The 62,274-nt window shown below is 36.2% G+C and overlaps 3 protein-coding genes across 3 annotated transcripts; 1 reads left to right on the top strand and 2 right to left on the bottom strand.

The window, feature by feature from the left end:
- Nucleotides 1-1,854: 1,854 nt before the first annotated feature.
- On the bottom strand, nucleotides 1,855-20,808 carry bckdha (branched chain keto acid dehydrogenase E1 subunit alpha). Its single transcript, XM_073850662.1, has 8 exons — nucleotides 20,676-20,808; nucleotides 15,376-15,552; nucleotides 15,180-15,266; nucleotides 14,986-15,094; nucleotides 11,354-11,515; nucleotides 7,815-8,021; nucleotides 7,579-7,720; nucleotides 1,855-3,017 (listed from the first exon to the last, which is right to left on the bottom strand). Exons 1-8 carry the CDS (start codon nucleotides 20,787-20,789, stop codon nucleotides 2,675-2,677), a joined length of 1,341 nt encoding a protein of 446 aa, XP_073706763.1. The 5' UTR covers nucleotides 20,790-20,808; the 3' UTR covers nucleotides 1,855-2,674.
- A 309-nt stretch (nucleotides 20,809-21,117) lies between these two features.
- On the top strand, nucleotides 21,118-27,721 carry exosc5 (exosome component 5). The gene is made up of 6 exons (XM_073851089.1): nucleotides 21,118-21,247; nucleotides 21,374-21,487; nucleotides 24,499-24,620; nucleotides 27,137-27,277; nucleotides 27,371-27,460; nucleotides 27,604-27,721. Exons 1-6 carry the CDS (start codon nucleotides 21,118-21,120, stop codon nucleotides 27,697-27,699), a joined length of 693 nt encoding a protein of 230 aa, XP_073707190.1. The 3' UTR covers nucleotides 27,700-27,721.
- A 6,403-nt stretch (nucleotides 27,722-34,124) lies between these two features.
- Nucleotides 34,125-49,222, bottom strand: tmem91 (transmembrane protein 91). The gene is made up of 3 exons (XM_073850996.1): nucleotides 48,706-49,222; nucleotides 42,259-42,405; nucleotides 34,125-35,398 (listed from the first exon to the last, which is right to left on the bottom strand). Exons 1-3 carry the CDS (start codon nucleotides 49,105-49,107, stop codon nucleotides 35,243-35,245), a joined length of 705 nt encoding a protein of 234 aa, XP_073707097.1. The 5' UTR covers nucleotides 49,108-49,222; the 3' UTR covers nucleotides 34,125-35,242.
- Between the last annotated feature and the right edge of the window lie 13,052 nt (nucleotides 49,223-62,274).

The raw sequence follows: 62,274 nt of genomic DNA, 5'->3' as shown, positions 1-62,274 counted from the left end.
GAGCACAACAATGTGTTTGAGGTGTTGACTTGGGCTTCAAATGCCCCAGATCTCATATCGAGCATCTGTGGGATGTGCTGAACAAACAAGTACGATCCATGGAGCCTCCATCTCGCAACTTATAGGACTTAAAGCAGGGGTGCCTAACCCTGTTCCTGGAGATCTACCTACCTGCAGACTTAGTTCCAGCCCTGCTCTAACACAGCTGTCTGTAATTACCAGATGCTACCTAAGAAATTAATTAGCTGGTTTAGGTGTGTTTGATCAGGGTTGGAGCTGAACTTTGTAAGATGGTAGGTCTTCAGGAACAGGGTTGAGCACTCCTGACTTAAAGAATCCACTGCTAACACCTTAGTGCCAGATACCACAGCACAACTTCAGGGGTCTAGTGGAGTTCCTGGGCCTCATATATAAAGCGTGCGTACGCACAGATTTGATCTTAGAGTGTGCGTACACTTAAATCCACATCAACGTTCATATTTATAACAACTGCCTTTGACATGGAAAATGCTTAGTGTCACATCGGGGTCTGAGCAGACGTACACACTTCTTACTGTCAGAGTACTGCAGGTTTTTGGAAAGTAAGCTGTTCTTGCAGCTCGCTGTTCTAAATTAAAGGATTTGGATGATGACTGGTGATTTTTTTTATACGTTATTGACATTAATTAGGAGTAGTTTACAAGGCAGAGAGCTGAACTTATTAAGTTGTGCGCAAGTTCAAGATCATTTGCGATTCATAGATTTCACATTTGAAAGAGAGGCATACATGCATTTTCTGAGCGTATGTTCATTCTATGAATTAAATGTATGCATATTTGAGAGATGATTGTAAGATTCAATTTAGGTTTCTGTACATTTTATAAATGAGACCCCATCCCTCTACGGGTCTGGCTTTTTTGGTAGCAAAAGGGGACCGACACAATATTAAAAAAGGTGGTCATATGTTATGCCTGAACGGTGTATATAATGGTCAGAATTATGAGTACCCTTTGTAAATATGATATGAATTATGTAAATAATTCTGCATGGTTTATCCTGTGAATCTTTTATTACTAGAAATTCTTTTCAGTAAAATCTCTCTAAAGTAGCCTACATTCTCAGATATATTTACATTTTTTTAGCACACCAGGGTGAATAGGAATTTGTATGGGTACGTCTTAAAATAAAAAGCTACACACTGCATCAGTTACAGTTAAAAGAATTGTTGCAAAACATACCAGAAACATGTTATTTACTGCAATAATGCAATCCATAACTTCAGTAGTTGCCTACTTAAATTCAAATGGTGACAAGCAGTGTACATATTCTCCCAGGGTGTAACATGAAAAGTTGTATAATTACAGCATTTTCATAGTTTATAAGTGATATGTACTACAAATCAAAATTTTAGCATCTACAAGATTTAAAAAAAAATGTTTTTAGAAAGTCTCATATCCTCAACAAGGCTGCATTTATTTGATCAAAAAATAGTGAAAACATAATTTTACAATTGAAATCAACTGTTTTATATTGCATTGTACCATCCTGCAATATCAAAATTAATTTTCATTACTGTACTCTACAGTGTCACGTCAGCCTTCGGAAATCATACTAATATGCTGATTTGGTGCATAAAAATGTATCATTAACATTGAAAACAGTTTAATATTTAATACTGCGGTCTTCAAAATAATCCCTTTTTACTGACCTTTAGTTTACTTTGCATTCTGTGCATTAAAGTCACCAGTTCATTCAACCCTCATTTATAATGAACACTTCACAACACACTGAACATTATTAGGCTGCATTACGCTTCAATCTGCAGCAGTTATTACATACTTAAACCCACTGTTGTCTCCATAAAACAGGCTTCAAAATCATACATCATTTTAATATAGCCTATGCACAGTAAGCACTTCACTGTATCTGTGATTACATTTTGTGAGCATTTTTTATTGTTTAAAATACAATTTACAAACCCCTAAAGCTGATCAGAATATATCTCAAACACAACAATCATCATGTCATGTAACAGTTAAAGTTTCAGTTCATAATTAACAATCAGAAAATCACAGCTAAACAGAATGTATTATTAACAACATCATCATCATCGTCATCTGTGAGGGGAAATTAATGGGACACAAACCATATATAATTACAGTAACAGCATGTTGTGTATATATACGTATTAATAGCTCAGTTTGGAGTGAAAAGTCTGAGGGTAACTAAAAGTACACACAAATGAGCGTTTCACAAAGCATGTGTCACATTCACATTACCTTTAATGAATATTAGTGTTTGTGTTTGTGTAGAAATGAGAAACCAATGATGAACATTTACAGTAATGTTCTTCATAGAAAAATCATAGGAATCACTCAATATTTTCATGCTTTAAATGAAGAAACCTTAGTGACTGGATTGATAACACTATGCCTGGGTACTGATACTGTATTTATTGGTTGTTGGAACAATGAGAACATTTGCTACATTAGACCAGTATAGACCTTCAACCGATTTCCACCATTCCTTCCTTTACACCATTTTCCAAGGCACAAAATGACAGCACAGAGGCCTCTAGTGGCAAATATGGAGGATAACAACACATCTTTCACTATTTGTGCTTTTTAATGCTGCAAAAACAGAAACGGAAAAACCCCAATTCAAACCGACATATGCACAATGTTTTCTAGCTGGGTTATTTCTCATAGAGATCAAGTGGGTAATGCTCTTTATACTGCTGGACGTGCCGCCACATGGCTTCTCTCTGCTTGGCTAGAAGAGGATTCATCTCATCGTAGACATCAGTGAACAGCAGGTCTGGATTGGGTTTTAGACGTCTCTCTGCTTTTTCAAAGGCCTCCATGACGAGTTTTCGGGACTGCTTTCTCCAGGCCCGCTCCTCGTCCTCGCCCCACCAGTTTCGGGCGGTCATGTAGTGTCGCAGGCGAGAGATGGGGTGGTCCTGCTTGTCCCAGTAGTTCACCTCGTCGACGGAGCGGTACGCAGAGCTGTCGTCACTGGTGCTGTGGTGACCGATCCTGGAGGGGGAAAGGAAATAAAGGCTTTGATTATTTTAAAACTCTAAGAATGTACGGAAATTTTGGTAAATGTTGGAAATTTGTTTTGGGGAAAGATAAAATTAGCTGAAGCTGCCACTCTGACTATCACAGGGTTCGTACAGACATTCTAAAATGAAATTTGAGAACTTTAAAGGACTTTTAAAGCATTACTTTTTTCCCCCAAGGACTTCAATCAGAGATCTCACTTATCAAACAATGTGTTCTCTTTCAAATTCTAAAAAAAAGATAAATAAAAATATACTAATTAAATGAAATGGCAAAAATAAAGCATTAAAGTACTAAAATATGAGTATACTACACTTTTACTTTTTTAAAACAACGATTAATTTTCTTAAAGGAACACTCCACTTTTTTGGGAAATTGGCTCATTCTCCAACTCCCCCTGAGTTAATAAGTTGAGTTTTACCGTTTTGAAATCCGTTCAGGCGTTTTCCTATTTTGGCGATATCACTTTTATCATAGCTTAGCATAGATCATTGAATCCTATTAGACCAATAGCATCGTGCTCAAAAATGACCAACGAGTTTCAATATTTGTCCTATTTAAAACTTGACTCTTCTGTAGTTGTATCGTGTACTAAGACCAGCGGAAAATGTAAAGCTGCGATTTTCTAGGCTGATAAGATTAGGAACTACACTCCCATTCCGGTGTAATAGTCAAGGACGTTTGCTGCTGTAACATGGCCGAAGCAGACGGAGTAATATCACGCAGCGCCTGAAATTAGTTCCCAGCTAGTTTAGCATTTGCACGTTCTGTGTGATAATACTCCGCCTGCTTCGGCCATATTACAGCAGCAAACTTCCTTGACTATTACGCCGGAATGGGAGTGTAGTTCCTAATCTTATCGGCCTAGAAAATCGCAGCTTTACATTTTCCACCGGTCTTAGTACACAATATAACTACAGAAGAATCAAGTTTTAAATAGGACAAATATTGAAACTCGTTGGTCATTTTTGAACGCGATGCTATTGGTCTAATAGGATTCAATGATCTATGCTAAGCTATGCTAAAAGTGATATCGCCAGAACAGGAGAACGGCTGAATGGATTTCAAAAAGGTAAAACTCAACTTAGTAACTCGAGGGGAGTTGGAGTTGGTAAAAGTGGAGTGTTCCTTTAAGCATGGGCGTCGGAAGCAAAATAAATGTGGGTGGGTCCTCCCCCAGAAAAACAAGATACTGTAGTATATGCCATTTTCTGTAGTCTAGTGTCTTTTATTTAATGTGTTTTTACACAATGCAAATAGGCCATATTTTACAAATATTACAAAAGTCGGCTATTGAATAACATTTTCAGTGGCGCAAGTGATAAAACGAGTAACATATCGTTTTTGACGCGGGAGACCCGAGTTCGCGTCCGCCTTTTGGTGAAATCATTTTCGAAATCGTCTCCCTTTTCACTTATATCATATCGGAAAGGCATTTTTTTTATTTGTAAATTAATGAAACAATTGAAAAGTTGAAATAAAGTATCAACTAGGGTTAGGTGTATGTGAGCAGAAGTTACGCTGTTTTACTTTGCTGTGTCTCGGGAGTGCAGCAGGCACGACCAACTAGTGAAAACCCGGAATGAGTTTAATTGATATGGACTCTGAATAAGCCAAGTGGAATAAATTTGAGGAAACCACAGCATGTAATTTACGGCTTTATCTAAATGGAGTTTAATTTATTAAGGCATACCTCATACAATGGATTTGACTGAGTCTGACAGCGCTCTGAAAAGTGCAAAGACATACTCGCTGAATTAGAGAGGTAAAAGTGGGTGGGTCCAATATCATTGGTCTTCAAAAGTGGGTGGGTCCTGTCCCACCCACGTTCAATGGTTCCGACGCCCATGCCTTTAAGGGATTTGTATGTGTATACTTAACTTTTTCTGTGTTTTGTTTTTATAATTGTACTGCCTTAATTGTTTGATGTTTTCTACTGTTTAGGGGGAGAAAAAAAATTTGAGAAAAAGATTTACGAAACCGTTCCAAGTCCAGATCTGAAATAAATGATTCGTGAACCCGCACCAAAGTTGATCTAAATCGAGATCTGAATCAAATGATTTGTGCTCCATGCTCCAAAGTTACGTTCTAAAGCAAAAGATTCACAATCCACGCTCCGACGTCCCAATCTAAATAATGATTCACAAACCATGATTTCAGATCCCGACTTGGAGCACAGATCGCAAATCATTTTAATTTGGTTTGCAACTTTGCATATCTAGATTAGGACTTCAAATTGCTTATTATCGTCTCTCTTCCATGGGGGGCAGATCTTTCACTGTTGTTGCCCCCTAAATTATGGAACTCTCTCCCCAGATCACTATGTCTTAAATCATTGTTCAAAACACATTTGTTTTCAGAATGTTACCTCTCTTAAGTTGACCTTTGTTTATTGATTTATTGATTTGATTTTCTCAATATTTCTTCTCTTATTGTTGATGTTACCCCACATTTTTCATGTTTATTGTAAGTGCCCTTGAGCTACAGAAAGGCGCTATATAAATAAAACATTATTATTCAAATTGTGAAATGATTCACAAACCATTCCAATCTAAAGCGAATTATTTGCGATATACCAAAGTCCCGATATGAATCAAATGATTTGTGATATGTGATTGATTTGATGTCCCAATCTAAATCAAATGATTCACAAACTCACTCTGAAGTCCCAATCTGAAGCAAACAATTTGTAATATGCGCTCCGAAGTTCCGATCTAAAGCAAAAGATTTGTGATGCTCCGAAGTCCTGATCTGACGACTCACGAGAGCACGGATTTACGAATCATTTAAGTTGGATCGGGACTTTGCGTTTCGCGAAATGATTCATAAACCCGTTCAGATCTAAATCAATTGATTTAAGATTCAAGCTCAGAAGTCCTGTTCTGAATCAAATGATTTGTGATCCGCACTCCAAAGATCTAAAACTAAAGATTTGCGAACCTGCTCTAAAGTTCCGATTTAAATCAAATGATTCATGATACAAGCTCCGAACTCCCGATCTGAATCAAATGATTTGCAATACGAGATGTGATTGGAGCGCTTCAAAACAGTGAATAATGCTGCGACCCAATGTTTTAACTGATTTGGATTTTTGAAAAGCTCCATTTCACCCATCACTACCTGCTTTTTTAAAAGTGATGTAGAAGTTTGAAAATGAACTGCTCTTTTAATTTGATCTGGCTTTAGCTAGTGAATCACTTGAAATGAATGAACAAAGTCAAGTGTTTGAATCAATCAGTGCGGTTCCAAATAACTCAATTGATTTTGTTACACAACACTGTCAGTACTACTACTAAATTAGCTTGGTAGTTTTATGATATTAACTGAAAAAAAGGGAGAAAATGTATGTTTTTTTGTATTGTGTGAATTTTGAGTGAAAAGATCATTTCATACATTGTCGTTTAATAATTCAGGCATTTTTTCAAGCACCTCAAGAATACTGCAATTTTCAAGGATTTTTCCCAGCCTTAAATAAAAAAAGGTCAAATTCAAGTACTTCAAGCACCTTGTACAAACTGTGCTAACAAAACATTTGATGTATTACATTTCAAGGTAAAGATGAGCTTAAATTGTGTAAAAATCAGTTTGAGAGTTACTGTGGCCGGCAAATCATAATAAATGTGTTAAAATGTATGATCTCCTATTGAATAATTTATTGTAGTTTATTTAAAGTCAATGTTTTATTTTTTATTCAATTTCTTATTCCATATTATCCCTTAAATTGTCTAAAAATTGGCTTAAAGCTGCATGCTAGGAACTTTTTTTTGCTGAATCTTTGTGGTTTTTGAAAAAAATTAATAATTTCGTTGAGCATAGCTGCAATAAACTGATGAAAAGTAAAGACTTTGTTTAAAAACATGTCTATTTCAAATAAAAGCTGTTCTTTTGAACGTATCCTAAAAAACATTAGGCAGCCTAACTGTTTTCAAAACTGATAAGTAGAAACGTTCTTGAGCGCCAAATCAGCATATTAGAATAATTTCTGAAGGACTGTTGAAGTTTTTTCTGGGTTACTACCTTGAGCATTTCCTTGAATAATGGCTATATATTATAAAGCAGTTATCAGACGTGGGCCTTTCAGAAACTTGATTGTCATAAAATCTAATTTACATAAAGAGAAGGATCAAATTTACATCCAAATGGTAATGAATGGACAGAATCCAAACCCCAAAGGGAAAACTATAATCTACTTAAACTGTCTGGATTCAAACAGATATGCTGCATTGAAAATTCTGTTTCTGTGTAAGAAACTTCCATCAAACCTGACACACTTTTTTTTTTTAGGCAATAAGCAAGTAGTTTTCCCCTACATATTTTATGCTGTTTCATAAAAGCCTACACTGCAAAATAGTGTTGATAAATAGGTTTACAGTGCATCTATAATGTTTTCTGCTGAGTTTGCCACCCTACACACAGTAAAAATAGGCCCAACCCCAAATGGCACCCTTGTGGTCTCCCTCCAGGTCTACAATGTGCCACATAGGCTGTTTATAGGTAATAGGATCCTGTGGAAGTTGTAGTTTAATTCATGTACCTGTAGGTCATGGCTTCAATAAGGAAAGGCTGGTTTTCAGCCACTGCTCTGCGTCGGGCTTCTTTTGTGGCATTGTACACTGCAAAAACATCATTTCCATCTACGCGTATCGACATCAGTCCATATCCTGGACCTCGAGCAGCTATGAACAAAAAAAGGGAGGGAAAAAAACACATAAGACAAATAAAAAACAGAGAGATACACATGGTGTGAGTGTGATGGACACACATACTTACCAATACCATCTCCTCTGTACTGCTCATTGGTTGGTGTTGAGATAGCATAACCGTTGTTGCGGCAGAAAAATATGAGAGGACACTCAAGGGTGGCGGAAAAATTAAATCCAGCATGTGCGTCTCCCTCACTGGCGGCCCCCTCTCCAAAGTAACAGACCACCACACGGTTTGTGTTCTCTCTCTTCATTGCATACGCCGCCCCGGCCGCTACAGCGGGAATAACAAATCAAAGTTGTTATTTTTTATTGTTTAGCAAAGATGCATAATCAAATTCCTATATGAAATGAATGCTGTTCTTTTAAACTATAAAATTCATGGTCAGTCATTCATTCATTTATACAGTGCTGCTTGAAAACTTTAGAATGTTCTAGATTTCTGCATAAATATGACCCAAAACATCATCAGATTTTTATATAAGTCCGGACAAAGAGAACCCAATCAAACAAGTGAAATAAAAATATTTTCTTTAGGTAAAGTTTTTTGCAAATGCTGATCAGTTTGAATAATAACATTTAGGAGTTTTAGCCCATTCCTTAGTGCAGAACCACTTAAAGGAACACTCCACTTTTTTTTTGGAAATAGGCTCATTCTCCAACTCCCCCCGAGTTAATAAGTTGATTTTTACCGTTTTGAAATCCATTCAGCCGTTCTCCTGTTCTGGCGATATCACTTTTAGCATAGCTTAGCATAGATCATTGAATCCTATTAGACCAATAGCATCACGTTCAAAAATGACCAACGAGTTTCGATATTTGTCCTATTTAAAACTTGACTCTTCTGTAGTTATATCGTGTACTAAGACCGGTGGAAATGCAAAGCTTCAATTTTCTAGGCTGATAAGATTAGGAACTACACTCCCATTCCGGCGTAATAGTCAAGGAAGTTTGCTGCCGTAATATGCCCGAAGCAGGAGCAGTAATACCACGCAGCACATGTGCAAATGCTAAACGCCTGCTTCGGCCATATTACTATAGCAAAACTTCCTTGACTATTACGCCGGAATGGGAGTGTAGTTCCTAATCTTATCAGCCTAGAAACTCGCAGCTTTGCATTTCCACCGGTCTTAGTACACAATATAACTACAGAAGAGTCAAGTTTTAAATAGGACAAATATGGAAACTCGTTGGTCATTTTTGAACGCGATGCTATTGGTCTAATAGGATTCAATGATCTATGCTAAGCTATGCTAAAAGTGATATCGCCAGAACAGAAGAACGGCTGAATGGATTTCAAAACGGTAAAAATCAACTTATTAACTTGGGGGAGTTGGAGAATGAGCCTATTTCCAAAAAAAGTGGAGTGTTCCTTTAAACTCTGTGATCTTCCTATTATGAACTGCTTGCTTGGGTCTTTCACAACATTTTAATTTGATTAAGGTCTGGACTTTGACTCAGCCGTTCAAAAACATTAACTTTGTTCTTCTTTAAACATTCTTTGGTAGAATGACTTGTGTGCTTGGGGTTGTTGTCTTGCTGCATGACCCACGTTCCCTTGACACTCTGTTCTTAAACCGGTGTCCTGATGTTTTGTCTTAGAATTTGCTGGTATAATTCAGAATTGATTGTTCCATCAATGATGGCAGGGTGTCCTGGCCAAGGTGCAGCAAAACAGGCCCAAGCCATGATACTACAACCACCATGTTTCACAGATTGGGATAAGATTCTGAAGCTAGAATGCAGTGTGTTCTTTTCTCTGAACAGAATAGCTTCTCATTTAAACCAATACAGTCTATTTAGGTTTCACCTCTGTCCAATAATCCTCTGATTTGTCCTCATGTCCTCATCAAGCAATTTTCTTTTTGGAGAACAGTGGCTTTCTTCTTGCAACTCTGCCATGCAGTGTTAAGTGTTCTCCTGATGGTGGGCTCATGAACATGAACATTAACATTAGCCAATGTGAGAAAGAGCTTTAGTTGCTTAGAAAGGAACTTTTGCAACCTCGCAAACTATAACACGTTCTGCTTTGGAGTGATCTTTGTTGGTCGACCACTTCTCGGGAAGGTAAGACTGGTCTTGAATTTTCCTCCATTTGTACACAATCTGACTGTGGATTTGTGGAGTCCAAACTCTTTAGAGACGGTTTTGTAACCTTTTCTAGCCTGATGAGCAACATCAACTCTTTTTCTGAGGTCCTCATTAATCTCCTTTGTTCGTGACATGATTCACTTCCACAAACATGATCAGATTTTGATAGATCCCTGTTCTTTGAATAAAAAAGGTCACGTTCTAACATTTGATAATCATTGCACTGACTAAAAAGCACATCTGCACAGATGGACTCTTTGTCTATGTTCAGGACTTTTATGAAAATCTGATGATGTTTTGGGTCATATGTATGCAGAAATATAAAAACTATTGTAAATTCATTAAAGAATCCTGTAAAAAATGTACCATTATTTAAAAATAAATAAATAAACAGCACTATTGTTTTCACTATTAATGGTAATAATAATAAATGTTTCTTGAGTACCAAATCCACATTATAAGAATCATGTGACACTGAAGTCTGGAGTAATGGCTGCTGAAAATTTCAGCTCAATATATTAAAATATAAAACATTTAAAATAACAATTCTAATAAATTAGGGCTGGGCAATAAAATGACGATAATTATTGTATATTTTCCCTCAATAATACAATAAGAGTTCAATAAAAGTTCGATATAAAGTAACAAATGACTTGGTGATTTAATCTAGTTTAATAACAGATTATACAGTGCTGACAAAGAGGAGAAACACTGTGTGCAATGAATGCTTAGGTTTTTCAATGTACAAATTACTGTAGTAACATTAACTGCATCATGGTATTGTGGCAGAAATGTGGGTTTTTCTTATTGAATTTTATTATATTATTAATGTAGACATGTATTAAATGTATCGAAAGAAGTAATAGACTATTTTTTGTGATTAAGATATAGAGTTTGTGCATTTATACTAAATGTATTTCATCCCGTTTTTATACAAATACCTAGAAACCATTTTAACCCTGGTATTAAGCTGCTATGTGTGTGGTTTTAACTGTGGTTATCATGATCTAAATGTATGCTACTATGGAAGACTAGTGGTTAATTTTAACAAAACACACACAACAGTAAAATAATTACATTTTAACATATAAAAAAGAGGTTTTTACCATTTTTACAGATGTTACTGTTTTTTGGTCATGAAAATAAATTTACCTCTGCATCCTAACTCAAGCTACTACTATTATCAACTCAAGCTACTGTCAAATGTGCATTTTTAAGAGACAAAAAAATGTGATATTACAATACTGCAGCCTGCACTGCAAACTGTGCTGAAGATACGCAATATCAGGCAACACAAACCTGATTTGAAACATGACATGACATGATTTTTTGGCTATATTGCACAGCCTGTTTTTACTGCATTTTTCATCCAATAAATGCAGTCTAGGTGAGCATTAACACTTTCTTTAAAAACAGGAAGAAAAAAAAAAAAAAAAAAAAACTAAACTTTTGAACGATAGTGCACATAAAAATTCCTGATGACTGTTCTGTGTAACAGACATGCTCACTTCTCACCTTGGGGGATCTGAGTGGCAAGTGGTGAGGAGATGGTGACAAAATTGAGGTCTTTGCAGCCGTAGTGAACTGGCATTTGTCTGCCCTTGCCAAGGTCATCAGCGTTGGCATAGCACTGTGCCATGAACAGATCCAGAGGAAAGCCTCTGTACATCAATACACCTACAGAAATTCAGAAACAAATACGTTTATATTTGATCACGTTTGAGTAAATAGACATTATATTTAATCAAATATCAATAAATAAGTTATTTAATCATATATCACTGCATAGTAAATTAAACTGCAATCCTTTTCTACTTTTTCACACATCATACAATATTTATTTAACCACAGTACACAAAAATTTTTCATTGCAACCAAAGAAGAAGAAGAAAGCTCTCAACTGCTAGACTTCGGGTATCCATGGGTACCAAAGACGTCACTTCCGCTATGCTCGCCGCCATATTTGTGTCCGATATGATAACAGGCACAGCGCATCTAAATGAGATTTATTAATAAATTGAAACAAGAAATTACTTTTTATCACTACTTCCCACACTGTGTAATTGACTTGATTGTATGTTTAGGACAGATTGTGTAAATTATTGTGAACGTAGTCGCTCGGTGAAGGCTTTAAGACCTGGAAGAATCCTTTGCCGGCTGGTCACTACTTCACAGCGAACGGGACTCGCGCTGACGGCACTAATACAGTCCGCGCTTAGATTTCGGCAAATTAGTTTTGCCGAATGCAAAAAAAATGTGATTATTGAGCATAAGCCCAACATCCAGCAAGCCAAGGGAAGACGTCTTTCACGTTTTGTGTATTCATAAACCCGGATCTCATTATTGAAGCTCAAATTCAAGCACCAAAAGCATGCGATTTCTGTTTAAAAATATGCTTTTTCATTCATCCAGACTATATGGCCGCATAACATTTTAGTTTACTTTAGTTTATTACATCACTTGTGCAGCCAGTCACAATTCACAATGGCACTATTTACTCGGGATGATGATTTGTGTGTGTGCCATTTTTGTATGACAAATAATTTTTAGGGTAATTGTACATAAATAGTTTTAGCAAAACAAATATGATTATTTTAAGAACCTTTTTTACATGTATATACTTTACTGCAGGCGTTGCAATGACGAACGCTATGTAGTACAATAGTTTAGCGTTTATTATTTAATTTTCATAATTCATTAAACACCGCATGTTCTAAAATGCCTTCAACTGTAAACACTCTTGCTCTTAAGCCTAATACACACTGAAACAAATAATTTACGACATCTGGCTGTACTGTAAGTCACTATTCTCTGCATTAGCACTGTTTTGAACTTACTGTTTGAATGCATTCTCGTTTACTAAATCTTTTGACGTACGAGTTGATCGGTTCAAAATGTAATTAACTGATTCTTTTCATTTTAAGGCATTATTTTCGTTATCATCTACTTATTTACAATCTTAGTCAATAATTAATTATTATTGCACTACTCTTGTTGTGCCGAAAAAACACCCTGCTGTGAAAAGCACCTGCGTGAATGACACCGGTACACTAAAGGCTATATGCATACCGACCCACTTCAAGCACTGCTGAGATCGAATAAATCTGTAGTTAGGTTTTTTTCTGATGACTGTTGTTACAGCTAACAGAACAACATATCCCGGGCATATTGTATCCCTGTTGTGAACATTCTGGGAGTTTTGTTGATCTTCCTCTGGTAGTTGTGGCTGCTGTGACCATAGACTAAAACAGGTAGCGCGGACACAAAAATGGCGGCGATAAAGCACAGTGACGTCACATGGTCCCTATGAATACTCACACTAGGCGATCTGAGCCATGCCTAAGCATGTTTGACCCCTAAAGTCTATTTCGTCTGAATTCTTGTTATTGCTCTGTACCTTGCCCTGGCATCCTTGAAGAGGTGAGATCTTTCACAGTTTGATTGGACACAGGTACAGTGTGAGCGCTAACCATGCCGGAGCACAGAAACTTGAAACACATGATGTCGAATATGCAACTTTTCTATATGCAGCATAAGAAGGGCCCTATGATTTCCAGGATGTGGAAAACGCCGAAGATATTACGGAATCCAGTCATTAATTTGGATTTACTGCATAATGTGGAATGGCACGGAATTTGCCAAATTTTGGATGAATAAATCAAAAGTAGGTCAGTACACTTACATTAAAGCGTGATATGGACTAGTGTCTGTGAATAGTAAAACTATTTAAATATGAATCCTGCATGTTCTGCCTGTCTTTGTGTGAATGTCTTTGTGCAAACACGGTTTTGTTTACTACACACATACTGAAGCGTGCATGAGGCTCGCAGTGTTTTCAGCCTCTGCAGCCCCAATATAGAAGTACATGAACACATAAATAATCTCCAGAACTGCTCTGAGAGTCAGTTCTTAAAGGGGTTATTGGATGCAAAACTCATTTTTGCATGTTGTTTGAACATTAATGTGTGTTGGCAATTAATGTGTCTGTCTGTGTGACGACACACAGACAGAGGCCACTCCCACTCCCCCATTGACTTCCATTATAACCACATTTTTTGATTGCAAAGCCATGACACCACCATATAATGGTGAATTCTTGATTGTTTGTGGTTTTCCCTGTTGGGAAGGGGTAAAATTAGTAAATTTTACTGTTTATTATCAGTTGGCCCCATTCACCCTTTAGATAGGCCTTTGCAAAAAAAAAAAAAAAGCTTAGTTTTACATAGAGTTCTATGGAGTATAACGGCATATTATAGTGTGCGTAAGTGTATGTGTGTCTGAGTGTGTGAAAGTGTGTGAAAGTGTGAGAGAGACCTTTGTGCACCTTGATACGTCTGAGAAAATCAAAATACAATTTGCAATCAAAAAATGTGGTTATAATGGATGTCAATGGGGCAAAAACAGCCACGAACAATAAATGAGGGAGAAAAAATGAAAATCTGATGCTGCGCCAAAACTAACAATGCATGAAAGCCAATCTTCTTACTAATCTTTCACATGTCCAAGAATGTTAAAAGGGTAAAAAAAAATCCAGTCCACAATTACCTTTTATATTGAAAATAAGTCATTTTGTGTGGGTTTTTTTTCCAAAACAGTGACATCATTTAGGAACTCGGCAATTAAAGAGTCAAAATCCTGAATTTTTTCAAAAGATTTGGTAGTTTTGATCAGGACTGAGGTTGATTAACAGATTTATGCAAAAAAAATTCAAAAAAATATTTATCTGACACATTTTTAAAGCAGTTTAATTTAGTGGATGTTTTCATCCACGAACATAACGAGAGGGTAGTGATTGTGAACAATGCATAAGGGTAAAAATTAAATGAATTTCATAGGGCCCTACATAAATGATAGACCTGTTAAGCAGCATATTACACACGAGAAGAATGTATGTTGCTGCGCCCCAAATGACTCAAAATAATAAGACACACAAAGTTAACATTATAATAGACTACATTGTCCTTCAAAATAGTCACATCATAATATTGTAAGCGTGCTCAGGCCTGGAATGTTAAAGTGCAATGTGTTTTGGGGGGTCAATTGTGCTTGAGCAAGTTGCAAGACTAACGTGCCTAGTGCAAGTACACCCTTATAATAACAAAACTTGGCGAGCCACTATTGTATCTCCAGCTTGTAAACATTCTCACCAGCTTCTCGGTATTGGCCGAAGACTATATCAGTAGGTTCAAGAGCCGCAGCGCTGCCAATGTGTGTGCCCTCCTCACCATAATTGGTCATGTAGAAAGAGATACGGCCCTTCAACACAAAAGCATATCAAATTTAAGCATTTTAAACATTCAGATGTCATAAGAATCGCACTACAATCCACTGCATCTCTCACCTGCCTCTGAGACTCATAAAGAATACGATCCATTGTGTTGAGTAATGTCATCTTCTGATAGAAATTTAAAACAGTCTCTTTCGAAAGCTGAAACAGACAAGTAATGCTGTGTAAGCAGAATCTGATTAAGGAAACTGATTATGTGGATATTATTTCGGAACCTGACACTTTATGATACAAATAAGAGACTCCACACCTTAGGATCTTCAGAAGGATTGATGATCTGGCCCTGTCTGTCCATTACCCTATACACAGGGATTCCTGAGATCACATTGGGCTGGATAAATTCCAGGTGATCAATAAACTCCGCCGACGCCCCGGGAAACTGCGGCTTCTCTGCTGAAGAATCAAACGGCTGCTGGCGAAGAGCTCCCTGAAGACAGAAACAGAGGATCAGAGAGTAAAACACACAAGCATCAAAGCAGCAGTTCAAGAGACCGAGACTGTTCAAAACCCACAAGACCTTCGTTCATCTTCGGAACAGAAATTAAGATGTTTTTAATGAAATCCGAGAGCTTTCTGACCTGGCATAGACAACAACACAACTGACATGTTCAAGGCCCAGAAAGATAGTAAGGATATAGTTAAAAAAGTCCATGTGACATCAGTGGGTCAACCATAATTTTATGAAGCTACGAGAATAGTTTTATGCGCAAAGAAAACAATTTATTTAACAATATTTCCTTTTCCATGTTAGTCTTTGACGCACATTCACAAGTGTATGACAACAAATGCATGTGGGGCAGCTGATGCAGGAGACGGCGTTGTGACGTAGAACGTCCATTTCTCTCAGTTGATCATCTGTATATTCCGGTTCAAATAAGTAAGGCTGGGCAAAAAATTGCGAGTCGCACTCTCTGTAGAAATCTTCAGACATGTTTACAAAGACCAGGATCTATGAAAGAATGCCGGTTCCTGCGTCAGCAGCACCACACGCAAACCTTTCTCAGAAAGTTCTCAGATTTCATCAAAAATCTCTTAATTTGTGTTTTGAAGATGAACGAGACTCGTACGGGTTCGGAACAACATGAGGGTGAGTAATTAATGACAGAAATGTTATTTTTGGCCGAACTATCCCTTTAAATATGACTCAAATCCTAAAAAAAAAAATCTGTTACTTGAAATACTGAGGGGGAAAAAAAACATTAAAAACATCAACGTATTTTATTTCTAATTTTCATTTTAACTTGAAGTACTAAAGTTAATAACAACAACAGTTGCAATCAAAATTATTCAACGCCCCATAGACTGAAGAGGTACTTTACAAATACAAGCTTTTCTGACGATCCAGAACTTTATAAAAATTGCATCTATAACAGATTACTGGCATATTAAAAGTGATAATACCACAGCTTTATCATAATTATTCAACCCCTATTTAACATTGCTGATAAGTCAATTATTTTTGGTAGGGAACACAATTGTAAACCTTTAGAAACTCCATTAGAAAACAAAATTAGCTTGAGCTGTTACACATGCATACAGTTAGCCAATGCATGTGCTGAAGTTTAAGTAGCAAAAGTCAACAGAGACCTCACAAATCTATAGACAATAAGTCATTTTCTTACTTTAGAAAGTCTAAGGCTATATGAAGATTTCTAAGACATTAAAAATTCTTAGAGACACAGCTGGTAGCCTTATTTCTTAGTTTAAAATGTGTTGCACCAGAAAACCTTTGAGGGTGTTGAACAAAATGCACACATTTTAATCAGAACAACTGAGGAAAACCTGCAATGTATAGCCAAAGACTCACAAGATGACCCAGTAGAAAAAAATAAGTTTTCAATGTTGAGGCATCTTGCAGAGTACCACTCTTGACCAGGAAGAACATAAAACACTGACTTGAACGTGCTTAAATTCATCTAGATAGACCTGTGGAGTTCTGGAAGAATGTTTCATGGAAGTGATGTGACCAAACTGGAACTTTTTGGAACCAGGCATCAGCAGTTTGTCTGGTGCAAAAAAGGCAAAGCTTATGAGCAGAAGAAAACAGTCTTCATCGTCAAACTTGGAGGTGGACCAGTCCTCTTATGGGGGTGTTTTATTGTTGCAGGAAGTTTAAATCATGACTGCATGGAGGACATCAAGCATTCTTTGAAGTATCAGGTGCAAAGACTAAAACTAATTATCAACGGACTTTCCTGCAGCCATTTCAATTTATATATCCAATCTACTTATGCTTGATTCAGGGATCAGTCATAGAATGTTCTTGAGTGGCCTGTTCAGTTTCCAGATTTAACTGTCATTGAAAATATTTGGTTGAATTTGAAGAAAGCAGTGGCAAAGTGAAAACCAAAGATTTTTTTAGTGATTTGACATAGGGCTGGGCGATAAAACGATAACGATATATATCACGATAGAAAAGAGATCGATATCAATAAAAAATGTGTTCGATAAAACGTTCGATATTTTGTATTCTTCGTCGGCCTGCCCAGCCCCCCTTTAACGTTCAGTTCATTTTTTGGATCAATAAATCAAAAGTTGGTCTATTAATTAATTCAGATCGCGATATGGACTAGTGTCTGTGAAAACTGAAATGCAAAAAGACCGTTTCAATAAGAATCCTGCATGTTCCGTTTGCCTCTATATGTATGAATGGAGGAGACGCGTTTTATTTTCACTACACGCATACTGCACACGTGACGCTCCCGCTAATTTTTGGCCTTTGCATCTCACATGAACAGACAAACTCCAATAAATACATCTCCAAAGCTGCTGTGAGTGTCACTTTTTTTTTCAATTTTACCGTTTCATTAGTGAAACTAGCATCATTCATACTGTATTACACACTGAAACTTCACGGCAACCTGTCAAAATAAAAGTACGGTTTAACATGTAACAGAACAATATTAGTCTTGTATTACTGTACACTCTACAGTATAATGTAGGTGTTTATATGTTCACATTTAAATAATTTACATAAAACAATATATATGATAAAAAATAAAATAAAGAGTCACCACTTAATTGTTGAAAAAAATACTATTATTATTAAACCTTTTTTTAACTGAATATAATTTTTCTTCTATGTATTAATTTTAACAGTAAAGCTCCATTTATTTTTATTTTTAAAAATAAATCTGTGATTTTGCTTTCATTTGATTATCAGAAAAATTAAAACAAGAATTTCTGAAAAAAAAAAAAAAAAGATTGTAATGCCCTACTGTTCAAAATGTTGAAAGTTTTGGACTTATTTTTTCACAAATATTTTTGTTATTACACAAAGTATAGGCTAAAGTACCGGGAAAGAAGTAATGTTGGCTACTGGCAACCAGCAATCTGTGCAGAAAAAAATATAATCAGCCAAGTACTTTGCAACAACCTCTGACCTGTGGTCAAGCCGTACTTCTGGGCCATACATTAGCTTGACCATTCACTTCATCGACAATGAATGGGGTTTGAATTGAGGATTAAGAGATAATTAAGTGTATATTGTGACTTTAGACTTATGTTTACATTTTAATTATTTGAGTTTTCCATGGTTGTTGACATTTCTGTCTTAATAACTGAGGGGATTATGATCAGAGGCAGGTGCTTGAGTGTAATATATTTTTCTCCTGGTCCTTATTTTAAATGGGTCATAAAAATATCAATAATTATCGATATCGACCGATATGAAACACTGATATCGTGATATAGTTTTCAGCCATATCGCCCAGCCCTAATTTGACAGCTTTTTCAGGCAAGGAATGGGCCATGATTGCAGTAGAGAGGTGACAGAAGCTCCTAAGCACTTCCTAGCAGTGTTTATCGGTGGTTTTAAAGAATAAAAGATTCTGCACCAAATTTGACTTTTGGGGGTTGAATAATTTTGAACATGAACATTTAGAGCCAATTTGATTTTTTTTTTTATTCATCAACTTACATTCTCAGAATTACTCAAATGTGTATTAAAGCAACACTCCACTTTTTTTGGAAATAGGCTCATTCTCCAACTCCCCCCGAGTTAATAAGTTGAGTTTTACCGTTTTGAAATCCATTTCGTAATATGGACGCAGCAGGCGCAGTAATATCACGCAGCGCCTGAAATTAGTTCCCAGCTAGGTAACTTCCAACGAGGAATGCTCCCTGTGTATGAAGTTGGTCACGTTGTGCTGCGTGATATTACTGCGCCTGCTTCGGCCATGTTACGGCAGCAAACTTCCTTGACTATTACGCCGGAATGGGAGTGTAGTTCCTAATCTTATTGGCCTAGAAAATCGCAGAAGAGTCAAGTTTTAAATAGGACAAATACCGAAACTTGTTGGTCATTTTTAAACGCGATGCTATTGGTCTAATAGGATTCAATGATCTATGCTAAGCTATGCTAAAAGTGATATCGGCAGAACAGGAGAACGGCTGAATGGATTTCAAAATTGTAAAAATCAACTTATTAACTCGAGGGGGAGTTGGGGAATTAGCCTGTTTCCAAAAAAGTGGAGTGTTCCTTTAATAAACTTTCTCTAATAGTGTATTGATGCCTTTGTTGAATTGTTTTCACAATATTTAGTTCTTTGCAGCAAAGTGTCTTGGAGGTCAATGGGGTTGAATAATTTTGATTGCAACTGTATATAGACATACATAAAAATAAAACCTACTAAAAAATGACCAAAAATGTGAATAAAAACTATAATAGTATCGCAACAATACTAAAAGAACACTGTTACAAACAGAGACATTTAAACTAGACTTTTAACAGCCAATTCCTGACCAGGAAGTTTTACTATCTACTGATAGGATCTTTTATTTTCCCTTTGTATTGGTGTAGAGGTGATGCAGGTCATCTTATGCTTCTAATGCAGAATTATAAACAAAAGGTGAGGAGGGAAAATACAGACCCTTTAAAAAGCAACACTAAAATAGATAAACACAATATAAAACTAAACATTTAGAAAAGCTATAGAGTGTCTATATAAGATAATGCCTTAGAACATAAATATGCATTGGGATTTGTTAGTGAGCAATGAACTTTACATGAAAACAAGGACTAGCTGAGTAGTGTTCAAACACCTCAAGTTAAAGTGTCAATGTCAAAATATTTTAAGTGCATAATTTGCATATTGATGCACATATCAGCAGGTAGCTTTAGAATCACAGAGAATCCTAATGCACCTGAGACACTCGTTCATATTTAATGTACACTTTCAGTGGAAGATCATCTAATGCTAGGAAGAGAAAGTGTGCATTTATTTCAATGACACATTGGTTCTTGGATTAGCTTTGTGTTTTCCTCCACACACCCCTCAGAACCAGCCAATCGGCACTCAGTGTAAACCTACAGCCTTGTGAAGGTTGAACAGTCCATTACCCACAACAATACACAGAGATCTGAACAATATTTAATAGATTAAAATTAACGTGCTTTGCTATTGATATGAATGTCATACAATCCAAATTACACTAATGTTTTGACACTCGCAGCTGTACATTGATACATCTGACTAGCAAGTTTTGCTAATGAGAAAAGTCCGTTCGCGGACTAACGTTATATGCAATTGTTATAAACGTAAGACTTACATTCACGCGGAATGCTCTTTGCTGCAAAAACGTTGTTGCTTTTAACGCAGTATTTTGACGAATTGCGTGAAGCCCAATGGCGTACAATTTCTTAACTCCTCTAGCGGCCGCCATCTTTACGTCAAGTGCGTGTCTTGCGTCTGTTCTCGCCTCTAATGACAGTCTGTGAAAATCCCATGCGGAGCGCCCGCTGCTGGACAATACCATACAACACAAACATTCATCTTATGTTTTACGTCTGTATATATATATGGAAAGTGTATGATTTTAAATGCGTATTAATCACGAATTCCTCTGTATAACTACATTTAGTATTTAAACCGGTTAAGGATTTCTGGCAACGTGGTCGAGTCATTGCGATGATTGCGATAACTTACTTCTACCACTAGATGGCGAACGTACGCCATGTCGTCATCATGGTGCGCTCAAAACAACGACGCATATGAGCGCGACGAGAGGATTGTGCATGAGGACCATGATGGAGTTAGATCAAAGTTGTTCGGTTTTAAGAGAATATGGAAGTGAGCAGAATTTGTTATCCAAACCTGACGGATCGTCCACTTTTGTTCAAGGTATACTAGTTTGTAACTGATTTGTTGCGTTCGTTCAGAGCAAGTGGTTGACTGTCAAGCTTATGTCCTGAAATCTATTTGATTCATTTATATTTGCATCGTTCTGAATTTGTAATGTATTTTTAGGTGATACTAGTATCCTGGCTGGAGTTTATGGACCAGCTGAGGTTAAAGTCAGTAAGGAAATCTATGATCGAGCTACTGTAGAGGTTCTCATCCAGCCCAAAATGGGGCTTCCAGGTATGTATTTATGTATCTAAATCAATTTAATTGCAGCCGTATGCTGTACATATTTATAACTAATGATATGTTTCAAAGAAGAAAATGACTTTTCAAGAATTAAAACTATAAAAATTTAATACAGCAAATTACGTTTTTACCATGATTTACAGAAGACACCCACAGTCATTCAGTGTAATAAATCATATACCAAAATGCCTGTCAGCCATATTTAGGAGAAGGTCAATAGGGACATTCTGTGTCAAATCAACCAAATGTCAGAAATTTCCCTAGCTCAAATTTTTTGATTTTGTCTGAGGAAAGATATACATATAGTGATGAAAGCCAAAATATTAAATGTCACAGATGTATATTTACTAAGTAATCCACTATTTTGTAGAGACTTTTAGAGAAAATTTTTACCTGAAATTCGGAGCCAAATTATAGGGACGTAAAAATAACTTTAGAAAGATGGCAGCATCATTCTATTATTTTTACACATAGTTTGGTATGTGTATTAGTAAAATCTGTTGACACTACCAGTCAAAAGATTTTTAATGTTTTTTTTAAGACATCTCTTCAGCTTACCAAGCCTGCATTTATTTGATCCAAAGTACATCAAAAACAGAAGAAAAAAAATAAAATTTTAAATAAATTTATTATTTAATTTAATACTGTTTTCAATTTGAATATCTTTTAAAATGACATTTATTTCTGATTTCAAAGCTGATTTTTTTTTGCAGCATTACTCTAGTCACATGACCCTTCAGAAATCATTCTAATATTCTGATTTGCTGCTCGAGAAACACTTTTTCACAATTTTTTCAGGTTTTTTTGTTGAATAGAAAATTGTGAAAGAATAGCATTTATCTGAAATTGAAATCTTTTTTAACACTATAAATGTCATCACTTTTGATCAGTTAAAATCATCCTTGCTAAATAAAAGTATTAATTTATCATTTTTATTTTTCCACAAAAACAAAAAAATATACTGACACCATGATTTTGTATAGTGTATAATGTCACACAAGTTTTTTTATTTCAGATAAATGCTGACCTTTGGATCTTTTTATTCATCAAAGAATCTTGAAACAATGTACTTAACTGTTTTAAATATCGACAATAAAAAAATAATAATAAATGTTTTTTGAACAGCAATTCAGCATATAAGAATGGTTTCTGAAGGATCGTGTGACACTGAAGACTGGAGTAATGATGCAGAAAATTTAACTTTGATCACAGGAATAAATTACATTTAAAAAAATATTTTTAAATAGAAAGCAGTTTTTTTAAATATTAAAAAAATATTTCACAATATTACTGTTTTGCTGTATTTTGGGTCAAATAAATGCTTGGTGTTCAGAAGAGATTTCTTAAAAAAAAAAAATAATAATACTCAAAAAACCTTTGATTGGTAATCTTGCGTCAGTGGTGACTATTAAAACATGGGAAAAACAATTTTCAAGTTTGCAACTCAAGAAATATTGAATTGAATATCTCATTGTCTGAAAGTGTAGGTAATAAATAAATCAATAATCTAATATAAAATTATTAAAGATATTTAAATGCCCTTTTAGGTTTTGGGTCTTAACAAAGTTCCTTTTGGCATCTTAATTTTTAAGGACCTGTATAGTTCAGTTCCAGAGATATTGCAATCTAAATATGGCTCCAGGAGTAAATCGTTAAATTATACACACTTTCAGTAGTAAAAAAATATATGTGGGTCACTTTGCATTCGGCTGGAATTGTTTTTATCTTTTAAAGAGGAAGGTCTGAAGAACAAATTATGTTAAAACTAGAAATGTATCTTGTTTCCCTCTATCAAAACAATTGATCATGCATGTCTGACTGCTATAAATATAATTTTTCTTAAGTTTGGATGCTTTTAACTCAAGAAGTGCTACAAATATCTCAATATTATTTTTAATTCTGGTTCTTAATAAGCTTTTCTTTTGTTGTCTTCATTTTTAGGGACACAGAATGACCCAATAGACTCTATTTAAGGATTGTAATACAACCCCTGTAATTTAATTACTGTAATGTTAAATATTTACCAATCTTTTATTAATTTAAAATGTAATAATTTTGTATGATCACCTTTTCTTTTATATATTTTAATATGTACAGGTCAGAATAAGTTATGCTGAATGACGATGGAACATTACTTCCCTCATATTTTGACTTTTTTTTTTTCACAGAAGTTATTTTAAGTGTTGCATAACATAATTTGCGATTTTATTTTGAAATTACAATACATAAAATCATGCATTGTATGGGTCAAAATGATCGATTTTTCTTTTTGCCAAAAATCATTAAAGTAAAGAACATGTTCCATGAAGATATTTTGTAAATTTACTACCGTAGATACTGTATATCAAAGTGTAACTTTTGATTAATAATATGCATTGCTAAGAATTTCATTGGACAACTTCAAAGGTGATTTTCTTAATATTTTGATTTTTTTTTTTGCACCCTCAGATTCCAGATTTTCAAATAGTTTTATCTGCTAAATATTGTATATCTTAACAAACCATACATCAATGGAAGGCTTATTTACCTTTTTAGATAATGTATAAATATTAATTTTAAAAAATTGCCCCTCATGACTGGTTTTGTGGGCCAGGGTCACAAATATATATTAGGAACTGGCCCCTCAAAGGGCTTTAGAAAGAATCTTAAAACTACATTTCTGTAAAGCATGCTATTGGACTTCAGTTTGTGTTCGTCATATTTCAACACATTATTTGTAAGGCTTTTACCTTCAGATTGTTTGAACATATTTTAAAAATGAGTAATCGCGCAGACTATAATTGTATGACTAATAATCATGTCAAGTCAGTGTTTAAATAATAATTGTCTTTCATTTCGATAATTACACTGTTCAAACATTCCTCCTGTCAACAGACACCTTTAGCAGTGTTCTTCATCTCGGTCTGCATTGCCAGTTTTCACCATTAGGTGGCAGTCTGGTACAGACTGAGTTTTCCTATTCCATCGCTTTAAACGCTTTTCATGCTGTTGTTTTCCTTTAGGTGTCCGAGAGCGCGCCAGAGAGCAGTGTGTGCGCGAGACCTGCGAGGCTGCTCTTCTGTTGACGCTTCATCCTCGGTCCTCTGTCACAGTTATCCTGCAGGTCATCCACGATGATGGCTCTGTATCCTGAACACTAGCAAAACTATTTCTAATGGGTTACATTAAGAAAACGTTATATGTAATATTCTTTTAGTGACTTACTGTTGAAGAGAACCATTTGTTTTTAAGGGTTAGAGATTAGTTCATTCAAAATATGAGTGTGATGAGTATTCATTTGAACAGTTACAAAGTTTAATTTGTTCAAAGCTAGCTTTGGGGTCAGCAAGGTATTTTTAAAAAAGGAATTAATACTTTTATTCTTGAAAGATGTATTAAATTGATCAAAGGTGACTGTAAAGACATTTATAATGTTATAAAAGTTCTTATGAACATTCTATTTAAGAATCTTTAAGATGATTTCAACATTGGCTGGTGAAAATTCATTTTTGTCATTACAGGAATAAATTACATTTTAAAATGTATTAAGTAGAAAAGAGCTATTATATATGGTAATATTTCACAATATTACTGCTTTTACTGTATTTTTGATTAAATATGCAACCTTGGTGCGCATAAGTATGAAGGCCGTTTCCACTACTGAATAAAAAAAAAATCTCACAATTCTGACTTTTTTTTTCTCTCACAATTGTGAGTTTATATCTAACAATTCTGACTTAATAATTCGCAATTGCATTTTATAAAGTCAGAATTGTGAGATAAACATATTAGTCTTTTTCCCCTTCAAAATTGGACTTTATAACTCGCAATTGCGAGTTTATATCTCACAATTCTGACTTATTTTTTTACAAATTACGAGTTTATGTCTCATAATTCTGACTTATTTTTTTAAAAATTACGAGTTTATATCTCACAATTCTGACTTATTTTTTAAAAAATTGCGAGTTTATATCTCACAATTCTAAGAAAAAAGGTCGGAATTGTGAAAAAACAAGTCAGAATTGTGAAATATAAACTTGCCTTTGCCAGGAAAAACTCTTTGCGAGATGCAAACTCAATTGTGAGAAATAAAGTCAGAATTGCGAGAATTAAGAACAGAATTAGTTACAGAAGAATTAGAATTAGAACAGAAGTTTTTATCTTGCAATTTCAACTTTATTTCTCACAATTATGAGTTTATATCATAATTCTGAGGGAAAAATCTGAATTGTGAGATATAAACTTGGATTTGCAAGAAAAAAAGACTTTATTTCACACAATTGTGAGTTGTATCTTGCGATTCAGAAATGTAAACACAATTGTGAGAAATAAAGTCAGAATTGTGAGATACAAACTCACAATTGTGAGGTTTTTTTCTCACAAAAGTGAGTTTATATCTCACCATTGCAAGAAATAAAGTCAGAATTGAGTTTTTATCTCGCAGTTCTGAGTTTATTTCTCATAATTGTGAGTTTATATCATAATTCTTAGGAAAAAGGTCAGAATTGTGAGAAAGTCAGAACTGTGAAATTTAAACTCGCATTTGCCAGAATTGTGGCATTAACTGAATTGTGATTGTGAGTTTATATCATAATTCTGAGAAAAAAGTCTGAATTGCGAGATATAAACTTGCATTTGGAGGAAAATAGACGTTATTTCAAAAAGACATTCACACAATTGAGTTTGTATCTTACAATTCTGAGATATAAACTCACAGTTGTGAGAGATAAAGTCAGAATTGTGAAACAAAAAATCGCATTTGCGAGAAAAGTCAGAATTGTGAGATACAAACTCACAAGATTTTTTTTCTCATAAATCTGAGTTTATATCACGTAATTGACTTCATTTCTCAGAATTGCGAGTTTATATAATAATTCTAAGAAAAAAAAGGTCTGAATTGGAAAATATAAACTCGCATTTGCCAGGAAAAAGTCAGAATTGCTACATATAAGCCCAATTGTGAGAAATAAAGATCAGAATTGCACATTTTTCATCTTTCAAGTTTGACTATTTCTCGCAATTGTGAGTTTATATCATAATTCTATATCATAAGTCAGAATTGTGTGATTAAAAACTCAAGTCAGTTACGAGTCGACATACAAACTCACGATTGTGTGAAAAGTTTTTGCAAGTTTATATCTCTCAATCTCACAACTGCGAGAAATAAAGTCAGATTTTCAAGTTTTTATCACGAAATTCTGACTTTTTTTCTCACAATTGAATTTATATCACAATTCTGAGGAAAAAAGTTACTTACAATTCTGACTTCAATTCGCAGAATTGTGAGTTTATATCTCATAATTCTGAGGAAATTCAGCAAATCAGAATTGCAAGAGATAAATTGCATTTGTGAGGGAAAAAAAGACTGTTTCACGCAATTGAGTTTTTATCTCGCAATTCTCACATTATTTCGCGCAACTGCGAGTTTATATCAATCAATTCTAAGAAAAAGTCACATACTGTTTTATTTTTAATTTTTTTTTTTATTCATGTTGGAAACAGGCTTCCATACATAAGAGACCTTTTTCAAAAACATTTAAAAAAAACAATAGTACTCACCCCAAACTTCCACATTACTGTTGATAGTTTTTTTTTTTCTGTCCCATTTTCTTGCTTTCACACTGCGTGTCCTTACAGTATGGGTCCTTATCTATCTGTCAGCTGCTGTCGTGCTGCCTGAACGCCGCCTGTATGGCTCTAATGGATGCTGGGCTGCCAATGAACCACCTTTTTTGTAGCGTGACCTGCGCTATTAGCGAAGAGGGCCAGATAATCACGGATCCCACGGCTCGGCAGGAAAAGGTACACACCGCACTTCTTGTTGCCCAGGGCTGACACAAACCATAGCGCACAGGTTAAGCTCTTGATCTGTGTCTTTTATGTTTTCTTTTCCAGGAAAGTCGAGCGTTGTTAACATTCGCTATTGATAGCGTCGAGCGCAATGTTTTGATGTCGTCAACCACAGGCTCTTTTTCAGTCCAGGAGGTGAGATCGCATGAGGCATTTCATTCTTGCGAGTGATTCATTGCTCTGTTTGTGGCGATGATACATAGGTACTTGTGTATGTTTCATAAGCCGCTTGATTTTTCTACAAGGCAGTGACATAAATGTGTTTTCTTCCTACACAGCTGCAGCAGTGCATCGCAATCAGTCAAAAGGCTTCAGAACCGATTTTCCAGTTTTATAGGGATTCCGTCCAACGGCGATATTCAAAGATAAAATAAAACACGCTTTTTATGATTTTTACCTTGAGTTTGCGTTGTCATTTCTTCACTATATATTTACACTACCACTCAAAAGTTTTTGAACGGTAAGGTTTTTTTTAAGAAGAAGTCTCTTCTGCTCACTAAGACTGCATTTATTGGATCCAAAGCACAGCAAAAACAGGACAATTTTGAAGTATTTTTACTTTTTAAAATAACTTTTTGATTTGAATATATTTTAAATTGTAATTTATTCCTGTGATCCTGTGAACTTTAAGCATCATTACTCCAGTCACAAAATCCTTAAGAAATCATTCTAATATTCTGATTTGCTGCTCAAAAAACGTTTGTTATTATTATGTTAAAAACAGCTGAGTAGAATATTTTTCAGTTTTTTTTGGTGAATAGAAAGGTTAGAATGACAGCATTTATCTGAAATAGAAATATTTTGTTCTAATTGTCTTTATCATCACTTTTCAATCAATTTAAAGCATCCTTGCTTAATAAAAGTATTAATTTCTATTTCTTTCTCAAAAAAAAAAAAAAAAAAAAAAAAAAATATATATATATATATATATATATATATATATAAATATTTCAGATAAATGCTGATCTTTGGATCTTTCTATTCATCAAAGATTCCTGAAATGTATAACTGTGTTAAATATTGATGATGATAATAATAGTAATAAAAAAATGTTATATTAGAATGATTTCTGAAGGATCATGTGACACTAAAAACTGGATTAATGATGCTAAAAATGTAGCTTTGATCACAGGAATAAATTACATTTTAAAATATATTCAAATAGAAAACAGTTATTTTACATAGTACAAATATTTCAAAGTTGTACTGTTTTTGTTGTACTTTGGATCAAATAAATGCAGGCTTGGCGAGCAGAAGAGACTTCTTTAAAAAACATTACAAATTATACTGTTCAAAAACTTTTGACTGGAATAAATTAATTAAAAAAAATTTTTTTATATATTTTTGTATTTGTTTTTTAATTATATTGTGGTACTTAATCATTGTATATGTATATTTATATTTATATATGAATGATAATCCACGAAAAAGTCACAAAATCATCCAGTTTTAGCACTACATGTGTGTGTGTGTGTGTGTGTGTGTGTGTGTGTGTGTGTGTGTGTGTGTGTATTATACTATATATAGTGTATAGTATAGTGTATATATATACACTCAAAAGTTTGGGATCTTATGCTCATCAAGGCTGCATTTATTTGTTCATAAATACAGAAAAAACTGTAATATTGTGAAATATTATTTTAATTTAAAGTAACGGTTTTCGATGTGAATATATTTTAAAATGTAATTTATTCCTGTGATACAAAGCTAGATTTTCAGCATCATTACTCCAGTCTTCAGTGTCACATGAAATCATTAAAATATGCAGATTTATTATCAATATTTAAAACAGTTGTGCTGCTTAATATTTTTGGGGAAGCCTGTGATAGTTTTTTTTTTTTTCAGGATTCTTTGATCAATAAAATGTTAAAAAGAACAGCATTTATTTAAAATAGAAAAGGTTTTTAACAATATACACTACTGTTCAAAAGTTTGGGGTCAGTGCATTTTTATTCTTTCTTCTTCTGAAAGAAATTAATACTTTTACTCACCAAGGATGTGTTAAATTAATATATAAAAAAAAGTGATAGCATAGATGTACATTGTTAGTAAAGATTTAACTTATTCATCAAAGAATCCTGAAAAAAGAAACGCAGGTTTCAAAAAATTTGGCAGCACAACTGTTTCCAACATTGATAATTCTAATAATAAATCAGAATATTATAAAGATTTCTGAAGGATCATGTGACACTTAAGACTGGAGTAACAGCTGATGGAAATTCAGCTTTGCATCAGAGGAATAAATTATATTTTAAAGTATATTAAAATAAAAACCATTATTGTATATTGTAATAACATTTTGCAATATTACTTATTTTTCTGTATTTTTGATAAATATATATATTTACATTTTTTTTACAATTATATTCACCCACAAAGATTTACAGAGCAATTCTGTGACTCCCAAGATGGTATTTATTTTTATAATTTCAAGATTTCCTTTTCTAGCTTATACCATATCAATTTGCATAATATTTAGTATTTTACACATTCAAAAACAGTGTTTTCATTCAATCCTAATAATAATAAAAATGAAGACATGTACCGTAAATAGCTATTTTGCTACCTAGGTGTTATAGTTTCTATTTTTAAATATCTAATAAATAGCTAATGTCTAGAAGAAAAACTCTCAATAGAGTCACATGAAGAAAAACAGACCATAATGCTGCTTTTTCATCTGTGTGTAACTCGGCACGTTTGAACCTAAAATAGCAATTTAAAACCACTGCCTTGGGGACCGTAGCTTTTTTAAAATAAAAAAAAGTAATAGAGATTTCCATTAGACTGTGTAAGCCGGGTCAGTGAGAAAATTACACACTGTATTAATATGCATTATCATTAATTGCTGTTCACTGCAGTTGTGCTTGATCTTCCATTTAGTTCCTCTAGAGATGTGTATTGTAATGAGTAGCATTAACACGTGTTGGCTCTTTCCGCAGCATTGATGCAATTACAAGTACTAAAGACAAAGCACAATCAAATTTTCAATCAAGTGCATTTATTTGTTCATAACAGTTACCTGCAAAATATACATACACATTTACACAATATTAATGTCGAGGAGGAGTAAAATAACGACAGTAGAGGAAACTATTGATTTCTCTAGTCTGAGACTTGACCGTAGCACTTTGACCCGTGCGCTGGAGGACTGTTTGTGGTGCTCTTTTGTGATCCCACACAGGCAATGAGAACTTACCGGAGGGGGCTGTGCTATCGCTCCTCTCCTCTGCTCCATGGGGCAGCTTGTTGTAGAAGTAATACATAATTTCCTACCATGATGTGACCCAGTTTTTAACTGCGGGGAGCTCGAAGGGCACCTGCCAAGGCAGTTTATGCTGACCGCTGTTTGGTGGTTTAATCATTTGGAATAGGGCACATTTCAGCCTTGAAATCGCATATTTTTGTATTCCGATTATAGTATCATGCACTTGACATTTTAATAGAGACTTTCTGTATAATGTACAGTGCTTTTCAAATGTTTGGGGTCGGTAAGAGTCTTAAAAATGCTTACCAAGGCTGCATTTACTTAGTTAAAAATACTGTAAAAATCAGTAATACTGTGAAATATTATGACAATTTAAAATAAATGTTTTCTATTTGGGTATATATTAAAATGTAATTCATTCCTGTGATGCAAAGCTGAATTTTCAGCATCATTACTTCAGTCTTCAGTGTCACATGATCATTCAGAAATCATTTTAATATGCTAATTCGCTGTTTGAAAACTTTTAAAATGTTACAAATAGCACAGCTTAATGCTTTTTGTGGAAACCATTAATTCACTTTTATCTTTTGTAACATTAAAAAATGTTCTTACACTGTAAAAAGATTTCACCAATTTCAACTTAAAAACCTAAGTTCAGCAGCTGCCTTAAAATTTTAAGTTAAATCAACTTAAATCTACAAGTTATTGCAACTCACAACAATAAAATGTGTTAAAATGACTGATTTAACTTTTGAGTTGAAATTACTTGCAGTTTTAAGTTGATTTAACTTAAAATGTTAAGGCAGCTGCTGAACTGAAGTTTTTAAGTTGAAACTGGTGACAACTTTTTACAGTGTACTGTCACTTGCTGAATTCAATCATTTCTTTCAAAAGCTGACCCCAAACGTTTGAACGTGTATTTCAGTCTTATACATATCGTCTAGTTTAGTGTAAAGTTAACAGTTCACCAGTCAAATAATGAACAGAATATTTTCAAAGTAACACAAATATCCTGTTAAAAAAAATGTAGTGCCATTAATTGTACATGAATGCAGATGGATTTAAAGGTGTGAGAAATGCGATGCGAAATGTCTTTCATACTCAGAGACACTTCCTATAGTAGCAACTAAAGCACTTCAGTCGGAGCATTGTGTTTGGCACTGCTTATCACTCGCCTTTGAGGTTATCAAGGGCGAAATGGAGGCCCACAAAGGGGATTTAAGTATAGAGTAGAGTGCTACAACAAAATAGAGTGTGCCCAGTGATAGAAATGTCACTGACTACAGTTTTAAGCGTCTTATATCCCAGAATTCCATTATCTCAAGTGCATGCCTTCAATCGAATGACTGTAGCTTCAAGTTAGTAACTGCCAAGGCAGGCAAATTTACCCTTTATTTCATCTACATACAAACATACATGATATATGTTCAGTAGTTCAGATGGAATATAAATTACGACCTTGTAGTTTAAAGATGTTTACATACCTGCAAACTCAATTTTCTCAAAATGTTAAATTTTTTGGTCAGAACAAATAAAGGGTTCACACAAAAAGTGAAAATGCTATCATTACTTATTCACTCATTCGTCTTCGGAACACAGTTTTGTTTTTGTGTTTTTGATGAAATCCATGAGCTTTCTGACCCTGCATAGACAGCAATGCAACTAGTAGTAAGGTAGTAAGGACATGATAAAGTAGTCCATGTGAAATCAGTGGTTTACACTCAAAATAAAGGTTCTTTATTGGCATCAGTGGTTCCATGAAGATCCTTGAACATCCCTTGAACCTTTCAAATGCAAAAAAAAGGTTATTTAGAGTCGAAAACGGTTCTTTAGATTTTTTAAATGTACTTCATAATGTTTTTTTAGGAACTGTTCACTGATACCCCTTTTCCACCAAGGCAGTTCAAGTGCTGGTTCATAGCCAGAGCCTAGTTTCAAATCAGTTCTTAGACTTTCGACACCTAAAGCACCAGCTCAGAACCAGGGAAAGTCATTGTTGATAAAGGCTTGTTTAGGATGTGTCGGCACTGCTGGGACCAGTTGGCGTGTGGCATCGAAGTACCGCAAGAGCAGTTTAAAAGCTTAAAGAATCGTCTGCTCTCCAGTCGCTCTTGTGGTGCTTTTGTGTCGTGCACTGGTCGATTTGTTTGGCAATGCTGCATCGTTGCTGGGAAAGATGAGACGTATTCAGTGACGTAAGACCTGGCTTTCTGGTGGCTCTCTAGCCCATGGAAAAGCAAGTCAGTCAAATCAACTAGTCCCCAGTTCCTGCTGGTGGAAAAGAGGCCTGAAAGTTTTTTTGGGGAACCAAACATGGTTCTTCTATGGCATCACTGCAAAAACACCCTTTTGGAACTTTTAAAATTAATTGTAACCTTAATTTTATGAAGCTACAAGAATACACCTCTCACACACACTCTCGTACTGGTACTTTCGTGAATGCGTGTCGAAGACTGACACGGTTCAATAAAGATGTTATTTTAGATTTCACTGCGCACAAAACATATTCTCGTAGCTTTGTTACATTACGGTTGAACCACTGATGTCATATGGACAACATATGGAAATTGGTAGTTGCGATGCTGTCTATGTAGGGTCAGAAAGAGCTCGGATTTCATCAAAAATATCTTAATTTGTGTTCCACAGATAAACGAAGGTCTTACAGGTTTGGAACGACATAAGAGTAATTAATGACTGAATTGTCATTTTTGGGTGAACTATCACTTTAAAATACATAAGAGTTTATCATTTTGAGTCATCCCTTTTCTTCAAAAAATGGTTTAAAGGCTAAAATAAGTTTTGGCATTTCATCAAACCTTCAGTCAAAACTGTAAAGCTGTTTAAATCATTCTTTTTATGGCCTTTTACAGTTTACAGTTAATGTTACCATAGACATAGGCTCCGTGAATTACATAGTTTTATTAAAATATCAGAATTTCTTCCAAACAGTTTCAACTGCTGGGATTCATGAAATCTTAAATTCTTAAGATGTGCCGTTCTTGTCAAATAATTCTAAAAAAAAAAAAAAAAATCAATGCCTCAAGCAATCGCAGATTACTGAAATATTCACTTAATACTTGAAATGACCCAAAATATTTATGAAACATCTACATCTATCTTACATTTGCGATTTGTTTTTAAGAACATTCTTTTCAGGAATTCCAGTTCTTCTGAAGTTTTCCATTAGAACAATCTTAAACGGATAGTTCACCCAAAAATGAAAATTCTGGCATTAATTACTCACCTTTATGTTGTTCCAAACCCGTAAGACCTTTGTTCATCTTCAGAACACAAATTAAGATATTTTTGATGAAATCCGAGAGTTTTCTGACCCTACAATAGACACCGCAGCTGACATGTTCATAGCCCATGTGACATCAGTGGTTTAACCATAATGTTATGAAGCTACGAGAATACTTTTGTGCCCAAAGAAAACAAAATAATGACTTTATTCAACGGTTTCTTCACTTCCATGTCAGTCTTGTTGAATAATGAATAACTAAAAATGGTTCAAAACTGAATAAAGTTGTTATTTTTGTTTACTTTGGTGCACAAAAAGTATTCTTGTAGCTTCAAACATTACAATGTCATATGGACTTTTTTAACAATGTCCTTACTACCTTTCTGGACCTTGAATGTCGTAGTTGTGATGCTGTCTATGCAGTGGAAGAAAGCTCTCGGATTTCTTCAAAAATATCTTAATCTGTGTTCCAAAGATGAACAAAGGTTTAGAACAACATGAGGGTGAGTAATTAATGACAGAATTTTCTTTTTTAGGTGAACTATACATTTAAGAAATGTTTTGGGAATAGAAAATATTCTTAATCTTTTCTTAAATTAGGGAAAAAAGAAGAAAATAGCAGTTAAGAAAACATGTATTTTTTAAATAATGTTTAAATCTGGCCCAATTCCTGATTTACCACCTTTTTACCAGTCGAAGTTTGCAGTCATGGTTTAGCTGAATCATATGAAGTGTCTCCATACGGTTTTGTTGGTACAGTAGATGGAAAATGGAGAGTCTACATTTATCAAGCTATGAATAGAGTCCTGCAGAAGAAGCTTCTCATAACAGCATGACTCAGTGGAAGCTGCAGTGTATATATGTGCCTTTCTCTCGTCGCATTGAACTTTTGCCTGTGCATACTTGTTATGCATCCTCATATTTTCAGAATCTGCCTGAACTTGCACTTGTTTTCTATCTGAGTTCTAACGTCATTTACAGTGGTGTTCTCAATTTAGAGAGATTTTCAATGACCAGTTTTAAAGCTCAGATAGAAAATGACCCACTTCGCTCGTGTCTCGGAGGGCACGTCCTGCTGTTTCACAGCCAAGTCCGTTGTGATCTCCTGATCTCATGGTCCTTGTCTAGTTCCCTTCTAACAAACCCTTAGGCCTCAATCAATCCCTCCTCTGCCAACTTAGACAGAGAACAGGTCTCTCTTTCTGAAGTTGGTGTCATATTTCTTTTTTGACCCAAATACAAAGATTTCAACTGAAACTAGCCTCTTTCCAGATGTGTTGAGTTGCATTTTTAATCTAATATGACAGCCGTGAACTTGGAGAAAATGTCACAAAGGTGGTGTCTCTGTCAAACGAATGTACTAATTACAGATGCAGATGAATGTGAGTATGTAAGGAGCAGCGCTGTGTAATTAGGAACCAGGGAGGTGCATTTCCGGAAGATTTGAGAGAGGATACCGATACAGTAGTCTTTAAGGTGGCTTCCCGGACAGATAGGAGATCAGGGCGGCGATGGCGCAGATGTAAGTGATGATGCCAAACACGATCGAAAGGATGGAGAGCCACAGAGCCTGGCGGGATGCCGCACTGGCACCCTGGAAATCTCCTTGTGCTGATGCTTTGTTTGTCTGGAGGGAAGAGAAGGTAAACAGTAGCATTAATCATAGTAAATGATGGGGGTTCGTCCACTCTCTCAAGGTTGTTTACCGTATGACTGCAGCTATTAACTTTGGCGTAGGATTGGTCAAAGGCTTGTGTATTTTCTGTCATTACACTATCCTGTCTTTTATTCGTTTCTCTTCTCCTTTCAACTTTGATCCCTTCATTCCAGACAACACCTCATGTTCTATTGGAAATCAATCACCAGAGGCCTCTCATTATGACACTAATTAAAGTCTGAATGAAATCCATTGATCAGTCTTGTCAGCTATGTGGGCTGAACATCTGCAGTGCTGCTTCCAGTGAAAACAGGCTTGAAGACAATAATAAAAGTCACTTTAAATTATTAACTAATCCTGAAACACCTTATGTAAAGGTGGCTAATTAGATTACAGCTTTCCAGATTGAGAAGAAGTTTAGTTTTGAGGTTTGTATTTGATCAGGTGATCAGGAAATTGTCTGTGGGTTCGTCTGAGGATAAAACAAAGCTGAATAATTCAAGTACCTTGATTTGTGTTATTCTTATGCGTGGCACTTTGATTCGCTAGTGGCGTAATCCTGCAAATCTCAGTGTAATCCTGTCTAAACCCTCAGGTGTAATTCCATAATGTCCACACTAACGCACTCCCAAATGAGCACTTGTCTTTACTGCTAATCTCTGCCACTTTGAATCCAACTGACCTTTTGCCATTTAGACACAAACTATCAACAGGTCAAGGGGCTTTCGCACCGGAGGAACCTTTTTATAGTTTCTAGAACTATTGGCAGAAGTTCCCGCTTTTTGGCTTGTTCACACTAGGGTTGGGTCGATAGACGATGCCATCGTCCATCGCCGATGGCCAAAAGACATCACGATGCTGAGCCGGCATCGCGATCCTCCACCCCGCCCCCGCAGCGCCAAGCCCCGCCCCCGCCGCAGCAGCAACCCGCTCACGGAAAACACACACTAAATCCCTATATAGCCAAATGAAATGCATGCTTTCAATTTCTGCATCTTTACTTATTTTATTATTATTATTATGAGGAAATAATAACAAGGAAGTTGTTAGTGATCACAATACAAATACAAAAAGCCTAGTTGGAACACTTGGATTTGTGCCGAAAAACAGAGGTGCGTGAGCCCAACGCGCTATTTTTAGTTTCGCTTTGTTTTAGTTTCTTAACTTTATATATTTTGTTTCATTTCTGTTCTGTTCTAAATACCTCTACATTTAAATAATTCGTTTTGGAGTCAGGGTAACTAACTTATAGCTATGTTTATAGTGTTTATAATGTTAATACATAATATTTCGCTTGATTTGGTATTATTTCTGATATTAAGCTTTCTCTCTAAACATTCCGCTGCTCATTAAATGCGTTTTGAGAGAGTGTGTTAAGCAGTAAGCAAATAATGAGAGCGTTATTGAACTTAAAAAAGCTGACTGGTCGAAAATATGTTAAGGACCAACACACATCCTCCAAATGCATTTATATAAACCCGCGCTTGATCTTGTCTCGTCTGCACGCACGCACTGTCATGATCTAATGCACTTTTTAATTCCGGATCTTTAAAAACAAAATACCGGAACACAAAAATCCAAAATCGGACATTTTCCAGAGCAGAATCCGGCTCAAATTAAGCACTCGTGGACATGGTAGGCTACAATTAATTAATTCGTTATGAATAAATTATTTAACCACAACCATCCCTCACCCCCGCCCCCCACAGACGATGCCATCGTCCATCGCGATGTTTCACATTAGACATCGTACGATGCCAAATTGGTCGACATCGCCCAACCCTAGTTCACACCGCGAGAACTAGGAATGTATTTAGAGTAGACTTCAGAGTAGAGTCTAACCCCCAATTTCCACCAGATGCGTAACGGCTGCGTTACGGCTCCGGCACGGCGGCGGAGTCAATAGGTTTCCATTAAAGTCAATGAGTGTATTTCCACTGAATGCGGTACAGCTGCGTTCCGACTCCGTCAATCCGCAGCCCTCCGGAGCAGATACGCAGAGCTTCTATTTTTGCCGGATGCCGGAGCGCTCCGCAGCACTACAGGGCAGAGTACGCAGGACAGGAAGTCGAGTGACGAAACAGAACAGCCAGAAACAAAATAAAAGATCCGTTTAATTTGCAAAATAAAATACACCGCGCTCATATTTCCCTACACTACACCTTGAAAACGTCATAATGGGCTGGAAAACTGTCCATGGTTTGGTAGTTCTGTTTATAGAAACTACTTATCGCGCGATCACACCAGAATTCGCGAGATTACATAGGGCCTCGTGACATCAGCTGTCAGTCATGACCGCAGCCGTTCCGCAACAAATCCGGACCTGGTGGGTATTGACGGACGACGGAACACGGAGCTGTTACGCAGCGGAGCCGTAACGCAGCCGTTACGCATCTGGTGGAAATTAGGGGTAAAGGCCGGGACACACCAAGCCGACGATCGGCCGTCTGGCCTCGTCGGGCAGTTGGTGGGCATCGGTGAAGCGCGTCGGTTCGGTGTGTTCCGCACGTCGGCTCTCGTCGGGCTCGCGTCGGCCAAAGTTTGCGAATCGGCGTCGGGCTTGTCGGGGCCGTCTGGGAAAGAGAGCGCTCTGATTGGCTGTTCAGACATCGAATCAGAGCGCGTGGAGGACTTGAACGTGAAGTGACGTAACAAGAAAAGGAAGGAGTCAAGAGGGAACCGGCTCGCTGTCATCATTTCGCACAATTCGAAACCAACTATACAGACTACTGCCATCTGCAGGTACGCAACGGTATATCTCCTCACGCATGCGCAGAAAGCACCTTCTAGTTTGTAGTCGGGTTTCGTCAGTTCGGTGTGTTCGAGCTCAGTTTAATTGCCCAGACGCCCGCAGACGCAGCCGACGCTAGTTGGTTGGCATCGGGTTGGTGTGTCCCGGGCTTAAAAGAGTTCTATAGGACGCTGATAGGCAAAAGCATATGAAATACCGGTCACCCCGCATTTTTAAAAAGCTGTAAAAATACGAACATGGAAAACAGCAACAACGGCATTTAGCTACCATTGATTTGGTCTTTTCTCAGTCTTGATGATATGTAACACTACAAGTTGTTATAGGAGGTTTTGTCAGATTTTCATGCTCTTTAAATCACATAAATTGTGCTTTTACATTCCATCTCTGTTATTACCAAATCCATGAGACACAACAAAAACAGCTCCAGTTATAGCTTTCCTCCATTACAGTTTCCTTCACCTGTTGTTCACGTTTGTAAATGCCACGAATAAAGACGTTGCTGTTGGCCACTTTAGAGTTCCTGCTGCCGGTGCGAACCATGCTGGCTAGTTCCTAGAACTAAGTTCTTAGTACTACCCACTGTGAAAGCACCTTAACTTTATGCCTAGATATCTGTAGTGTTCAACCTGATCTCATGACGAAAACGTACCTTTGGCAACTTTTTCTCAAGACGCAAAATACGAACCAATAAATACATATCATTCCTTTTTCTAACATAAATGAACAGTAGAGGTGGTAGAACAGTGAACACTTGTAATTGTTTATATACACAGTTATGATTACAGCTCAAAAATGACATTATTGTAAGGGGTAGGTTTTGGGTTGAGGTAGTTATAGACCAAATTTGAAAATTTGGTCATTAATAAACTTACCCCCATGTCGTTCCAAACCCATAAAAGCTTTGTTCGTCTTTGAAACGCAATTTAAGATATACTGGATGAAAACCAGGAGGTTTGTAAATGTCCCATTTACTGGCAAGTAAATAACACTGTCAAGGCCCAGAAAAGTATGAAAGATGTCGTCAAAATAGTCCATTTGCCATCAGTAGTTTAACCATGATTTACGAAGCTATGAGAATACAAAAATAACAACTTTATTCAACAATTCGTCTGCTCTGCATCACCGTAGCACCAATTTGGATAGTATCTCCTTGAACAAAAACAGAGTATCCATGTGACGCAGCTAATAGAGTACAGCATAGGCAGTTTGCGTCCATGGGATACTATCTAAAATGCCACTATGGTCACGCGGAGGAGACAAATTGTTGAATTAAGTCGTTATATTTCCTTTTACGGGTTCGGAACGGCATAGGGGTACGTGATTAATGACAAAATGTTCATTTTGGGGTGGAGTAACCCTTTAATAAAACACAATCTAATAGGTAGAAAATTTAATTTATTGTTAATTTCCGGACGTGGCTGTTTCACTTTCTGAACATAACAAACTTGCTTGGTAGCTCAGCCAGCACAGAACTTAGGATGTGGAATCCTTGGGTACAAATCCACCCCCAAAAAAACATGACTCACAATGAAAAAGCTGAAAGATGAGAGATCGAAAAACAAGTTAAATCTGCATACTTGCGATTGTTTTTTTATGTCATATCAGGTAGGTTTAGATGTAGTGCATATAGTGCGTTATTATAAAACATCACAGAGCATTAGAGATATAGCGCCACTCAGCGGACATTTCAAGTCAGAACTGTGGTGACACGTACAAAACCAACGTCACATAAAACAGCCCATATACGTTCATCTGTTCCGGGGGGAAAAAAACACTCTTTTAAAGTGAAAAGTGAAAGTCATGACATTTGCCAAGTACGCTAACTCATACTCGGAACCCATCCAAGTGCTCACACACACACACACACACACACACACACACACACACACACACATACACACACACACCATGAACACACACCTGGATCAGTGGGCAGCCATTTGCTCCAGTGCCCGGAGAGCAATTGGGTGTTCAGTGCCTTGCTCAAGGGCACTTCAGCCATGGGTATTGATTGTGGAAGAGAGCGCTGTTCATTCACTCCCCCCACCTACAACTCCTGCCGACACTGAGACTCAAACCTTCGGATTACAAGTCCGACTCTCTAACCATTAGGCCACAGCTTCCCCTAATGGACATTTCACATCAAATATGGCAGTACGTATTTCGCATCTTGCAAAAATGTTCCCACAGGTACGTTTTCATCACGAGATCAGACTCGCAGTGTTGAGGAAAGTTACTTTTTAAAAAGTAATGGATTACAGTGCGTTACTCCATAAAAAAGTAGCTGATTGTGTTACTTTTATGGAAAGTAGGGATGTACCTGAATATAAAAAAGGGAATAGATATGAAATGCAAGGAAAAAATCTCTCACAATTATATAATTGGGTAATTACAGTGTATATAAATTGTTTTTGAACACACACTCACTTTTTACTTTCACTTTCAAGCTTTGCGATCACACTTACTCTGTGTATACAATGGAGTGGCAGTACTTACCACACTTTTTACAAGATTAGATGTTTGTCAGTGGTGTTCAGTATCTGCAAATCATTGGACATCATCCTATCAGTCATCTCCCACTCTGTTTGTGTGGTAAGTGAAATTACTGTAATGTAAAAGGCTACCGCAAGCAAGCGGCTATGCCCCTTTAGTGGCTCCATAGAATGCGTTATTCATTTTCTGTGCCTTTCCAAATACGGATTCATTATTTGAACACATGCCTAATGGAAAGTAATACATTATGATACTTTTGTGTACTCAGATATTTATAACTCAGATATTTTGTTGAAAATTTAAAAGTAATGTGTTACTAGTTACATGAAAAAAGTAATCTGATTACATAAATAATGTGTTACCCACAACACTGGATATCTGTCTGCCTAGACATCGGTCTGTCTGTCTGTCTGTCTGTCCATATATAGTTAATTATCTCATTCTGTATAGTCAAAATGTTTTTGAAGAAAGTAGATGTGATGTTATAATTAGTCAGTATGGAGCACTGCCACAGTCTTCTATATAAAAGACTTATGAGTGTATGATTTATGGGTTGTGTCCTCTTTCTTCCTGTCTTTTTTCTTGTCCTCTCCATTATTTGGCATTCCAATCTGTTTTCTCCAATATATCATCTGCCATTTTCATAATATTTCACCGAAGGACATGAACGACATCAGAATTCTTTATGCTCACAAAAGATGCAAGGTTATGAGTAACAGGATAATGACAATAGCACTGTCAGTCAGATTGGAGAAGTCTATTGAGAGATCAGTACAAAACTTTGAGTGTCGCAAATGACTCCTACCTTTGTATTGGAGAAGTATTGATATGCAAACGTATGAACGACTAGAATTATATATTCACAATAAAATGACAGTGATTGGCAGTGGTGCCTGCAAACTATACACACATACTATGCGTTTTCCATGCCAATATTTCAGCAGTCATTATGCATCTCCTGTATTTCTGACAACTGAACTAGCGATGCCAACAATCTGTAAATGAATAATTCTTTTCAGTTCTATCTTGAATTGGCAGCACATGTTTGCAAAACGATCTCAATCGATTCTCATTTCAGTTTTTCACTCAGTAAATCAATTTTCCACAAGTTGGTATGAATCTCGAGGGTCTTCATAAAATGTCTCCAACATACTTATGTTAAAATTCCACAATGGTCATGTAAAACAACACCCTTTTTACCTTGTCAAAAACAGCTCTGTTCACAGCGACCCGTTTCGGTGCATGCCTCTTTAAATGCTAATGAGCTACTGCTCACTGACCCCGCCCCTCTTAAGACTCTTAAGTTCACTTTTACATCCAACTACAAAACACCTGCATTGATTATGACTGAGACACAGCTGCTCGAGTGTGTAGAAAATGGCGGACAGTGTACAACTGGCTAAGGGCGGAAATATTCTAATTCGGGACAGGCCCTGAGCGGTCGTGGGCGGGGCCTGAACAGTGTGACATCATACTGCTCAGAAAATCAAAACGGCTTGATAATTGAGATTGTTTAGGTTTTTTTAAACAAGTCTAAAGACACTACATTCTGCCCTGGAGTAGAGAAAAAAATATTGTTCCTTACCTTTTGGGAAAGATAGAACGCAGCAATGCCCAGAGGCCAGAAACAACAGAGCATGGAGAAGAAAGCCAGGCCCAGGTAATCTTGAGGGATCATGATGGGAAAGTTGCTTTCACTGTCTGTATCACTGAAGTCATCACTGGAGGAGTCCTGTGGTAAATTTCACAGTCATCAGCACCAGAGAGGTTACATAATGTTATATATAGGGCCGGGACTCGATTAAAAAAATTAATCTAATTAATTAAAGGCTTTGTAATTAATTAATCGAAATTAATCGCATATAAATATTTGACCTGAGAACAGTGAGAAGTAAGTTTTTTCATATGGATTTTTAGCATACCATTGAAGAATGACTGAATAGATACATAAGCTTAAGCAACAAAATATTGTTTATTTTTGTTCAACCTAGTCCAACAGACCAGTGCAATATTGCCATTAAGTGTAGCAATAGGATACAGTGTTTCCCCTAGGTTTCCATTTTTTTTTTCTCGGTACTTTACCCTACTTTGTGTAATAACGAAAACAATTATTTCAGTGAAAAAATAAGTCCAAAACTCTCTATTTTAACATTTTGAACAATAGGGCTATACTATTTTTTAAGAAATTATTGTGTGTTTTAATTTTTCTCATAATCAAATGAAAGCATAAACATTTATTTATTTTTAATCAAATGAAAAATAAACCTTTTTATTTTTTGGCAAACAAACAGAGGTTTGCTGTTAAAATCAATAAATAATAATAATTTAACATTTAAATAATAATTGTAGTATTTTTTTTTTCTAAAATTAAGTGGTTAATCTTGTTGTTATATTTATTTTTTATCATATATATTGTTTTTTTGTCAATTATTTAAATAGGAATATTGTTCTGTTTCATGTTAAACCGTACTTTTATTTTGACAGGTTGCCGTGAAGTTTCTGTGTGTAAAGTATGATATGATGCTAGTTAGTATGCGTGTAGTAAAAAAAAAAAAACCACGTCTCCACCATTCATACATACAGATACAAACGGAACATGCAGGATTCATATTAAAACGGTCTTTTTGCATTTCAGTTTTGACAGACACTAGTCCATATCGCGATTTGAATTAAGTGACAGACCAACTTTTGATTAATCAATCCAAAAATCGACGAATTTACGTGGCATTCCGCGCTATAGTGAATTCGGTTTTTATGAATGGAGTCCGCGATCCAGTCCGTGTTTTCTTGGAGGAGACATTGTAAACGCGCCCCCCTAAGATAATGGTAGGGGAAACACTGGGATATTTAGAAATATACTAGCCTACATTTCAGAAATTCTGGTACCCTATAGGTAGGTAGACCTTCTGTAAAAGCATTGAGGTGATACTTGAGGCTCTATGTGCTAGTTGGTGCTCCAGTATAATCGGTCCGCCGAAACTCATCCAGTGAGAAACGTTCCGCGGTGCAAAATTAAGTGCGATTAAAATGCGTTAAAAAAAATTAACGCGTTATTTTTTTGTAATTAATTAATCTAAATTAACGCGTTAAAGTCCCGGCCCTAGTTATATAATGTCAGTAGAAATGATTTAATAGTCAGAAATTTAAATTTGTCATGGGATAAAATGTTCCCTTTTCAATTGTTCATAGGATCCTGTGAAATGGAGTTTCAGAGGAATGACTAGTCTAAAATTGTAGGTTACATAAATTGCTTTTGTAACAACTGAACTTCAAATGTAATTAGATTTGATACTACAAGACAATGACTTGCATTTATTTTTGCTGTGCTGTATAAATGTATCTGTTGCAAGTTTTTCTGGTTCCTGTAAGATAATGTGACTGAATGAGGTTATGCCAAATGTGCACTAGTTGTGCTGCCTACAGGCAAATTCTGACTCATGTTGTTTCCAAAAAGAGCTGTGTTTTCAATCTGCCTCTTTCTCTAGGACTGCATCTGACAACTCTGCTCATTTCACAATCTCTGTGAAATGAGCAGTTTAGTGTTTACGTCCTCCAGATGTGCATCATGTATTTTGTACTTCGCTGACTTCTCTACACAAAATGAATTATTGGACTAAAACGTTGTTTAGGTCACTGACAAAATATTTCTGATTCTCTTTTTTTAAAATAACCCAGTCAGGTTTATTTTTCACCAGTAAATGACTAAAAGCATGATGCAACCACAGTAACTTAACTCAAGATATTTTTTTTCAACATAGAGCAGTGTAGCATGACAAAATGCTATATTGCTTTATTTTTCATTACATTTTATTGCATCGCAGCTATACAGCCAGATGAGCAGAGATAATAGCCAAACACACTCTGGCCTCTCTCTCATATGTTGGGTTAAAGAGACAGTTCAACCAGAAATGAAAATTCTGTCATTCATTACTCATTCTCATGTTGTTCCTAACCTGTAAGACCTCCGTTCATCTTCAGAACACAAATTAAGATATTTTCTGATGAACTCCGAGAGCTTTCTGACCCTGCAAAGACAGCAATGCAACTGACACATTCAAAGCCCAGAAAGGTAGAAAGGACATTGTTAAAATGGATTGTGGTACTCTTGTGAACACATCAAAGACTGACATGGAAGAAAAGAAATTGTTGAATTATGTCGTTATTCATAAAGTTACGGTTGAACCACTGATGCCACATAGACCATTTTAACAATGTCAGTCACATATCTGTCTATTCAGGGTCAGAAAATGCTTGGATTTCCTCAAAAATATCTTAATTTGTGTTAATTTTTGGGTGAACTATCCCTTTAAGTCTAATGCATTTCAGTAAATCAAATCACAAAGATTCACTGATTATTTGTAACCTTATTTTCAATGTTATTGTGCCTGAATTTTGTTAGCTTCTTATTAGTTGCTCTGTAGTTTTTTTAAAGGTATCTTGCTAGTTATCCATTTTAAGTTTGTAAGCAGTACTGGCTAGATTACTTACAAATTATAATTGTTACTGATTCCTAATTAAATTATGAAAATTATGGTCAGTAATTTAATATATTTTAGGTTATATAAATGAACTACTTTTTGATCACTTAATTACTTATGTCCTAATGCGTTTACCACAAAGATACAAATAGAAAATATTGCACCATTTTGATATATTCTACCAGTCAAAAGTTTTGAAAAAGTAAAACTTGTAACGCTTTTTAAAGAAGTCTCATTTGCTCACCAATCCTGCATTTATTTAATCCAAAGTACAGCAAAAACATTTTGAAATATTTATAGAATTCAAAATAACTGCTTTCTATTTGAATATATTTTAAAATGTATTGTATTGCAACATATTGTAATTTATTCCTGTGATTTCAGAACTGAATAAGCATCATTACTCTAGTCGCATGATCCTTCAGAAAACATTCTAATATTCTGATCAAAAACATTTATTGTCATGTTGAAAACGGAATATAATTTTCTTCATGTTTCTTAGAGGAATAGAAAGTTCAGAAGAACAGCATTTATCTGAAATAGAAATGCTGATCAATTTAAAGCATCCTTGATAAATAAAAATATGAATTTCTATCATTTCTTTCCCCCCAAAAAAGTGACACTAAAGACTGGAGAAATGACGTTGAAAATTTAGCTTTGATCGCAGGAAAAAATTACATTTTAAAATATATTCAAATAGAAAGCAGTTGTTTTAAATAGTAAAAAAATATTTCACAATATTACTGATTTTGCTGTATTTTGGATCAAATAAATTCAGGCTTGCTAAGCTGAAAAAAAAACAAACAATAAAACTCTTACTGTTTAAAAACTTTTGACTGGTAGTCTAAAAATTTTATTATTAATTAATTAATTTATTTATTTTGTTATATTCTATTTCTTAACATTACACATCACACATTACATGAACAAGTATTCATAAACATGAAAAAGCAAAAACATTTCATGGCCAAAGTCTACCAGGTTTGAAATATTTTTGAAAAATCGGAAAATTATTGAAGGTCACAACAGTCTCAAAAGTTATCAAAAAGCATATTTTGTGTACATTTTTTGAAGCAGAGTACAAAACCAATTCACAAAATTAAACCAGCATTACGTGTACTATACTAATTAATTTGGCATGTATGTATTTCTCTTTTAGAATAACAAAATATAAAAAATATACACTTTGTGAATATAACGTAATCATTAAAATCTCATTATGAGTGTTTTAAAACAATGTAATTACAAGAAGTTTGATTATGTAATCCGGATTACATACAATCAGTTACCAACGCTTTTTTGTAACCTGGCAAGCCACTGTATCTTTAACAGTGGTCAGGTTCCTGTCAAAACTACTTTACGATCAGAAATGAAAGTTTGAGATCTCACGGGGCATTTTAAATCATACGTAAACCTCACAGCCATCTGAAAATGATAAAGGCTATGAATATTTAAAAGAGTAGCCTTGCAATCATGTTACCATGTCCACATCACTTTTAAGCGCGTTCTGGTATTTAAATAGAATAATATTTTATTAATGCTGTGTCATAGCAGAGCAGGTCCTCATGAAACACTACAGTCACTCGCTCCGGTCCTCTTTGTTAGCACTGCCCCTGCTCAGTACAGGTTTTTAAATATTTCAATGGCAGCAGTTTTACACTTGACCTCCTGATGAAAAGCGCTGATGGCATGACAGCATGTGTAATCAGTGCTGACAGAGAGAACCTCAAGTGCTCTTTTAAAGGGACTGAGTGTTTGTGCTATGTGACAAGCCGCTTTTCAGAGGAATGCTTTTGTGCTCTGACGCAGAATGCTAAGTGTCTGAGTATGTTTTGTTTGAGCTGCATGTGGTGGCGCAAAGTAAACCATGTCAGCTTTTTTGACGGACATAAACGGTTTGATACTTTGATGTGTTCTTGGCAGTGACAGGTGAAGAAATGCCTTTTTTAAGCTATTGATCAAAATGATTAGAGGGTATGGCGAATCTGTAATATGAATCTTTGCTTTTTCAGCCTAGATCTTGTTTGCTGGTGTATGAAATAGAAGTTGGCATGGAGCTCATCAGCATAGTGGCATTATTATTCACACACCAGTGGACACAGAGCTTTCAATAATCATGCTGGGTTTAAAGGCCAGTGTTCGCGCTCAACATCCCCCCTGCTATTCATGCCTTTTGATTTTTCAATTTAAAAGCTCATTCACCTATCACTGACTGTACTGCTTTTGAATCTGTGCTGCAATATCCAGAGCTTTAGAGGAAATGCAGAGCTTGACGGCTGGGTGATTTTCTATTTTTTCAATGCAGGAAGCTATGAGGATTTGGACTGTGAATGAACAACTGTGATGCCAGTAAACAGAGAGTGATTTGGCACAAACTTAGTTCCCTCTTCTGTCATAGTTCAGATGCAACAACAATGAAGAAATCAAGTGGAGTGGAAACAAGAAAATCAAACAAGCAGCCACTCTGATGGCACTTTGGCAAGACCAAATCTAGATGAAAACAGCAAGCTGAAAGTATATTTGTAATGTTTGAACCTTCTGTAATATGAGCCCCTCAGTTGTCTTCAGTGTGAAAAGATGGATCTCAAAATCATACAGATATGGTTGGAAAGGGTTCAAATACACAAAAATGCTAAAAAACCTAAAGAATTTCTAGGTCCAGAAGGATTTTACTGAAGAACAGCGGGCAGTTCTTCATGAACAACTATCACAAAAAAAAAAAAAAACACAACTGTGGATCATTCAGGTAACAGCACAGTATTAAAAATCAAGTGTATGTAAACTTTTGAACGGGGTCATTTTTATAAATTCAACTATTATTTTTGTCTTTTAAACTATATGTAAACTTCTTTTATGTAAAATATCTTATTCAGGTCAGTACTAAATAAAAATAACATGCATATAGTATGATTACTCTTATTTTGATAAAATAATTAAAGGGATAGTTCACCCAAAAATGAAAATTTGATGTTTAGCAGAGCATCCAAGATGTAGGTGACTTTGTTTCTTCAGTAGAGCACAAACGGAAATTTGTTGCAGTCTGTTAGTCATATAATGGCAGTGAATGGGCACCAAAGCTTTGAAAGTAAAAAAAAACAAAACATGCACAGACAAATCCAAATTAAACCCTGAGGCTCGTGACGATACATTGATGTCCTAAGAAAAAAAATGTCCTAATTTTAAAAAATTATATATAAAAAACGAACATTTCGTGTCTTAGGACATCAATGTATCGCCATGAGCCGCAGGGTGTAATTTGGATTTGTCTGTGCATGTTTTTTTTTTTACTTTCAAACGTTTGGTGCCCATTCACTGCCAATATATGACTGACAGACTGCAAGTTTGAGTTAAAAATCTTTGTTTGTGTTCTACTGAAGAAACAAAGTCACCTACATCTTGGATGCTCTGGGGGTAAGCAGATAAACATCAAATTTTCATTTTTGGGTGAACTATCCCTTTAACATTTTGCAGATTCTGCAAGGTGTATGTAAAGTTTTGACTTCAACAGTATGTAGTTGAAGAAACACTGATGTATTCTGGAGGAAACGGCTTACCTCAAAGTCGGGCAAAAGGTCATCCCCATCTTCAATGCTGTAGGATACGCTATGGACATCTCTCGTCTCTGCCAGTAACTTCCTTTCCAATGGTGAACCAGGGCCAATGTCCACAAAAGTGGTTTCCAGATACTCCTTACTGTGGATGCCCAAGGAGTCAGCAGCGGCCCAAATGGTAGTAGGAGGATAAAGAGTCTCTAGAGTGCTAGACAATGAACAGGGATCCAGTAACTGCTGCTGTTGAATGTCTGTAGGACTGCAATAATTCCTCCAGTCAAGAGGGGGAAGTCTTTTGTCCTCCTCATTTCTCATCAGTATGCTTTTGAACAGTCCACTACCACTAGAGTTTTTGGGGCTACTGTCACCCAACAATGGATGTTCTAGTTCATCAAGATTCTCCATATTCCAAGACCTAATGCTTTCCAGCTAATCTGGCCAACAAAAAAAAAAAAAAAAAAAGAGTTTTTGATGATTTCACACAGATACAAGAATAAACCGCGTTAACGTGGCGAACTAACTCATGTGGTTCTACATCTCCTCCCCGGTTTAAACCGTGATTTTAATCCACGTGTTTAAGTGCGCAGAGCTCTTGAATATTCCACTTTCTTCACATGTCAGAAGCTATTTGTTCCTTCGCTTGATGACTGAATGCAAGATCCATGTAGCACGTTGTACGCGATTGGATATATCTCAGCCCATAAATATGCTAATGTGCTTCATTTTGCATGAAAAAAGATGGAAGTCACTTCTGATGATGGAAAACCGTGATTAGCAACAGACTGTAGACCGGTTGTGAAACAGTGAAGATTTTAAGCGTGAACCTCCCTTCTGCTCTCACCCATTCAGACGAGAATGTTTTGAACAGAATTCTGTCGTAGGAGACTTTTATCTAAATGTGTAGTGGAATAAAAATAGCAGTGATTTAGACAGTTCAAAGCTGATAGGAATATTCTCTGAAGTGCCAAAAGCTTTGAAGGAGGTGTCAGCTTAAGCGTAAAAAAAGAACATTGACAGGTGGTTGAAAGACTTATCAGCTTTATCAACTATTCACATATGTATAAATATGCCGTTTTAGTCATCCGGTGTGTTTTTAAAGCTGCAGTGTGACTTCAGACGTCCACAAAAATAGTATCCTCTGAAGTGCAGCGTCTGGTCAGGAAGTGCTCAAGAAACCTATTCCATTTGTAGCAATGTCTTGATGAAGAAATCAGAGTGCTCAGCTATTGATTTATAGACCTGGAAGCTCTTGCTTCTGTATTTTTAACGCGCCATGCTCTCCCAGCCATGTGAAGTCTTTCAGAGTCGTGTCCCGCGGCCCTCACCTCTCATGGTGGTACTTGGACTGCGCTGCCAAAAGAAGAGAACAAAGTCAGAAAGAGCGTTTAGCTTCAGTGCACACAGAACAGCTCTTGATAAGTGATCCCCAAGTGTCTCCCTATTTTATAAAGGCCAGTCTGCTATAATGCTTGAGTGGCAGGGTGGTGTGTGCCAAGGAACGACACTAATGAACTCAACATCTGCCTCTGAACACTTCTAAGCGGTCTATTCCAGGAGCACGTCTGTCTCAAAGGCAAAGAGCATCAGTGCGAGAGCAGAAGGCTCGTTGGGTTGGAAATATGGTCTGCAGTTAGAGGGCAGCGGCCCAAGTTCTCTTTCAAAATGTTAGATGGCCATGACGGTTCAAGAGCACACCCTCTGGCGGATCATGATGCGCTACACGTCATGTAGTCCACTTACTCGCTCTGCATACAAATCCCTGTGGCCCTCACCTAAAAACAGCCAAACTGCCTCGGTACCGGCATCTGAATCTATCGCTGGAGAGAAATTGAGGTCCAGCAGAGGTCTGCGGCTCCAGGAGGAGTGTTCATAAAATTTCCAATGTAAACACCTGGACGAATGCCTAGTTATATAAACTAGTCCGTGTGAAATGGAGCTTATGATGTGGTGACGTCCCCCCTCTATGATATGCCCTTCAGCTTGTTTATTCTGTCAGTCAGACTCATTTGTCATCAGGACGTGAGCCATCTTGATTATTCATCAACTGGTGACCGCTTTTCTTCCCCACAATAGCCTCTGGTTTAATAAACCAGTTACTTCTGAATGCACTGTATATTGTAATTTGTATCTTGTCATGTACATACATCTTGTATTTATTGTAACTACTGCTGAATGCTGCACAGATTTACAATGTGAAAGGAATAGGGAATAGAGTGGCGAAGAAAATATTTGCAAATAATATTTTTAGGGCTGTCACTAATGATTATTTTTGCTAATCGAGCAATCGGTCGATTATTCTGACGATTAATCAAGTAATTGGTTCGTTATAATTAATTTAGGTAATAAAAATAGGCAATAACAATGAGGCAATAATCGATTCAAATGAAGTATCAAAGCAAGTAATCATATGGTTTTATTAGACAAAACTTAAAATTAGTGGTGGGCATAGTTTAATTTTTTAAATCTAGATTAATCTCACTGTAATCTTGGAATTAATATAGATTAATATAGATTAAAATGGCTAATTTTAATTCTGCCGAAGGCATTTAGAATATGTGTGCTACCCAAATAATGACAAAAGTAAGTCTTTGAGAACGGGTTTCTCAAGCCAGGTGGCGCATTAGACCAGGGGCTCATCTCCTGTTTCCAAAATGCATCACAAACTGCTTGACAATTGCATTTACAACACAATTAACTATATTAACTTGTGTAACCAACTATTCCTACACTGCATGTACTTCTGCGTAAAAGGCTGTGCGAAGTGCGCGTTGCAGATAAATACACAGACGCGCACGGGCATGGATATCTGCGTGCATGCAGCAGAGGGCGTCTTTTTGTTGCTATAACAACAGCTGCAACAGTAGCCTGTGTGTGGTGCAGAAATGTCGATAAAATAGGGAGCTGGCTCTTTTCTTTTTTTGCATTATTTGATAGAACAATATTTAGTCAAGAAGCGAAGTGGGAGAGAGAGAGGGGACGGGATCGGGAAAGGTCTGTGAGCCGGGACTCGAAAAAGGGATGCCCGAAGCGCAATGGCACTACTGTACATGTCGATATGCGGCTCAAGAAGCTATGCACATCGGTTTTGAATTTAACGGAGAGGCAAATGTCGGTTCACAACAATAAAATAAGTATATTTACCGGCACATTTCCCATTTTTTCCTTGTTGTTATGGAAACAACAGGTCTAGCTACTTGCTTGCCATTGGTCAGCTGTCAAAAAAGCGCTTGACATAGGGCGTTTTCTTCAGAAAAGTTCAACTTTTTTCAACTTGGAAAGACGCTCTGAGCTGCAGAAAAAGACGTCGGCGGTGGCGTTTAAAAAAGTGCTCAGGACTTTTTTGAAAACACGATTTACTCCATAGGATTATAATGTAAAACAGAAAAAAGATGCGTGTGAAAAAAAAAGAAAAGAAGTGTGAACACGCCCTTAGAAAATGGTCTAATAATGCGTTTTTAATATCATCCATATAATGTTTCTGTATTGCAGTCGAGGATTTTTTAAAATCGAGTATTCTAATTGAATCATGGAATTGTGACAGCCCTAACACACATTCACTCTTATTTCTACACTGTAAAAAGTTTTTACCGGTTTCAACTTAAAAACTTAAGTTTAGCAGCTGCCTTAAAATGTTAAGTTAAATCAACTTATTACACGGCTCTTTGGAATGCTTGATTCTGATTGGTCAGTTGAGACATTTTCAGGTTCGTTCTTTTCAAATAATCACCGCTCCAAAGTAATAATGCATAGCCGGTACTACTTGTATGTTTAAAATCCCTCCGTGCCAACAAAGATTACCGTTTGGCGCCATCTTGTGACAAACACTGGAAAACCACAATTAACAATGGAAAATTTCGACATTAATCTATTTAAATTGTCTTACTAACGTACATAGTTTGAATGTTAGTCACGTGGTACTATATCGCTCCGCGGAAGGATAAAATGTTAATTTAAAACAAATATGCCAATAAAAGATGTCAAATTCATATTCATGTCCAGTTTTTTTTCCTTATGTGGCAAGTAGCCGTGTAATAAGCGGGATAATGTACAGGCAGCCTGTAGTTATCGCGAAATAAGCCCCTTCAGTGTGATACAAGACCCTCCGCTTCGCGTCGGGTCCTGATCACACTGTCGGGGCTTATTTCTGCGATAACTACCGGCTGCCTGTACATTATCCCTTACTTAAGTCATTTAAACTCACAAGTTAAATCAACTAATTTTGATTGTAATAAGTTAAAATGACTTGTTAGTTTTAAGCTAATTCAACTTAAAAGCTTAAGGCAGCTGCAGAACTTAGGTTTAAGTTGAATCTGGTAAAAACGTTTTACAGTGTATGCCTAATGTTGAAAATACTTCTGGTCTCCTCACATTCAGTTAGAAATTACATGCATCACATAAATGATACTATGTTTTCGATTTAAAAATGCTAATCTCAGAAAGAAGTTAAGTAGTTTGCATCACTAGATATTACTTTCAGTCTTTTAACATTTCTTTCTAAAATAGTTGTCAAATATCGGATGTTTTGCTACTTCCATCTTCCCTTGCTCCCTAAAAAACTGAAAGTAAACTGTAAACTGACACTTCATGCTGAAATTTGTGCTCTGCTTCTGTGAACTGTAAACCTTGCTTATTTTGATTTGATTTGCCATCTCAATCATTTTGACATTGGCAAGTGCTGTTAGACTGCTAAGGCAGCCTAAAATGTAACTTTTAAACCTTATTTATTCTAACAACAAACAAGCCATTGCGTAATGGAGTGCAGCAGAGCAGTGCAAGAATTTCAAATACGGGGGAACAGTTTGGCCATTTCTAATAATTGGAGAGCCAATTTGTAATTATGGGAGACCATGCCTGTCACTTACATACAACCACCTTTTTATATATATTTTATAGAACACTAGTATTTTTACCAGCTAAAAAATGGTTTTAAGTCAGTTATTTCTATCTTTTGAGATAGTGTGTCAGTTGGAAATATCCGTTTGCATTTCTAAACATCAATTTTGCCATTAACTGTAATAATCCAGTGAGATTTTTGTTTGCACAGGGAGTCTGAAAACAGCTAGTGCTGCAAACAGAGATCTGGTCTCATCATCATCCAGTCTGTCTGGAATGACATAAAGAAACAGAACAAACTGAGACAGACTAAATCCAGAGGAACTATAACAACATCTCCAGGATGCTTCAAGAAACCTAGAGACACCTCATTTTTTAAAGCAAAAATATCTATTTTAGTGCAGGTGCTGATGTATATACAGCATAGACAAAAAGTAATATGAAATTTTGATAGCTTGTAATGTAAATCATTGAGATCTTCATAACAGCATATCACACTGCTTATATAAAATGCATATAAATATAAGTAGTCATTCAATATCTTTCAATGTCTTAGTGAGATGATATTCAAGTGTTTCACTTTTTGATCAAAGCTATGTAGTTCTTATACGAATATAAAAGTTGCACTCGTTTACTTTAGAAAAATTAGTAAAAAAAATTCAAAGCAAAAAGAGGGACATTTTGTGGATGTATTTTATTTGCATAAAAAGTAAAGATAAGAATGTTTTTCAGTGGAACACAAAAGGAGATATTAGGCAGAATGTTCAAGCTGCTCTTTTTAATAAAATGAAAGTGAATGGGGACCAAAAATGTACAATGAAAGCATCTTAAAAGTTATCCATATGCATTGTGTGCTATATTCCAAGTCAGCTTAAGTCATACCATAGCTTTATGTGAAGATGAGGCAGAAATTATTTACTAAAAAAATCTCTCTTGATAGCTATGGCTTCAAAAGCTGCAAGGGTGAGTAATGTCACATATTTTGGGTGAACTATCACTTTACTGCATATTTAAATTATATTCAAACACACTCTGCAGAAGGCAAATGATTGCCTTGAGGAAATCGTTGAAATCAAAATTTAAATTAAATTGTATTTTCTAATGCAGTATTCTTGCATATCATTAATATTAAGTATGCAAGATCCTTTTATCAAAGTTTCCATTAACACTTCGTAGAATCCATTAACAACAAGTTTAAAGGATGCGACGTGCATCCGGAACCTAAAACAATTTACATAATAAATTACAAAATAATCAGCTGTGCCTCAGGTAATCTTTAGCAGCTACATAATGCCATTGACAGAGATGATTTCAGGTGTGCTAGACTGGTGCAGACAGGCATGTGGAGGACTGATCGAAAACAGCACAAGGTTAGCAATGAGAGACAGACGCTCACCTGCACCAGATGCCTATCATTTGGAGCCTGTCATCCTGGATTTTCAGGGGCTGACTGACTGACGGAGGGGCCCTTGGGAAATGTGACAGCAGATTCTGATCAGACCAAGTTGCTCTTTTTAGCACCCACTGACTGAGACTCTTCAGCCAATAATGATTGATCAAATAAAGGTCTACATCAAGTGTAATGTCATAGAATCGAAGACTCTAGACTGTCAAACTGCACTTTTTTCTACTTTTAAAGGTCACTGCAGTAAGGGGACTCAACTCATAAGGTCATTCTCTAAACTCAAGTAACTGAAGCTCTTCAAAGGTCCTTTTCATAAGGCTGTTATTAAAATGTAAAGATAGTCATTTTAAGGAGGTAATTGTGCCTTTCATAATCATCTGATTCATTTTGAACCCTGAGCTCATTTATCTCGCTTTTCGAAACCAAGGTTCTATGTCAAAATGCCGTGATACTAGGGGTGGAGCCAAACCCGAATACGGTATTCGGAAAGGCACAAATAGCGTGTTTTTCACAAATACTTATATCAAACAAATACTTAAAAAAAAATTGTATTTGGGAAAACAAGAAAACCTTTATAGCAAAAAGCAGCGTTTCCTCATGAGACCTCAGTGCATGCCTCACGGGTGTGGAGGGGGGGTAAAAGAGGTGACTGCTCCACACAGCAAAAGAGGTCACGGTCAAGGTCAAACTTTATTAAAATCCCTTACGGGCAATTTAGATGCAGCTAGAATCAGAAACAGACAGACTCATACAATGCATAAAAACATAAATATCACATACCCTAACAAATTTCCTCAAGAACAATTTAAAAGCCTAATTGCGCAAGGGACAAATGACAAATTTATATCGATTACTTTTCATCTTTGGCAATCTATATCGGGAACAGAAGGAAGCATAGAGAACTCTGAAAACAGGAAATGATCATTATTAGCTAGCACAGTTCTAGTGAAGCTGATTGGTTGGTTCTTGTCACATGACCTGCGGTGCGCTTGCTGCATTCTGAAAAGTTGAGATGTTTTTATCTCGACGCGGCGCGGACGCGCCTGGAAAAAACGAGTGCTCGACTGAGCAAAAAAAGACTATTTTTGTTGAATAGATTTTTGTACCTTAACTGGGTTCCGGAGGCAGTTTATAACTTTTGGGAAGCAGAGTTTGATCGGGAGATTATTCCATTAGGGGCAGTTGACATGCGCGCTCAAGTTTGTTATTTCAAATGTAGACGCGCGGTATGCGCGCTCATAATGGAAGTGAAGCGCACGCGGTGCTATGCGCTCGTTTTTTCCAGGCGCATCCGCGCCGCATCAAGATAAAAACATCTCAACTTTTCAGAATGCAGCAAGCGCACCGCAGGTCATGTGACAAGAACCAACCAATCAGCTTCACCCTTTCCCTTAATAACATTGAAAAAAACAGCTAAGTTGGAGGAACAGGCACAAAATACTTACAATACTTACACTATAATGTAAATTAGAAGTGTAACGCAAATAACTCGATTTTTACACCTATTTAGAATTTTACTCGAATACAAATACAAATACAAATTCTTTTCCCCCCTCAACAAATACAAATACAGATACAGATACAAATACCGGCTGCTTTGCACACCCCTACGTGATACTTCGTGAAAGCGAGTCAAAGACTGACACGGAAGAGAAGAAATTGTTAAAAAAAGTTATTTTTGTTGTGTTTTTTTTTTTTTTTTTTTGCACAGAATGTATTCTCGTAGCTTTATAACATTATGGTTGAACCCCTGATGTTACATGGACTATTTTAATGATGTCCTTACTAGCTTTCTGGGTCTTGAATGTGTCAGTTGCATTTCTGTCTATTGCAGTGTCAGAAAGCTCTCGGATTTCATCAAAAATATCTTAATTTCTGTTCTAAAGATGAACAAAGAGGGTGAGTAATAATGACAGAATTTTCATTTTTGGGTGAACTATCCCTTTAAATTTAAACTGTTTTCAGCAGTGTATTACAGTTTTTACTAAAAAAAAAATGGTCTTGGGATCATTCCTGAAAATGACATTGAGAGATAGAAACTGATTCATACAGTTGCCCACTCATTAGATGAGTCAGTTCTGCTAAAGGTTTTGACACCGTTTTGTATTTTGATTAAACCACCTACAGTGCTGCATATTTTAATTGGCAAAAAAATATTTCAAACTTTTTCCAATTGAAAAATGTCCATGCCTGCAGTTTTATAGCCATATCCAGCTGCTTTGCCTCAAACAGAAAGTAAAAAAGGAAATCTGATTTCAGCATCACGTAGAGTGGCATGATAAATAAAGAAATTGACTCTATAGTGGTGCACTTAGATCAATAAAGTAGAGGCAAAATCAAATTGCATTTGATTTTATACACTATCCATTACCGCACAGGGCATCATGAAGATATATGGAGCACTGTATGAGCCTGTTCCGGTCGGGTGCAGATCTGCCAACATAATGGTGGTCTGGATAGTGGCAGCAGCGAGTGCTGAAGCCTGCATTACTCTGCTTCATATTGCTTTGCTGTGCTCTCCTGTCTTTCTCCTCCTCCACTCTGGTCGCGCACTTGAGTGCAGACAGAACGCCAGGGTGATAATTCAGGAGCACATCTCTGCTCTCCCTGACATCAACATTACTGCAGTGTATACCTCTGAACACATTGGATACCAGGAGAACAGGGAGGATAGAGAGGGCCACAAACATCAGGAAAAAATTATGGAGAGACCTACACCCACACACATTCATATTGTTTATGGCTCTTAAAAGTATAGTTCACTCAAAAATGAGAATTCTGTCATCATGTACCTATAAGTACATATCACTGTAGTTTCCAACAGAAATGAACACTAGAGGCGGTGAAACAGCGAGCACTTGTAATCGTTTTCGTACACATGATTACAGCTCCATATGTTTGACTTTCTGGAAGTGACAAGCTTGCTCGGCACAGAATTGGACTGGATGCGGAGTCCTTGGATACAAATCCCGAAAAACATAACTCACGATGAAAGAGCTAAAAGACGAGAGATCCAAAAACAAGCTAAAACGGCATGCTTGCAATTACGTTTTTACATCACATCCGCTTTTGTGCATACTATCGGGTAGGTTTAGGTATTGTGCAGATGGTATGTTATTTTAAAACATCACGGAGCTTTAAAGTTATAGCGCCACTCAATGGATATTTCAAGTCAGATCTGTAGTGACACGTACAAAACCAACGTCACATAAAACGTACAATATGTACGTTCATCTGTTCCGGGGATAAAAAACGAACACTCTTTTTGCACGACTCAGTGGACATTTCACATCGAATATGTTACAAAATGTACATGGCTTGTGAAAAAGTACCTACAGGTACGTTTTTGTCATGAGATCAGGTTGCTTTGAAGGGATAATTCACCCAAAATGAAAATTCTGTCATTAAAGAGCAGGTCATATAAAAGAAGTGTCCTAATATTGTGTTGGAGTCCCGTACAACATATTTAAATGCATCTAAGGTCAGGAAACATTGTTATTTTCTCAGAATATACATTTACACATAGAGTCATTTGTCAATGATTTCAAAACGGTTCATTCAAACCAGCTTTGAGCGTTATTTCTGTAAACCCCCTAACTTCCATAAGCCTACTCTGCTTTAATTGGTCAGCTGGCCAAGCCTGTTGCGACTGGCACAGAGAGAAGTACGTGAGCGAGTTAGTGAGCGCAACCATCTGTGTTGCCAATTCGGTGGTTGTTTTTGATGTCCGCGGGTTGAAGTGACCCCAGTAATGTCATATTTAAACTCTGAAGTTGCAAATTTACCAGGGGAACCCTGACAAAAAGCATGTTTTTTTTACACCCCAGGAATGCATTTTTAACAGGGGACTCCCCTCAAAATGCGATTGGGCTTGTTTTGAGTAGCATTTGGGTGGGTTTGCTATGAAAACCTGGCAACCCTGATGCACCTTTACATAAAACAATACAGCGCTCCAATCCGTTTTTAAAATAATGACATAAACACATTTTGTTTAACACTTATGCAAGCGAATCATGCCCACAGCTAAAGTTTAGCTGCTAAACGGTAAACACTTCACAAAACAATAATATCAGAGTTAGCCAAGTGCTAATGTGACTAACTGATGAAACAACACAGTTTGTAAACCAAAATATGTCTAAGTTACATTCCTTATTATTAATCAAAGTAATTAGAACATCGACAGTCTACATTAATCGACACATTCTTAGGAAATAGTGGTTTCACAGCGAGTTATCAGAACTATTTCAGTAAGACAGTAAGGTATACATCACATATTAGCACAATAGATATTTAAAGGGGCTCGCTTGAAAATGTACATATAACGTATCCATCGTACTGACAGGTTGCGGTTGGAGACGCTTATTGGTCCAAATAAAGAAGATTAGAAGCCAAAGAAGATAAAGCCAAGATTAGAGAAGCAGTCCTTAAAATGACGAGCACACAGCAAAAGGTTCGAATTGTATTACGGCGGTATTGTGGGAAAAAAAAAATGAACCACTGATTCTTCACATTATGTTTCAGGAATAAAAACTAAACAAACTTGCTTTCACAGCACAGAACACAGCGCGTCTTCTGGACATTATGTAAACACACTAACTAGCAGAAGTGTTTGTGAGCAGGTCAGACTGTTCGTATTTCCCGTATTCCGTGGAGATTATGCTAATGTGTTACCCAGTGACGTAGATTGTAACAGGCAGAAGATTTGAAAATATCTTGTTAAGACGATTCTGAGTCGACTCTTTCTTTTGAGAGACAATATCTTAAACTACGTTAAAAACCCATATGACCTGCTCTTTAATTACTCACCCTCATGTCGTTCCAAATCCATAAGACATTTGTTCATCTTCGTAATACAAATTAGAATATTTTTGATGCAATTTGAGAAATTCAACAACACAACTACCATGTTGAAGGCCCAGAAAGGTAGTAAGAACATTGTTGAAACAGTCCATGTGACAGTGGTTCAACCTATGAAAATATTTTTTTTAGAAAGCAGCACATTATTAGAAAAGAATCTCCTTTTGTGTTCCACAGAAGAAAAAAGTCAGGTTTGAAACAGCACAAGGGCGAGTAAATGATGGCATTATTTTAATTTCAGGGTGAACTATCCCTTTAAGCTATGATGGCTTGCTTCCAGAGGAGATGCACTCAGCTTTATTGCTAACCCCCCAACCCCATCCAGTCACCATAAAAGGACTGCTGTCAGCTGCATTATAAGCCTGCCTCCCTTTCTGATTTCTGCCTCACACATAAAACACCCGGTCAGTCGGACGGAGCTCCACAAGGACAGCACAGCAAATCAGCAACAGCATTTTTATAGAGAAACGCTTCTCTCTCTTTTGCTCCGTTTCTTGCTTTTTCTACAACTCTGGGTACTTTATCTTCTTTTTGCGCTGTTTATTACTGACCTCTGTCATTTATTTGATTCCTTTAGCCTGTTCAGCATCATTTCAGCTTAACTGGCAAACTCAGGGTCCCTTTATAAATATGCTTTCGCAGCCAAAATACCTATCACAGTAAATACGCAAGATAATAATGTGTGTCCAATGTAGATGTACATTTGGTATTAAGATCGTGTTGTAACATTGTGGTACTCTCGTTAAAGGAGAAGTTCACTTCCAGAACAGAAACTTAAAGATAATTTACTCACCCCATTGTCATCTAAAATTTTCATGTCTTTGTCAGTCGTAAATAAATGATGTTGGTGATGAGGAAAACATTTCAGCTATTTCTCTCCACATAGTGTACTTCTATGTTGCCTTCAAGTTTGAACTTAAAAAATGCAGTTTAAATGCGGCTTCAAAGGGCTCTTATCTAGCGAAACAATTGGTTTTTTTTTTTTTTAAATTGACAATTTATATACTTTTTAACCTTAAATGCTCATCTGCATATTTCGGTTTAAGAAATTAAGGGTAGGTCGAAAAAAACCCATCTCATTTTCTCCTCCAACATCAAAATCATCCAACACTATTAAAAATAAAGGTGCTTTAAAAGGTTCTTCAAACGATGCCATAGAAGAACCATTTTTGATTCCACAAAGGATCATTCAGTCAAAGGTTCTTTAAAGAACCATCTCTTTCTTACCTTTTTCTAATCTGAGGAACATTCTTTCACCACAAAGAACCTTTTGTGAAACAGAAAGGTTCTTCAGATGTTTACAGTTTTTTATGGAACCATTTAGACAAAAAAGGTTCTTCTATGGCAGTGTTTACAAAGTTTACAAAGTGAACGTGCAAACAAGATCAAACGCCCTTTACAGAAAAAGGTAAAACAGCGATGTTGGGCGATTTTGAAGTTGGAGTAGAAAATGAGATGGGGTTTTTTGACATAGCCTAACTGTCTTGAACCAGAATGCACAAAATACACACAGAGGTAGGCAAGATGAGCATTTGAGGTTAAAAAGTATATCATTTTTTGGGAAAATAACTGATCATTTCGCTAGAAAAGACCCTGCTTCCTCGGCTGGGTTTGTTTAGAGCCCTTTAAAGCCGCATTTAAACTGCATTTTGGAAGTCCACTACATGGATAGAAATCCTCATATGTTTTCCTCAAAAAACATAATTTCTTTACAACTGAAGAAAGAAAGACATGAACATCTTGGATAACAAGGGGGTGAGTAAATTATCTGTATTACTAGTAAACTAATTTTTGTTCTGGAAGTGAACTTTAATGGTAGCAGACTCTCTCAGGAGAGAAGAAATTGTTGAATAAAGTGGTTATTTTTGTTTTCTTTGCACACAAAAAGTATTCTCGTAGCTTCATAAAACTACGATTGAACCACTGATGTCACGTTGACCAATTTAACAATGTCTTTACTATGTTTCTGTGGCTTGACCATTGACCCTTGCTGTCTATGGAGGGTCTGAGAGCTCTTGGATTTCATCAAAAATATCTTAATTTGTGTTCTGAAGATGAATGAAGGTATACAGGTTTGGAACGACTTGAGAGGGAGTAATTAATGACAGAATTTTCATTTTTGGGTGAACCATCACTGGGCTCTTTAAAGAGGTTTTATTGTACTGTTTTGATAATTTCTCCACTGCTAGCATCAACAATGAATAGCATACAATGAGTAAACAAACAAGCAAACCAACAAACAATTTTCCTGCATTTTCCTGATTAAGTTCAGATAGGAAACTCGCTGTTGAAGGAAATATTCATTTCTGTGTCTTAATCGTTCAGAATAGGAAACAGAAGAGGATACAGGCCAGACTCAGTAAACGGCAGGAGGAGGAAGCAGCAGCTACTGTAAGTGCCACTGAACAGGCTGATGGACGACAGATATTGCACTGATAGCACAAGAGAGGCGTTCTGAGTGGAAAGGCAATATCAAG

The sequence above is a fragment of the Garra rufa genome, chromosome 11 (genome assembly GCF_049309525.1).
Source record: "Garra rufa chromosome 11, GarRuf1.0, whole genome shotgun sequence".
Lineage (NCBI taxonomy): Eukaryota > Metazoa > Chordata > Actinopteri > Cypriniformes > Cyprinidae > Garra > Garra rufa.
Note: the sequence above shows the minus strand (reverse complement) of the source record. Positions and strands in the feature narration are given on the sequence as shown.

Excerpts from the sequence above, each read along its gene's own strand:
- bckdha (XM_073850662.1), bottom strand. The coding sequence starts at position 20,789 with ATGGCGGCCGCTAGAGGAGTTAAGAAATTGTACGCCATTGGGCTTCAC. Across the intron at positions 15,553-20,675 it reads AAAGAGCATTCCGCGTGAAT|GGAGCTCTTCGCCAGCAGCC; the intron begins GTAAGTCTTACG and ends TTCTGTCTTCAG. Across the intron at positions 8,022-11,353 it reads TGCCACTCAGATCCCCCAAG|CGGCCGGGGCGGCGTATGCA; the intron begins GTGAGAAGTGAG and ends TTCCCGCTGTAG.
- exosc5 (XM_073851089.1), top strand. The coding sequence starts at position 21,118 with ATGAGCGCGACGAGAGGATTGTGCATGAGGACCATGATGGAGTTAGAT. Across the intron at positions 27,278-27,370 it reads CCACGGCTCGGCAGGAAAAG|GAAAGTCGAGCGTTGTTAAC; the intron begins GTACACACCGCA and ends TTTCTTTTCCAG. Across the intron at positions 27,461-27,603 it reads GCTCTTTTTCAGTCCAGGAG|CTGCAGCAGTGCATCGCAAT; the intron begins GTGAGATCGCAT and ends CTTCCTACACAG.
- tmem91 (XM_073850996.1), bottom strand. The coding sequence starts at position 49,107 with ATGGAGAATCTTGATGAACTAGAACATCCATTGTTGGGTGACAGTAGC. Across the intron at positions 42,406-48,705 it reads ACCTTTTGCCCGACTTTGAG|GACTCCTCCAGTGATGACTT; the intron begins GTAAGCCGTTTC and ends AATTTACCACAG. Across the intron at positions 35,399-42,258 it reads CGTTCTATCTTTCCCAAAAG|ACAAACAAAGCATCAGCACA; the intron begins GTAAGGAACAAT and ends TCTTCCCTCCAG.